At 35.2% G+C, this 72,089-nt stretch overlaps 1 protein-coding gene across 1 annotated transcript; it reads right to left on the reverse strand.

The window, feature by feature from the left end:
• Positions 1-27,137: 27,137 nt before the first annotated feature.
• On the reverse strand, positions 27,138-51,955 carry LOC131041572 (basic helix-loop-helix protein A). The gene is made up of 10 exons (XM_057974694.2): positions 51,403-51,955; positions 51,100-51,257; positions 49,834-50,088; positions 33,588-33,684; positions 33,411-33,425; positions 33,256-33,312; positions 32,729-33,170; positions 30,251-30,687; positions 27,928-28,449; positions 27,138-27,438 (listed from the first exon to the last, which is right to left on the reverse strand). The coding sequence occupies exons 2-10, from the start codon at positions 51,252-51,254 to the stop codon at positions 27,355-27,357; spliced, it is 2,064 nt and encodes a 687-aa protein (XP_057830677.1). The 5' UTR covers positions 51,255-51,257; positions 51,403-51,955; the 3' UTR covers positions 27,138-27,354.
• Positions 51,956-72,089: the final 20,134 nt, after the last annotated feature.

Consider the following 72,089-nt stretch of genomic DNA (forward strand, 5'->3'; position numbering starts at 1 on the left):
TACTAATACCTTGTTCTAAGGATGTTGGTATCCTTATGTGCGAAGGTTTAGATGTTGTATGTTGTATGTTGTATGTTGTAGCATGTAGTATGTGATCTCCTCTTCAATGGTTGAATCCTTGTCTTGAATGCAACACTTAGCCTTGAAGGGAGACTTGAGATGATCAATTGCTTGAAGGAATGCTTGAATGCTTGAATGCTTGAATGCTTGAGTATAATTTCCACGCCTTTTTCATCATATGACCTTCCTCCTCAAATGGGAGAGGCAAATGTAGTTTATATACTTGTCATTTAGGGCTGATAGACTGATTTTCCCGACCTTAGGCCGACTAGGGAAAGTTAATTTCCAAATTGCAAACAAAAAGACTCGAGCCCCTTAGGAGACCGGGCCCAAAATAGGACCCAGGGACCAGGGCGCTGGGCGCCCTAGTCCTGAGGGACCAGGGCGTTGGGTGCTCTGGTCCCACCTCCCGGGACATCAGGGTGCAAGGAAGTTCAGGCCAGGGTACTTGAAAAATGCAGTTTTCAGTGTCGCGAGCAAGTTTCAGGGTCTCCATTCAGGTTGTGTGTTGCGTCGCCATCGTGAAGACCGAAATGCAGTCAAAATTGCAAGTGTCGCAATTTTAGGACGCTACAGAAAGACAGTACCAATCATGTTGTGGCAGAAGGAAAGAGAACGGATGGCAATGTTTATAATCTGAAGGAATGCTATGAGTCCCAATGCATGTTAGGACAGGTTGATGAAAGTTGGTTGTGGCACCGAAGATTAGGCAAAAATAAAATTTGATAACCTAGTTGCAATAAGCAGAAAGGGGTGTGTGAGGAATATTCCACCAATCATCAAACCGGTAAGCACATTTTCTGATGAATCTATGAAGGGTAAGAAAACTAAGGTGAGCTTGAAGACAAAAGAGCACAACACCTCAAGACCACTTTAAATTGGCATACAGATCTATGTGGTCCAACTAGGACAGAGCACTTGTAGGTGAAAGATACTTTATGCTCTTTATTAATGACTACTCAAGAATGACATAGGTCACCTTCCTGCAAGATAAGTCACAAGCATTTGAAAGATTCAAGATCTTTAAGAAGATGGTGGAGAAAGAAAGCGGGTGCAGGTTAAAATGCCTAAGATCTGACCAGAGTGGATAGTTTACATCAAATGAATTTGAAGATTATTGTGAAAAACATGGAATTAGAAGGCAATACTCAGCTCCTAGGACACCACAACAAAATGGTGTGGCAGAAAGGAAGAATAGGACAGTCAAGGAGATGGCCAGAACCATGTTAAATGAGGCCAATCTGTCAGACACAAATTGGAAGGAAGTTGTTCATACTGCTACATATACTTTGAACTGGGTTCAATTAAGAACAAACAGCAGAATCACACCTTATGAGTTGTGGTATGACCGGAAACCATCAGTCAAATACTTCTAGTATTTGGAAGCAAGTGCTTTATCAAGAAAGATATGGATGATCTAGGAAGTTTTAACTCTAGGAGTGATGAAGGAATCTTCCTTGGTTACTCATCTAAAAGAAAGGCCTACAAATGCTACAACAAAAGACTAAGAAGAGTCATTCAGAGTGTGCATGTAAAAGTTGATGAGGATATGCACAAAGCATGTCAATCACAGGTTAATCGGCATGATGATTCCGGTGATGAAGGTGATGAAGCTCAGTCAGACAATGAACCAAAAGAAGGCATCCAAGAAGGCTCCCAATCGGTATGTGCATTTGCATCACCCAGAAGAGAAAATTCTAGGAAATAAGAGTGATGGTGTGCATACTAGAAGAAGACTTTCCCAAAATGATGAAAAAGTCAACTTCTACCTCATGACTGAAGTAGAACCTAAAACATTCAATGAGGCCAGCAAAAGACAAGAATGGATAGATGTCATGGAAGAAGAACTACAACAAATTGCGAAGAACAAGACTTGGGAATTAGTCCCTAGATCGGAAGATAGAATAAGATGAATGAAGAAGGTAAGATAGTTAGGCATAAAGCTAGACTAATGTGCAAAGGATACTCTCAAGTAGAGGGGATTGACTTTGAAAAAATATTTGCACTGGTAGCTAGATTAGAAGCAATTAGAATGTTTCTAGCCTTCTCTGCCTACAAGGTTTATAAAGTATATCAAATGGATGTAAAATCTGCCTTTCTAAATGGAAATTTATAAGAAGTATACATGGAGCAACCAGAAGGGTTTCTATTGCACGATGATGAAACATTTGTGTGTTGGTTGAAGAAGGCCTTGTATGGCCTTAAGCAATCCCCTAGAGCATGGTATTCAATATTAGATCAGTACCTAAATGAGAAGGGATTTAAAAGTGTTGAGTGTTGACAACAATCTATACATAAAGAAAGATGGGAACCATATGATCATTGTGGTTGTGTATGTAGATGATATTATCTTTGGGGGCAACATGGACACCCCTGCAAAGAATTTGCTAATCAAATGCAGTCAGAATTTGAGATGTCAGTGCTTGGTGAATTGACATACTTCCTTGGTTTGTAGATATTACAGCAAGATAAGGGAATCTTTATCTCACAAATCAAGTATGCAAAGGAGATGTTGAAGAAATTCCAACTAGAAGACTGTAAACTGGTAAGTACCCCCATGGTGACTGGCACTAAATTGAGCAAGAATGATGAATCAGAGGTGGTGGATCAGACTCTGTATAGATCCATGATAGGCAGTCTATTGTATCTAACTGCTTGAAGATCGTATATAGTTCAGGTAGTAAGCATGGTGGCCAGATTCCAAGCTGCACCTAAGCAGTCACATTGGAATGTTGTAAGCAGAATCTTTAGGTACCTACAAGGGACACTGAGTTATGGATTATGGTATCCTAAACAAGGAGATTTTATCTTGGAAGCATACACTGATGTCAATTTTGCAGGTTGCATTGATGATCCAAAGAGCACAAGTGGTGGTGCATTCTTTGTAGGTCACTGTTTGGTCTCATGGCATAGATAGAAGCAGGACTCAGTCTATCTATCTACTATAGAAGCTTAATACATTATTGTTACTACATGTTTCTCGCATGTGCTTTGGATGAAGCAAGCCCTCAAAGACATACAAGTGGACATCACTGATCCTATTCTCATCCGGTGTGACAATTTGAGTGCAATCAACATAGCAAAGAATCCAGTGATGCATTTTGTAATAAAGCACATTGCTATCAAGTATCATTTTCTCAAAGAGAAGGTTGAAGGACAAGAGGTGAGGATGGATTATGTCCCTGTCGGAGAACAAGTAGCAAAAATTTTCACTAAACCACTACTGGTAAGCACTTTGGAGTACCTCCAACACAAGTTGGGAGTTGTGTCATCTACCTAGGAAGGATTTATGTGGCTCTGGGGGAGTTGATAACGGTCAAAGGGGGAGCTTGGCATGGATCAAAGGGGGAGTGTACAGTACCCTTTTTCATTGTGTCAAAGTAGGATAAATGTACTGGTATGAAGTGTCTTGTGATAAGTTGACATCAATGCCAAAGGGGGAGATTGTTAGGATTCCCACAGATACTGAGAGGGGGGGTGAATCAGTATCTAACTGGTGAATTGAATTTCTTAACTTAAAACATGTAGAACATATTATAACAGTGTACCAGTATGCAAGAAATAATGTAATAAACAGAATTAAAAGCAACCACATGAAAAACACACCATAACATAATGTTTTAACGAGGAAACCCGGTGTGGGAAAAACCTCGGTAGGATTTGTGACCCACAATATTAACTTACTGGCCGATAAGAGAATATTACTGCTACAAGAGGGGCCTGCACATGCAGGAAGGCCAACTGCCTAGAGCTCATTGCTCAATGGGAAGTCTCACTGACTTACAATGATGGATTATATAAATCCAGTATCTTGTACTGCTTCAAAATAGCATCTATAATGCCAGATCCAGTACTGGTTTCTGCTCTGCTTCTTACATAAACCCTTAACCTATAATTTGCATAATAGGTCTGCCTTATTTCGCCTAAATACAATCTTCTTCCTTACTTCCAAATGTTCTATAATGATCTCTCTTATATAAGAGTCATTTTACAACTTGCCAAGTCGGCTTACAAATATTTTACAATAATAAACAAAATATAATATAAAAAAATCCTGTCGGCCTATGCCGGTATGCTTCCTTTCTCTGTCAGTGCTGATGTAATGCCTTGTCGGTGTCATAGGATTGTAAGGTTGCCATCAATGACAAAACCTTCAATCACCTACAATGTCTCATTGGAGCGTGCATATGCCAACAATCTCCCCCTTTAGCATTGATGGCAACACTCATGAGAAACTTCAAAAGTGTATCCAAAACTTGTAATCCAAAAATATGTTACCAAAAATATAAGAGCTCCCCCTGAGCAGTTAAGTCTTCTGTTGGTTATTTTCTCATACTACTACTCCCCCTTTGGCATCAATGACAAAGGTTGTCAAGATGTCAGTAGAGTTGTAGTCTCAACCTTGTAACTAGGTGGTTACAATTTGAAAAATATCTCCCAAAATCAAGTTTTATACTTTCCATAAACTTCTTACTATCCATTATTGTTGTCTCAGTTCTTTGAACTATACCAGTGAGGTGCTACATATGCTCTGTTGATGTTCTCTATCCCAGTACTAGTGCCTCAGATATTTCCTTCCGTAATGATGCTAGATAGTCCAATCTTGGACTCAGTCTTAGTCTCAAATTCTTTGCCTTATTTACTATTCTCTCCTTTTCTCTGTCTAGCTTCAGTAGTTCTACCTCAAAACTAGTTACCTTTTGCTCAAAAACTGATAATGTATCAGGTGAATTAACAAAATTGTCAGCAAGTTTATTGATTTCTTCTTGTACCTTGCTCATTTTCTTATCTATGTCTACTATCAAAAAGTTTGTCTTGCAAGTATCTTTGTACAGAGTTTTAAATTCCTTCAATAAGTTACATAGTTCCGGTAGAAGTGTGTCAAATTCCCTAGTACACTTCTTTATCTGATCTTCAAAGAATTTTTTCTTTTCAATTTCTAACTTATCCTTCAATGCCTCTTCCTTTATTTGCTCAACAGTCATTGTGTTCTCAGTGATGTATTTACACAAAGTGTCAAGTTGGCTTAAAGAATCCTTATTGTCTATATTACAGTTAGGATCTATCATCTTCAAAATTGGGATTGTGTCATCTATAGCTTTATAAGCCTGTGAACTACAATCTATTATCCTTTTGATGGAGTCCAAAAGTACTTCAGTTACATTTGTTGATTTGTAACCTGTTGAGGAGGAACCAACATTCTGAATTCCGTCGGTGGAGGAAGTAACCAAGCTTGCAGTGACCTCTGGTAGGTCAGTCTGTGTTTCCATTTCTTTAAGCGATGGTTTTTGATCTTCTCCTGTTGCCAGTGGCACTATTTCCATGTGAATTTGTTCCTGTTCGAGAGCCTGTTGCTCTGCTTGTCTCTCTGTTTGTTGCTCTATTTCAGTCTCAGTCTGAGTCTCTACCTGTTGCTCTGTGTTATCAACTTCAACTTTTCTTTCAGTATTGTCAATGATGTCAGTTGTCGGTGGCTCACAAACCATATTTGTCCTGCCGATTGTATCTTTGTCTATCATAATGTTGACCTTTTGTGTATCAACATCAACTTTGTATAGTACCTCAGGATTACGATTTGTATCCTCTATGTCCATACTCTCATCTGTTGGTTTATCTTCAGTAGTTGTTATCAGTGATGTAATTGGAGGAGGTGGGAGTAAGTTGTCTTTTATTTTGATGCTCGGAGGTCCACCAACCTTTCCTTTTCCTTTGTCCCTTTCCTTCTGGTATACCTTTATTGGTTTGGGGTTCATGTACTCTTCCTGTTTTTCTTTCTCAACAAGGAATATGTCCCATGCATTTTCTGTTTCCTCTATTACTTCATTCACTCTTCCAACCATTAATGCAATATGCCAGTGTGCAGTAGAGAATACTGATCGGTTGGCTTCTGTAATTAAGTCATCTATCTCCTTAGGTGAGTTTACTGGATAAACAGCAAGTCACTTTTCAATTTTAATTTTCTTATCAAGCTCTACAATAGCTTGTCTTCTTACTTCCAGTCTTTTGAATAATTCATCTGGTAGTTCATCTATCACTTCCATTAAGAACTTCTTATAGATGTCCATGTTTAAAATAACACTATTTTCAACTTGTTCTTTTTCATCTGCTGATAGTGTATCATAGACCTTTCCTATGTTCTTGAGTTTCCCTTCCTCTGTGATTTCATTTAGCAATCTGTCAAGAGGGGCCATGTTTTTATTTAGTCTTCTTCTTCTTTGGTGTTGTCTTTCTAACCGGAGACCTCACTGCCTGTTGTTTTTGTCTAGTCCTTCTAGGTGAGGGTGTGGATGCCGATGAAGGATCCCTTTTCCTTACAACTCTTTTGAAAGTTGCAGGCATGTCACTCTCCAAAGAAGTAGCTACTGGTGATAGGTGAGTCTCGGGCTGTAGATTTCCTAACTCATCCTCAGTGATATCGGTTTGTTTCAGTACATCTTCTTTAATAGCCTTAGCTTGTCTAGAACCTCTTCTTACAACTACTTCAACCTTTTTCACTCTCTTCTTAGATTGAATTTGACTTTCTATGGTCTCAGCGCTACCAAATATTTCTTCCTTAGGTTCATTTGGTGCTTCCAGAAGTGCTTTAGCATAAGTCTCAATTATATGATCATCAGTCTCATAGCCCATCTCTGTTACCCAAATTGTTCATGGGATGACTGCTTCCATCCAGATCTCATCCTTTTTTATCACAAAACATATATCATCCTTGTATTTGTTGACAATCTTTTGTGATAGTCTGATTCTTTTGTTCATCCTAACCTTTAGTGCTTGAAAATAGTCATGAATATTCTTTTCTTTGTTTTCACCCATGTTGTTGAATAGGTCTGTTAACTGTTTTCCTACTGATATATCAAATCCAAGGTTCTTATTGCCTATTCCAGGAACCTGTTTGGTTATGTGTAGCATCAAGCATACAAGTAGATTACCAAATCTAAAAATTCCTTTCTTATCCTTCTTGATTTTGCCTAAGTTATCAATCAACTCATCTTTTAACCATTCACATACATCAATTTTTACATTGTCTTTAACCATGTCATAAGCACTTTTAATGCATAAACTGGAAACTAAGTTAAGTCTGTTTGCATGAGTTGCTTTGTATCCTAAAATCATGCTAACAAATCTCACATTTATATCAGTTACATCATTAACCCTCAGAGACCTTCTGTCTGATGTTGCACCAGTTAAGTTCATTACTAGGTCATTGGAGACCTTCTTAGTCTTGTTCGGTCTGTTACCGGTGGAAGGTAACCCTGTTACTGCTTTCATAGCTTCCTTTGTAATTTTGTGAACTGAATCAAGCCAAAAGAATGAACCATGTACCATGCTTAAAACTATCCTAATCACTTCCTTGGGAAGTTCGGGAATGCATAGGATTTCAGTGAATCCTAGGGTTTCAACAACTTTATGTTCAGGTTTTACATTTTTGGAGTCATCACATATAACAATCTTATACATGTTTTTAATTTCTTCATCTCCTAATTCCTCTATGTTGCAATGAATGTATATTATGGGATCTTCTGCAAAAACAACTCCTTTTGGAATTTGGGAAAAAGCGCCTACATTGTCAACTTTCTTAGCTATCTTGGGAACTAGCTGAAATACGGGTCTAGGGAATTTTATAACCTCGACTACTATAGGGTTTGCTATGAATTCAGGTGCAGAGGAGGATGCCATGATAAATACCTTTTTCTACCTTTGGATGGATTGATTGCCGAAGTGCTTTTGCCTCTTTGCTCAAAATGCCTTAGCTCTGCAAATTTTGCACTCTTCAAATGTTTGAAATCTCGGTGAAATGAAATGGAACCAAAACCAAAAATTTATAATGTTTATTTGCCATCTACCACATTTAATGTATGTCGGTTAAGTAGCCACTTAACATTGTCTGCCGGTATAGAAGTAATTTCCATCTTCTCACCATTAACCGAGGGAATTATAACATATGTCTCATTGATTGCCAAACCCTCAAGAAAATTTTCTTCAATTTGATGAAGAGCTTCTTGCTAGTGGAGTATTACTCTGTCCTACTAGTGAAGCACTACTCTGTCCTATCGGTGAAGTGTTGATTGGTTCTACCAGTGGAGAAGTATTCCCAACAATATTTAGGTCTAACTTTCTAATCCATTGTTTTGAGAATTCTTGCTTAACCTCTTCAACTTTTTCTTTACCTTTCAAACTAGAAATTTTGTTGTCTGCTGATGATCCTTTACTTCTACAGAATTTTGCAATATGCCCAATCTTTTTACATGCATAACAAGTCACATTATTTTTCTGAATAGCTTTTCCATAACTTATGTCGGTATGTGTTCTACATTGATTAGATAGGTGTCCAAATCTTCCACAAACATAACATCTCACATTCATTCTGCAATTTTTCAGACTTGTGACCAACTTTGTTTCATTTTGAACATTGACCAGTGTGTGTGTTGATATTCTAATAGTTTCTAGATCTACATTCATTTTCTCTATGACCATACTTATTACAGTTAAAGCATTTTCCATTGAATTTATAAGCATTAGGTTGTCTTGCCAGTTTGCTATGATCCTGTGTATTTGTAGTACCAGAGCTTTCACCAACTTCAAAGCCAATTCCAGAAGTGTCACCTTTAGGTTTTTGATTCTTTATCAAATTACCAAGTTCTTCTGAGCTTTTCTTGAATTTCTCTTTATGTTGATTTGCAGTATCTAGTTCTCTTTCTAAAACTTCTTTCTACCTCATCAGTTCATTTTGAGTCATTCTGAGTGTGCATCAGATCTGTCTTCAATAAATCATTTTCATAACTGAGTCTTGTGTTTTCATTTGCAGCATCACTTAGTCTTTTGGTCAAATCTTCTTCATTCTTCTTTCTATCTTCAATTTCTTTACAAAATCTCATAGTCATATCCTGCATCTCATTCTTTGTTGTCATGTTCTCTTGTTTCAGCTTGTTTATCATATCATTAAGAGTTCCTTTTTCATCATTCTCATTTTGCATCTTTTCACAAAGTTATCTTCTCTTGTTTCTTGAAATAGTAAGATTTTCTTGAAGTGCTTGAATAATATCCTGAGCTGCCTTTAGATCATCTTCTAGTTGGATATTTTCCAGTTTTTCTGCATCATAGTCTGAAAGAGTTGCTTCTAGTTGCTTCATCATATTTTCCATCTCTACCGGTGTCAAGATCTTCCCCAAGTTGTTAGGCTTCTGAAAATAGAGGACCAAGCTCTGATACCAATTGTTAGGATTCCCACAGATACTAAGAGGGGGGGGTGAATCAGTATCTAACCGGTGAATTGAATGTCTTAACTTAAAACATGTAGAACATATTATAACAGTGTACCAGTATGCAAGAAATAATGCAATAAACATAATTAAAAGCAACCACATGAAAAACACACCATAACACAATGTTTTAACGAGGAAACTCGGTGTGGGAAAAACCTCGGTGGGATTTGTGACCCACAATATTCACTTACTGGCCAATAAGAGAATATTACTGCTACAAGAGGGGCCTACACATGTAGGAAGGCCAACTACCTAGAGCTCACTGCTCAATGGGAAGTCTCACTGACTTACAATGATGGATTATATAAATCCAGTATCTTGTACTGCTTCAAAATAGCATCTATAATGCCAGATCTAGTATCGGTTTCTACTCTGCTTCTTACATAAACCCTTAACCTATAATTTGCATAATAGGTCTACCTTATTTCACCTAAATACAATCTTCTTCCTTACTTCCAAATTTTCTATAATGATCTCTCTTATATAAGAGTCATTTTACAACTTACCAAGTCGGCTTACAAAGATTTTACAATAATAAACAAAATATAATATAACAAAAATCCTGTCAGCCTCTGTGTCGGTATGCTTCCTTTCTCTGTCGTTGCCGGTGTAATGCCTTGTCGGTGCCATAGGATTGTAAGGTTGCCATCAATGACAAAACCTTCAATCACCTACAATGTCTCATTGGAGTGTGCATATGCCAACAGAGATTGTTTGCATTTTGGCATTAAGTTGTCATTGATGTCAACCGATTTGGCAAGGTCACCAGTATGAAGTGTCTTGTGATAAGTTGACATCAATGCCAAAGGGGGAGATTGTTGGCATTTTGGCATTAAGTTGTCATTGATGTCAACTGGTTTGGCAAGGTCACCGATAAGAAAGAAGAAGTGACTGGTATGATGGCAATTCACATGAGAGTGAGGAGACAAAATGAAGGCTTACCGATAAGGCATAAACTGGGAACTGGTCTGGAGGTTGGCTACTTGTTTTTTATGAAGAGGGAGAATGTTAAAGTTATCACAAACCACTGGAGGTGAAGATGTGTTACCGGTGTAGTGTGCATAGTCGGTTAGAAGAAAAAGAAGGTATCACTAGTAAAGGGATGTACCAGTATAAGTTTGTTGAATATTCAAGTATGAACTGGCTGTGTGTCGGTGAGCTAAGTGATTGACTTCTATGATACCATGTGGAGCTGAGGTGGAAAACATGTTGAGGTCGGTGAAGCCTCCATCAACATGGTTGTTGAAACAACTAGTCGACATTAATGAAACAACCACAAATCATAGGATTGTAACTGACTGATGCAGCTCAAGGAAGAAAGAATGACAGAGGAATATTAGGGAATAGTTGGTGCCTAGATAAATGCAAAGGAAATCCAATTCAAGAAGACCTCAAAAAGGAAACACCTGAGCGTTTTATGAGTCGACAAATTTCAAGGTAGGAGATCTTGTACATGATTGCTATCTCTAGAAAGTATACATTGGATAATAGAAAATGTGTACAGATGCCTCCCTGGAGTACAGGTGATCAATCCAAGACAGAATGGATCGGATTTCACAAAGATTGTGTTGGGTAAAGGAAACCCTAACCGCTCAATGTTTGAATGCATTCTTGGTGGGAAATCATGGGGATAAATAGATGAGCTCGAGATAGAGCAAGATGATGTTGCAGACAAGAAAAAGAGAGAAGAGAGATTAAGTGTAGAGAAGAATTTTGGCCTTATAATTTATTCTAAGAAATTTGCAGAGTAAGTGAGCAAGAAAACTGGTGAGAGGGTTTAACCGACAGTAATTGGGTACCGATATAATTGTAGTTCAACAGTTAAGAAAACCGGTGAGGTGTGGCAAAGAAAGACAGCATCCAAGTGTGACACAGTTTGTTGTGAGACTGTGAGAAAGAGAGATAATAGAAGCCAAGAATCAAAGAGAGTAATCTCACAATCAGTAGTGTGAGATTTAGTGGAGGAGAAAAAATAGTCAACCGATAGTAAGATATTTGATCAAGAGTTGCAGAATTCATTTGCAACAAGAAGTGTTAACTGTATCTAAATTGTATTTCAATATACATCGCCAAGTTGGAGCTTGGTGTAGGGGTTGGTGCTCCTTGGGTTGGTACCCTAAAATGGAAGGGGTTGGTGCTCCTTGGGTTGGTGCCCTAAACCTTTGTAATCCAGTGTTTTACTTGTAAGGCTGGATTGGAGCAGTAGTCTCCAGTAGATTTTCTCACCAAGGTTTTTCCCATATTGGGTTTTCCTCATACATCTGGTGTTGTGGGTTGCATTTGTGTGATTGATCTCTTTGGTTTTCCTTTCTGCTACACTAGTTTGATTGTTTAGTGCTTAAGTTATCAACTGGTATTCTAAAGTTGCTTTGAAAGGTCAAAAAGTTTAGCAACCACTGATTCACCCCCCTCTCAGTGGTACTTTGTGTTCAACAAAGGAACTGTTGAAGACACAAAGATGATGATTCATTGAAAGCTAATCAGACTAGATATAGATCTATGATTGGTGGTTGTATTTGACTCAGACTAGACCTGATATAATGAATGTTGTTTGTCATGTTGCTAGATTTCAAGCTTATCCTAAGGAATCTCATGTTACTACTATAAAAAGGATATTCAAATATTTGAAAGGGGTAGTTGATTTTGGTCTGTGGTATTATAAGAATGGTGACTTTACCTTGAGTGCTATTACAGATGTTGATTGGGCAGGTGATGTTGTTGATCGAAAGAGTACTATAGGTGGTGCATTGTTTTTGGGTAAGAAGTTAGTCTCTTGGGCAAGTAAAAAGCATAATACTATTTCCTTATCTACTACAGAGGTTGAATACAGTGTTGCTTCCAGCAATTGTACTCAGGTAATTTGGATGAAGCAAATGTTGAAGGATATAGGAGTTATTTATGATGAACCTATTGCTATATACTGTGGAAATTCAAGTGCTATCAATATTTCAAAGAATTTGGTGTTGCATTCCAAAAAAAAAGCATATATCAATCAAGTTTCATTTCTTGAGAGAGAAGGTGAATGAGAAAGAAGTCAGATTGAAGTATGTATCTACAAAGGAATAGATTGTAGATATCTTTACAAGGCCTTTGCCTAAAGATACTTTTGAGTATCTCAGAGAGAAGCTAGGGGTGATTGCCCCTCCTAATGAGAAATAACATGCATGGATTTGCATCAGTCCGGTGAACTTCACAGAGATATCTTGTGATATGGATTGATGAGTGAGACTGCTACTCAGAGGGACTAGTCAGTGTTGGTTTTCATTTTTGGTTCAGATGTACAGATTTGTAAAGCAAATTCAAAGGGGAAGAAAATTGTGATTCCTGAGCCTTTGTCATTAATGTCAAAGGGGGAGAGAAGCATGTGAAAAATCTTGAATCATTTTTGAGATTTGAGTTATTTGTTGATCCTTGTAATTTTGAGGGAAATTGTTGTGAGTTGATTTCTTTCCTTACATTGATTGTTTTTCACATTCATATGTTTCCATCAATGCCAAAGGGGGAGATTGTTGGATGTTGTTGAGAAGATTTTATTAGGATTCCCAAAGATACTGAGAGGGGGGGGTGAATCAGTATCTGACCAGTACAATAATTTTCTTAACTTATAACATGAAAAGCATTTCAAAACTGTGTACCGGTAAACCAAAAATAATGTAGTAAATAATAATAGCAACCACAACTTAAGAGACACACCATAACACAATATTTTAACGAGGAAACCCAGTGTGGGAAAAACCTCGGTGGGATTTGTGACCCACAATATTCACTTACTAGCCAATAAGAGAATATTACTGCTTACAATAGGGGCATGCACATGCAGGAAGGCCAAGTGCCTAGAGCTCACTGCTCAATTACAAAGAAGTCACACTGACTTATAAAATGGCTTATACTAATCCAATGTCTTGTACTACTTCAGATCAGCATCTACTATGCTAGATTCAGTACTAGTTTAAGCTCTGCTACATACATAAACCCTTATCCAATATCTGCCTTACAATTCGCATATTAGGTCTGCATTTATCCTTCCATCTCTCTATTTGTATCTTTTTCTCCTAAATGATCTACAATGATCTCATACATATATGAGTCATATTACAATTTGCCAAGTCGGCTTACAAAAGATTTTACAATTAAATACAAAATACATTTAAACAAAATTCTTGTCAGCCATGGTGTCGATGATCAATCTTTTTGGTGTCGGTGATCTGTATGCCGGTGTAGAGTCTGTCGGTGTCGATGCCTGTGTCTGCCTGCTGGCATCACATGATTGTAAGGTTGCCATCAATGATAATACCTTCAATCACCTACAATTTCTCATTGGAGTGTGCATTTGCCAATAATCTCCCCCTTTGGTATTGATGGCAACACTCATGAGAAAAATTAAAAGTGTCCAAAAATGATGTCCAAAAAGAATTTCTTACCAAAACTGTGTTGTCAAAAATCCATGCTCCCCCTGAGCTGATGAGGTCTCATTATGATAATTTTTCTCATCTCACTACTCCCCCTTTGACATCAATGACAAAGGTTGTCATTTGTTGTCAGTGGAGTGTGTTTCCTGCCTGGATCCTTGTATCCTGTGGGTTACAATCTGAAAGAGCTATGCTAATACCAAATTTAGACTCTCAATGAACTTTTCACTGTCTTTCAGTGCAGCCTCTGTCCTTTGAATAGTAATGGTGAGGTGATGCATTTTTTCCTACGGTGTCTTCAGTCCTTGAACAAGTGCCTCAGAGATCTCTTTACTCAAAGAGATGAGGTACTCCAATTTGGGGTTGAGTTTGCATTTAAGGTCTTTTGCCTTCCCTTTTATTTTGTATTTCTCGTTTTCAAATTTCTCAAGTTTTTCTTCAAGACTGTGTATCTTATGCTCTGTAACTGATAATGGTTCAAATGAACCAATGAGGTTATCAGCTATATTGTCAATCTCCTTTTGTACCTTACTTATTTCCTTGTCTATATCTATTGTTAGAATATTTGTCTTGCATGTATCTCTATAGAGTTCCTTAAACTCCATTATTGTTTTGTTTAGTGCCGGTAAAAGTGTGTCAATGTGTCCCATTCACTTCTTTATTGTTTCATCAAAGAATTTATCTTTCTCTTTATTCATTTTCTCCTTGACTGTGTCCTCATTTATTTGATCAATTGTCAAAATGTTGTCGATGATGTATTTAGACAATGTGTCTAGTTGACCTAAAGAATCTTTATTATCCACAATACACTTGGGTGCTATCAATTTAAGAATGGGGATTGTATCATCAATAGCCTTATAGGCTTGTGCACTACACTCTGTGATTTTCTTTATTGAGTCCAATAAGACCTCTGTTACATTTGTAGGCTGGAATTCTACTATAGAAGTACCAGATGTCTGTCCAACTATTTTTACAATTTCCATGTTGTTGGTTGTAGTAATAACCTTGCTTTCCTCTTTCTCAGGAGGATCTATTTGGGTATGCATTTCTATTAGCAAAGGTTTAGGCTTTTCAATTTTTGTCGATGGCATTGTCTCAGTTTGAACTTGTACATCAACCTGTTTCTGTTCTAGTGCCTCAGATGGTTTCTCTGAGCTCTCAACAGCCGGTTTCTCGGATGTAGTCTCTGAATGTACTTCCATTTTATGTGTATTTGCCTTTGCACTATTCATTCCATGTTTCTCTTATTGTTTCTTAGTAGAGTCCTCTGCCGATTTCTCTGTCTCTGTGCTATCATTAATTTCCACATCTGTAGTTGGTGGCTCAGAAGCCATATCTTTCTTCTTATCCTCGGTGGTTTCTTTATCTACCACAATATTCACCTCTTATGTATCAATATTCATGGTATACAAAACTTCAGACTTAGGATTTGTGTCCTCTAGAGGAGTCTCCATACTCTCAGTAGCCGATTGTGTGTCAACTGTTTCTACCAGTGGAGTATCAGAAGGAGGTGGGGGTAAGTTGTCAGTTATCTTAAGGTTTGGAGGTCCACCTTCCTTGCCTTTCCCCTTATACCTATCTTTTTGATATCCTCTGATAGTCTTGGGTCTTTTGAGTTCTTCATGTTTCTCCTTTTCAATAAAGAATATGTCCCATTGATTCGTAGTCTCTTCTAAAATTTCATTCATTCTCCCTACCATTAGTGCTACATGTCGGTGACTGGTTGAGAATACAGTCCAGTTGGCTTCATTGATTAATTGATCAATCTCTTCAGGTGAGTTCATTGGGTGAACTGCAAGTAATTTTTCAATTTATATTTTCTTGTCCAACTCAATAACAGCTACCCTTCTAGCTTCAATCTTCTGTAAAGATCAGTGGGTATTTCATCAACAATTTCCATCAGAAATTTCTTGTAAATATCCAAGTGTAAAATTACACTATTTTCTATGCTCTCTTTGTCATCAGCAGAAAGTGTATTGTATAGTTTGCTAATGTTATTCAACTTTCCATCCTCTGTTATTTCACTAAGGATCTTATCTAGGGGAACAATGTCTTGTTTTACCTTTTCTTCTTCAGAGTCAACTTTCTTGTTGGAGGCCTCACTGCCTGTTGCTTTTGTCTTGTTCTCCTAGGTGTGGGTGAGGGTACTGGTGAGGGTTTTCTTTTCCTTTCCACCCTTTTGAATACTGTTGGTATATCACTCTCAGAAGAAGTTCCAATTGGTGAAAGATGAGCTTCTGGTTGAAGTCCTTCTAGCTCACTTTCCTTGATACCAGTTTGTTTCAAAACATCTTCCTTAATTGCCTTTGCCTGTCGAGGTCCCTTCTTCATAGTTTGTTCAACTTTCTTAACCCTTTTTCTTGACTGAATTCCACTTTCAATTGTTTCTACATTTCCAAAGACTTTCTCAGTAGGTTCCTTCGATGCTTCAAGGAGGGCTTTTGCATAAGTTTCTATGATGTTATCATCTATTTCATAGCCCATTTCAGTGACCCAGATAGCCCTAGGGACAACTGCCTCCATCCAAATTTCATCTTTCTTAATTACAAAGCATATTTCCTTTTGATATTTATCCACAATTGCTTGTGATAGTCTTGTTCTAGTCTTCATTCGAGCTTTCAGTGCCTGAAAATGTTCATTTATGTTTTTCTCCCTATTATCTCCCATGTTGTTTAGTGTATCCAAAAGTTTCTTTCCTAACGGTATGTCAAAACCAAAATCTCTCCTACCAATACTAGGTACTTGCTTAGTAATATATAGCATTAAACATACAAGAAAATTTCCAAATCTAAAGGTTCCTTTCTTATCTCCCTTTATCTTCTTCAGATTGTCTATTAATTCATCTTTGAGTCATTCACACACATCTATTCTAGCATTGTTGTTAACCATATCATATGCACTTTTCATACATAGGCTAGATATTGAGTTTAACCTATTTGCATGTGTAGCCTTGTAGCCTAAAATCATACTGACAAATCTGACATTGATATCCTTTACATCATTTACCCTTAGAGACCTTTTGTCAAATGTTGCGCCAGTTAGGTCTATTACTGTGTCATTAGAGACCTTTTTAGTTCTGTCAGGCCTACTACCAGTGGAAGGTAACCCTGTTATTGCCTTTACTGCTTCTTTGGTGATCTTATGAATTGAATCCAACCAAAAGAATTCACCATGCACTCTACTTAGCACAATCCTTATAATATCCTTGGAAAAATCCAGGACACTAAGGATTTCAATAAAACCTAGGGTTTCCACTATCTTATGTTCTGGTTTGATATTTCCAGATTCATCACAAATCACAGTCCGATACATGTTCTTGATTTCATCATCTCCTAATTCCTTTATATGACAATGTATGTATATCCTAGGGTCTTCAGCATATACTACTCCCTTAGGAATTGAGAAAATGCACCTAGGGTATCATCTTTCTTTTCTATTTCGGGAACAAGCTTGAATACGGGTCTAGGGCGCTTGATTACTTCAATCACAGTAGGGTTTGCAATAAATTTAGAAGTGGATGAGGAAGCCATAGTTATAAATACCTCAATCTACCTTTAGGGTGAGTGCTTGGATGAACTGCTTCACTTCTTCGCTAAGGATGCCTTCGCTTGGGAATTTTTGCACTCTCGAAGATTTGAATGCTCTGTGAATGAAAAAGGAGCCAAAACACTTGCTTTATAATGTCATTTTCTCCAACTACCACATTTAATGCTTGTCGGTTAAGTCACAACTTAACTCATCTTCCAGTAAAGAAGTAATTTCAACTTCTCATCATCAACTGAGGGTATGTTAGCATGTTTTTCAGTCTGTTGCTAAATCCCCAAAGGATTTTCCTTCAGTTAGATGAAGAGTCTCCTGCCGGTGGAGGAGTATTCTCATCAACCTTCTAATCTGACTTTCTGATCCATTGTTTTGAGAATTCTTGCTTTACCTCTTTACCTTTCAAACTAGGTCCTTTGTTATTTGCTGGTGGTGTCTTGCTTCTACAAAATTTAGCAATATGTCCAATCTTGTTACAAGCATAACAAGTCACATTGTTTTTCTGAATAGCTTTCCCATATCCTGTGTCGGTTTGTGTTCTGCATTGATTAGATAAGTGTCCAAATCTTCCACAAACATAACATCTTACATTCATTCTGCAGTTTTTTGAATTATGACCAATTTTGTTGCATTTAGAACATTGACCGGTGGATGTATTAGTGTTCTGATAATTTCTAGATCTACACTGATTTGCTCTATGGCCATACTTGTTATAGTTAAAGCATTTCCCATTGAATTTGTAAGCATTAGGTTGTCTTACCAGTTTACTATGATCATGATTGTTTGCAGTACTGAAGCTTTCACCAATTTCAAAGCCAAGGCCATTTGTATCACCATTAGGTTTCTGATTCTTCAGCATGTCAACAAGTTCTTCTGAACTTTTCTTGAATTTCTCCTTGTGTTGATTTGCAGCAATTAGTTCATTCTCCAAGATTCATTTTTGTCTCATGAGTTCAGTTCTGTTATTTTGTGTATGCATCAAATCTGTCTTCAACATATCATTTTCATGACTGAGTCTTGTGTTTTCATTTCCAGCATCATTTAGTCTTCTAACCAAATCATCTTCATTCTTCTTTCTATCTTCAATTTCTTTACAAAATCTCATAGTCATATCTTGCATCTCATTCTTCATTGTACTGTTCTCTTGTCTCAATTTGTTTACCAGATCATTAAGAGTTTCTTTTTCATCTTCATCATTCTACATCTTTTCACAAAGTTCTCTTCTTTTATTCCTTGCTATAGTGAAATTTTCTTGAAGTCCTCGAATGATATCCTATGCAGCCTTCAGATCATCCTCAAGTTTGATATTCTTTACTTTTTCTGCATCATAGTCTGAAAGAGTTGTTTCCAATTGCTTTCTCAAATTTTCCATCTCTACCGGTGTCAAGATCTTCCTCAAGCTATTAGGCTTTTGAAAATAGAGGACCAAGCTCTGATACCAATTGTTAGGATTCCCAAAGATAGTGAGAGGGGGGGTGAATCCATATCTGACCGGTATAATAATTTTATTAACTTATAACATGAAAAGCATATCAAAACTGTGTACCGGTAAACCAAAAATAATGCAATAAATAAGAATAGCAACCACAACATAAGAGACACACCTTAACACAATATTTTAACGAGGAAACCCGATGTGGGAAAAACCTCGGTGGGATTTGTGACCCACAATATTCACTTACTGGCCAATCAGAGAATATCACTGCTTACAATAGGGGCCTGCACGTGCAGGAAGGCCAAGTGCCTAGAGCTCACTGCTCAATTACAAAGAAGTCACACTGACTTACAAAATGGATTATATTAATCCAATATCTTGTACTGCTTCAGATCAGCATCTACTATGCTAGATCCAGTACCGTTTTAAGCTCTGCTACATACATAAACCCTTATCCAATATTTGTCTTACAATTCGCATATTAGGTCTGCATTTATCCTTCCATCTCTCTATCTATATCTTTTTCTCCTAAATGATCTACAATGATTTCATACATATATGAGTCATATTACAATTCGCCAAGTCGGCTTACAAAAGATTTTACAATTAAATACAAAATACATTAAAACAAAATTCTTGTCGGCCATGGTGTCGGTGATCAATCTTTTTGGTGTCGGTGATCTGTATGCCGATGTAGAGTCTGCCAGTGTCGGTGCCTGTGTCTGCCTACCGGTATCACATGTAAGGTTTCCATCAATGAAAATACCTTCAATCACCTACAATTTCTCATTGGAGTGTGCATTTGCCAATAGATTTTTGGAATGATGTGTTGTCATTGATGTCAACATATTCTTCTGTGTGCTCTAGTGTTGCAGTTTGGTTGGATGATTTGGTTTAGCCTGTATTTTGCAAATGAGTTGATGTGAATTAAAGGGTTTTTGTATGTTGTTTGTAGATGGTTCATTCCCATTTACAAAGGTCCACGTGATGTTTTGATCAAGTTATGAGATCTGGTATTGAGGATGATATTCAATTGTTCGTGTTATTCAGTATTTTGGTTTGTGCTCTGTATTGCTCTAGAATTGCTATATATTTAGTTGTAGATGTGTGGGATGTGTTCTGGATGTTGATGTGTGTCCTTAATTCGATTGGTTCATGATTTGGAAATCCACAAGTGAATCTTTCAGGTTGACATTCAGTTATGATGGTGTTCTTGAGGTCCGATGGATCTATGTTTCAAGTTTCTCATGTCTAAGGAAATAGTTAATTTGTTACAGGTTTCTCATGTCTAATGGATCTATATTTCAGGGAATGATTATGTTATGATAATTTATATTTTTAAGGACCTATTGGTGGTATTAGGGTTTATGGTTACAATTATGATTTCCTAGTAATTTTTATATGATTAGGGTGAAACGATGATATTAGAGTGTAGTGCTAATGTTTTCTTGATTATTAGATATGAGATGATGTATTATGATTATGATGGAGTACAATGTATTAATATATGTTTCAGGTGATTTTATTGGAGGGTTGACTATGATTACTAACGCTATTGTTAGATATGTATATATGGATACATGTGTTGTGCAGGTGTTTTTTGTTTGGGTGATATAGGTACTAGCCATTGACTCCACCTAGCTTCATAGGTTTGAGTATGCATAGCAATCCTCGATGGTGGTAATGGAGATAGAATTAAGGCCCAAGTTGACTTAGCCCTAACCCTTGTCCTTCATCAGGGCAATAACCTTGATCTTGATGTTACCTATTTGAATAAACATGAAGGCAATATATTATTGAGTCAGTTTGCTTTGGTTGTGTGGTGAATGGTGTTTTAGTATTGGCTTTGTACATGTGCATTTATGTCTTATGTCATTAATTATATTTTTGAGTTGGTAATATCATTTATGGTGTAAATATTTATGATGATGATGATAATTATTATTATTATTATTATTAATGGTCTATGTTAATATTACGATATTTGATCTTATTTTGATGTATTTATGAGCATTTATGGTGGGTGTAATTATATTCTTGGTGTGGAGTAATTATTATTTACATTTTTACTTATGTTATTCTTTGGGATGAAGTAAATGACATTTATTTGATTATCATTATTATTTGGTGGGAGTTGGTTGCATATGAGTTTATTGAATTATTTTGGGGATTTGTATAGTCTGTTTTGGATGGTGGTTGTGAATTCCCGTACATGTTTGTGTGGGGAAAAATGCTATTTTTTTATTGTTTTATTGTTTTTTTGGGAGAGGATGGCTAGTAATTTTGGCTAGAACTTTTTGGAGAGATTGAATTTGGAGATGGTTTGAGAGGGTTTGGAAGAGATTTTCTTTAATTCTTGAGCTAATTTTGAGAGATTGCTGGAGATTGTTTGCATTTTTTATTTGAGGATTAGATGGAGAATTTTTGATGCATTTTGTGTTGCTTGTTGGTTGGAAACTCTTTGTTGTTCATGGATGAATTTCATGATTCCTTCTTCCCCTTCTTCATTCTTCTTGTCTTCATAGGACCCAAGGTAGGGATTTTCTAACCTTATTTGTTGGAACTTTGTTTCTTTTCTTTGGAAATGAAAAAATGATGCATTTAATTTCTTTCATTGCAATCTAGAAGTAAGTTTGATTTCTAGTTACATGAACATTTAGTTTTGCTTGAAATGTTATAATTCCCTTAAGTTTTTAAGGGGTTGTTTTTTAGGTTTTTGATTCTTGTATTCTATTTTTGAGTCTTGGGATAAAGAGGAAGGGTTTTTTGACAGTAAAAAAGGCACCCCTCAAATGGGTCTTCGCCTAATTTTTATTACAAGGCATTATTGATGCTCAATTTTTAGCCCCAAGTAGCCCATTCCCAATTGTGCATCTTTTGTCTCAAATGTGCAGTTACAGTGATCAAATGTGTAGGTTATGGTTTCAAATGCATAGCATACAATGACAAATGCATAGAAAATTGTGTCAAATGAACATCTTTAGGTGCCAATTGCGCAGAATCTAGGTTTAGCCCTTGTTTGGCTCGGCTTTGGTTCGTGGGGTTCTCGGATGGGTTCTAGAGGCTTGGGATGAGATTGTGCTATGTTGTTTTTGTGTTTGGGGGTCTATATGGCCTAATTTGAATTGATTCATGTTTACATATGTTTTCCTATGCTTGGATGTAAGGATGTTTAGTTGTTATTAGATTTGGAAGTGAATTCTTTGATGTATCTTGATGAAGGTCTAGAGAGAGGCCTATGTATGTTTCAGATTTCTATTTATGGACATATGTATGGTTCATATGGGATAACTATACTATTGATCCTTATCATACTTTGGAATTGAACCCTAGGTTAAATTTGTCTAGGTTCAAGTTAGGGGGAGTGGCTCTCAATGGGTAACGAGGCCCTAAAGTGGTTGTCAAGGAATCTCATTGAGAGTTTCTTTAACAAGCGATAACCTAATAAATAAACTGAGGTAAAACATTAAACAAGATAATTATGGTGCCTCACCCATGGCCTTGAGTGCTTATAAAAACTAAGGATGAGATTGGGAAGGCATGTTTGTCCTAGGGACATTGATCTAACATGATCAAACCTCTTTGTCTCCATGAAAGGATTGTTTGGTTCCGCATGAGTTGTCACATGGACATCGAGACCTAGAGAGGTTACCAAGGAAACTCATGTTGAGGCCATGTGATGACACTATTTCCTATTTGTACCTTAGAACCCTATCCTAAGTGGTTGTGAATAGAAACCTCTAGTGGAACCTCATTGAGTATCTTACTTATCATTGTGTATCACTTGTATATGTCTTGTTTCCTTTGTTTGTTTGTGTTGTTGGCCTAGTTTTCTTATGTGTGTGGGGCCTAGTATCTATCTCCAAAGAATGGTGGGGTCAACCTAAGGGTTCCACATGGTTGTGTGGTTGTTGCCAACTTCCATTGAGGAACTGGTGGACTTGATTGTGTGTGTTGGATGGATCTTTCTATCTACATTCCAATTCCTCTTTATTCATGATGCAGATTATTCAGTTATTGTATTAGTAGATGATATGTATTGTTGGAAATCATTGTAATTGTATCATTATTATTGTATTTTGGACACTCATTAGGGAGAAATGTGTAATGTAGATGAATGTAATTATAGAATAGTGTTAAGTGGTTCAGTGTTGGTACCGACTACTCTTATGTAGATGGATGATCTATCATTTGTTTTGTTGAAAAGTTTTCATAGGAACACTTAGTTTGGTGCTTAAAATGAACCTAGTGATAGATGTGGATGTTCTTCTATATGCAATGTTATAGTTTAGTAAATTATGGTTTAGGGTTATTAAATCTTGTTTAGGAGCATTACGTAAGTAGAGACATTAGAAAACCCATAGAGGGCGTAGTTTATGTGAATTTTTATCTTCCATTTGTGCATTTGTAATAGTTTATTTAATGATGAGTTTAAGAATGTAATGTGATTTGATAAAAAGAATATTGCTATGTTATTTTTGCTAGTTAGTTGTAGTCCTCTGGGGTTCCTTAGTGGGACGTTACAATGATTTGTTGATGCATATTGAAGTTGTTGATAGAGAATACGAAGAGTTGATTTCAAGTGAGACAAATGTTGCAACAAAGGAGAGGTAAAATTAGATTTTACTAGTTTCTTTGATGACAATGAAAGTGAAGAGATAGAGAAAATTATTGCAGAGGTAGATAACTTTGATAAAACTAAATTTGAGGAACACGATGTTGAGGTAAATGAGGAGTTTTTTATGAATCTTTGTTTGAGAATAGTACTATAAAGTGGAAAATTGGATCCTAGTGACTCCCCACCTAGGAGAGAGAAAGGAAGCCACTAGGATGATTTTCACTTGGGAGGAACTTTACATTCAAAAGAGGGGCTGAATCCACTAGATCCAAATCCAAGAAAGACAAGGATTTGAATACTAAGTGGATTGCAAGTGGTTGAAGTGATTTACCCTCTTTTGTAAATGAGAAAGTTGACTTGTTGACTATGTGGAAAAGAGAGAAGAACTGAATGAAATGAGGAGCTACCAATTCGGGATCGCACTGTAACTTCGGATCTGAGCCAATTAAACTGACGTGGATCTACCTTGCAAATTTGGAGAAAAGTCATCGGGACGTGGCGGGAATGTACACGGTCTGCCATAAAATCCGTGAAACGAAAAGGGTTCTTCTGTCTCTGCAAATGAAGCCCAAACCTGCAATTACAGCTACGCACCTACAACCTACACACAAAAAAGAGAAGAAAGGGGGGGTTGTGGATAGGGGTTTGCCTCAGTCAAACCCCGGTTGAGGAATCAACCTAGAAAGAAAGTAATTGCAAATGCTTGAATGTAAACAATGGAGATGTATACCTTGTAGATCTGCAACTTGTTGATGATGATTGCTTTGCTTCTTGAATGTAATCACAAATGTTTTATGAAATGGCATGTAACATGACAAAACCCTAACACACACACATGCTTGCAAATGAATGTTGTAGTGTTGCTCCCATGGATGAATGAAGAAGACTTGAATGCATGATGATGACCTTGAACTCTTGTATCTTCTCCTTATGCTCTCTGTCTGTCTATGCGCTATCCATTTGTCTATCATGTGTCCTCTTGATTGAGGGTATTGAATTCCCTTTTATACATGCCTCAAGGATAAATTTCAACCATCAAAGGCCGACAAAGAGGAATGACAAACCCCGAAGACAAGAAGTGCATAGGAGACCGAGCAGCCCACAAATAGGACCACCCTAGGAGGTGGGGACAAGGGCGCCACGCCACTGTCCTAGGAGGATAGGGGCGCCACACCCTTGTCCTAGGGGGGACAAGGGCGCCATGCCCCTGTCCTGCCCTATTTTGGGCCCCAGACAAGATATAGAGCATCCACAAGACATAAAGGAGGAAAGGAGAAGGGGTAGAAATGCAGAAGTAGGTCCCTATTAAGGAAGGAGATGTTGTCGCCAACTTGAGGACCCCAAATGTAGTTAAAATTGCAGGGGTCACAATTTATGACACTACAAGTACAACTGAAGGCCCCTTAATTAGTGATCTTGATTCCTTACTAGGAAATGAGGAAATCCAGTCTCTTGATTGTCGTACTAACATTGTTTTAAATGAAGGAAATCATATTGCAACAATGATATGTCTTTCAAAAAGGTATTCTAACAATGATCACCTATGAAGAAAACAAGGTGGAAGGAGAGGGAAAAGGTAAAATAGCAAAAGAGGTAAAGGAAGACATTTGTTTTGTTGAAGAAGAAGGTATGAATTTAGGTGTTTATTTTGATTTTGATAGACTATGTTGGTGGGAAGTTAAATTTGATACTTTGAATGTTATGAATGATAGAAGAGGAGTGGGGATGAAAGGGAATAATGTTATGAGGTTGTAGAAAGTGAAGAATGGGAAAATACCAGTGGACAAAGAAAAGAAGTGGGTCTAATACAAGCATAGGGTCTACAAATGTTTTTGTGGGTGTTTGATGCAGGAGCATCCATGGTTAATGGTAATCAACATCAACCAAAAAGATTTAGATTTTATATGCTTTGTTGAATTTTTGGCTTTAAGTGAATTTTTGGTATTTAATAAACCAAATATTTTTATAAAATATTTTGGCATTGGGTGAAATAGGCCTATGGTTATTTTTTCATGTATTTGTTGGTACTTAACATTCTCAAAGTTAAAAAAATGATAAGGTGGGAGTTAGGAACTTGTGGGCCCCACATACACCTCAAATAGAGCCAATTTTAATTCAAATTCAAATTCTTCGTAAATTAATTGTATGACAAAGAATCTACCTCAAATTTGGGTGTATCATATGACCATTTTTTAGTTACTAAGTTTGGGTGTCAAGTGGGAGTGCAAGTGGTCTTACACGAACAACTAAACTTAGCATGTTGTAAGAGGAAGTGTATGAACTCTTAATAGAGCTTCTAAATTGAAATTCAAATGAAAATTAGAGGGAATCAAATTTGGAGGTACCATTTCTAGGTCCCCAAATTAAGGGAAATGAAATGAAATTGAATTTGGGGTGGAGGAAAAATAAACTGTTGAGTTTCATTTGGTAATTTTCCGTTTTGAAGGTGGAGATGGGGGAGCTTGGAAGAAGGCTTGTAGAGGCCATATGCTGCTACAAATACACCATTTTTACAGGTCTATGATCATACCCAAATCAGATTGGGATATTGTATTGTGAAGCCAACAAGCTCACCTAGTTGTATTGCAAATTTGTTTGAAGTTTCAATAAGAAATTCTTGAATTTTATTGGCTTGGCTCTTTGTTATGTAAACATGTTGCAAATTTCAATAACAATTTCCCTAGTTTTGTTGCATTGATTTGATGTCCATATAATATTTGTTTGCTGATTTGAAATCAGATTTGCAGTAGTATTTGAAGTGGATTTTAGGTGGTTTTAAAGGGGTTTGCAGCCTCCTTACATCATAAACATGAATGTGTGCATGTGTAGGTGTAATAAATGTATGGATAAGGTAAACATGTTAGGATGACTTGTATATATAAATGAGATAATGAATAAGTGTGTAGGAATGTGTATAATAGATAAGTAGGTAGCACAAGAGAAGGGACCCAACTTTACACAAAATTATGCCATTTGTTGATATATAAGTATATTAAGACATCCTCCTCAATAATAAACATAAAAGTAAATGGAAAATGGTGTGAGTATCCAAATGTTAACTAAATAATCCCTTCAACCCCTCTTTTGGAGCTTATTCTTCATTAAAAAATTTCCCCCAAAAGCAAGCAAACACTTATGACTTTATTGGCCAAGGCTTCTTGGTCCACAAATATTGACTGAAGTCTCGATTATTTTCATTCATGCCATTAAAATTTTCATACCATGTATCCTTATTATTTCACATATCTATTAAGAGTATTAATAGTCATAATAATAAATAGATTATTTCAGTAAACTTTTTGAAATGTATTAAATTATGTAATGGCTTACTTATTAACATTTGATTATATATTTGTTAATCCATTTTCATTAACTAATAATTCTCCACAATCAAACTTATATAATTTACTATCTCATTTGCAAAACCTTTAACAAATGTTGTACTTTATAAACCATTCATTATAGAACTCCCTAACTAATTTGTTTTTATATAACCCATGTTCTCACAATATATAAAATTAGATACAATTAATTAAATTTCATGAAAGATTGTCCATCTGATTATACTCTAATTCAAATACATTTCAATAAAATTTCCCAATTGAACGAACTTAGCTTAATATTCTATTTACAAATTCTTTTAAAAAAAACAGTGCATTTGTCTTTCCTGATGTTTTCATCGTTAGCCCCATTGGGATTTTTTGTTTTGTTGTTCTAAACTTTAGAAATTGATGATTCAAGACAACCGTTCCATTTGCTGCTGATGTTCTGAACTTTACAAAATAGGCTAAATTCGCTCTTATTAACCATATATATAGCTATTTTAAGATCATTTTTATTTATGGTTGATTTCCAAGTTAGAAAAAGGAAAAAGTAAAATTAAGCAACCTGCATGACATACAACTTCATGAGCCAACACCCACCTCAGCCAGCGTATTTTATATCTCCTTCTAACACCATGATTCTTAACATACATTCTGTGTTTTACTATAACACAGGACCTGGATTTCAGTATATGTTACAAAGAAGGCTTCAACTTGGAATTGGAATGCATGACTGAATGGCAGTCTTTACTTCAATAATTGTGGGTCTGACTCCAATGGCTACTTCTTTAACCTGCAATAATACAAGTTCGACATCTCTTAATTTGCGATTAAATTTAAATGGAAAAAAAAAAAAAAAAATTATTGATATTAGATTTCCACAATCTATAGTGAATAATGTAATTGTTTTTGGATTAGATTGTGTATAGGTTTTTCATCAACGTTTCCATCAGCAGGATGATAATTGAGAGCCAAGGAGATTTGTCATCAACATACCGGATCACGCTCTGTGATCCATCATCAGGATGATAATTGAGATCACACTCCGTGATCCATCATCAGAATGATAATTGACAACTCAAAGAGATTAAAATCTCCTTGAGCTCTCAATAATCATCCTGATGATGAATCACTGACTGTGATCCCAAAAGTTGATAAAAAAATCTCTACACAATCTAATCAAGAAACAATTACATTATCTTAAAAATTGTACTGAAAAAGACCAACCATTTTTTAGATCACACTTGGGTTATGGGGATCACAGAGGGTTTGAGCTCAGTACCTTAGCTCTAACTTTTGCTACAAATATTCCATCAACCATAGATGACTGTACAGAGTAGGCTTCCAAATACAGAGAGCTGAGTGTCTGCAATAATTCAAGCAATAAACTGTCCCTCCAAGGGCACTGTAACTCAACCAGGGCTTCTCTCTCAATTATAGAAACCTGCACATCAGTTCCACACCCTTCCACAATCTTTAGGGGTTCAGATCCTTCAAGCACTCTGATTTTTCTCTTTTCAAATCTGGATGCTTTGGATCTATCAGTGTCACTGAAATTTCTGCAGCTGCTAACTAGCTCTGGGTCTATAACCTGATTATGATTTCCCACACTACTGGTTTGTCTGGTTAGTTTTTCCTGTGATTTGTTGGTTAACTGTTTACGAGCCAAATCTGGAGCAGGAATGGTGTTTTTTCCTTTGAGCTCTGCATCCATTTGTTTTGAACGAACTTCTAATTCTTGTATCCTCCTTTTCAGCTGCTTTACATATTCTATGGCATCCCCCAAAATAGAGGCCTTGTCCATCTGCATTTTTTAACATTGTATAGAAAAGTAAAAAATTTGAAAGTGCCAGAAACAGGACTTACAAATGTTTTTGATACCAAAACTTATTTAACAACTTAGACCCAGTTGGTGAGTTGTGTTTTCTACCTTAGTCCAAACAAAAATTATCGGTCAAAAGCATTCAAAGGTGTAACTCATCTGGTGTATACTCAGATGAGTTAGTAAGTCATTGACTATGAAAAGTGAAGTTTGGAGTTTGAATCACATTGAATTTTTTCAAATAACCTTGCAAATTCTCTGATTGACTCTTTGTTCATGAAGATTCCACCTTGCAGACTCTCTGATTGATTATGTGCTCTTTAAGATTAAGGAAAACTTCCCAATTCCTTTGGTAACAATTAATATGGAGAATGCTTAGCCCTATGTAAAGAACTGTAGATAAGAGAATCCAAAGAACTTTAGATCAGAGAGTCCAAAGAACTTCAAATGTCTTTCGCTATGCTTTTCGTTAGTGCAGATCCAAAAATTACCAAAAATTACTTTTCAAATCTTTTGATAAGTAATTACTTCAACCAAACAGACAAATTCTTTGATTTTCATGGTTAGCATAACACTTTTTATTAGAGCACATGTTGTGAGCTCAAGGAGTTGAAGGGTGTGAACAAGTAGGGTAAGGTAGAAGTTTGCAAAACTGTTCTGAGCAACACATCCACTATGAATTTGGATTCTATTTGGTCATGTTGTTGTAGGTGGTATTGGTAGAGATAATTCTGATGATGTTCAGTTTTTCTTTTTCATTTATAAAAAGTTTCGAATGAATAACTTCATGGAGGCTCTTGCCATCTTGTATGCTATAGGGAGAGGCTGCGCACTTGGCTGGCAAAGGATTATTTGTGAATCTAATTTACAACTGGTGGTCAATATGTTGAATGAGCAGCGATTGGATGATGCTCATTGGCATTTAGCCATGGTTATTAGACAAATTCTAAGCTTGAGTAGGTCTTTAGAATCAGTTACATTTGGGACTGGGGGCCTAACTCGATTAGCGAGAGATTCTTGTGGTAAAGCACGAGGTCACAAGGTCTAGTCTCCCCCCAGCCCATGTGGTATCGGAGGACCGGTCACGTTAAAAAGTTTACCAAGCGCACTGCAGTTTATAGTGGGGTGATATACCCGATTCCTGCAATCTAAAAAAAAAAAGTCTCTATTACATTTTCTCACATTCCTAGGGAGTGAAATAGAGTAGTGGATTGCTTGATCAAATGGGCATTTGAACGTATGCAGGGTTGGATTGTTGAGAAAAGAGGACATTTTCCTTTGGATTTATCTCATATATTTGGACATTTTCCTTTGGATTTATCTCATATATTTGAACAATTAGTTGACGAGAATAGAGATGTGTAATTGATTGCTCTTTATTAGACTGTTGAACTATCTTGCTTTATAGCTCTCTTTTATATTTAAAAAAAAATATTTCTTTCGAAAAAAAACAAGAAGAAATTACTTCAACCACACAGACAAATTCTCTAATTTTCATGGTTAACAAAACACTTGTGATGAGCCCAAGAAGTTGGAGAAAGGGAAGGATGGCAATAGTAGGATAAGGTAGAAGTTTTCCAAAACTGTTCTGAGCAACTCATTAAATTATATTGTCTAAACACTAGGATAATGTAGAAGTTTTCCAAAAACTGTTCTGAGCAACTCATTAAATTATACTGTCTAAACACTAGGATATATTGAACAGACCAATTAAATCCAAAGAACATTGAAAGTCGTCTTGAAAATATAATATCATCTAGGTTATTGAGTTTGCCAGCCATACCTTAGTGACAAATGGGACCAGAGTCCTGAGAATAATGAACTTTTCATTAAGTTTCTCCCTTCTTCTACGCTCTGCAAGTACATGATTTACAGTGAGTTCATCCTGACCATTCTTGCGAAGCCTGCTGCCACTGTTATCTCCTTCTCTGATTCCTCTTGGGGATCCTTCATTATCCTTGTCTTTGCTATGTAAGCTAGTCACTGTGAATAATATGTATTTGAGCATCCACTGTGGATTTGGATTGGACTTTTGCTGAAGCAGAAACCCAGCATTGGGTGTCCAGGTTGAGAATGCACATTGCTCAGGATTATAGTTATTGTGCAATGTTGATGACTCTGTCCATTGGCTCTGTGGCTGTTGCTTCTGTTGGAGTATAATTGACACTGTTCTAGAATAATGGGTGCTGTCTTCTTCATTTGCTTCCTCTTGCTGAAGCCCTGCATGCTAACAGCATCAGAATATAAAGGTCTGGAAAAATTTCAATGATAAAAGCATTTAACAATGTCAAGTTCACAATTTAATTTATATTTATTGTATAAAATTAAAAAAATCGAATCAAAGACGAAATATTCCTGACGTTACAATATTCTTCCCCTCTGTGCATGTCAAATGTTAATAGAATAAGTATTATGTTGAACTTATTTGTTAAATATACTAACATTCAACTTAAAATATTCTATAAATTTCTAAATAAGCTTCTGCTTGGACACTCAAACTTTTATAACGATTTGCTATCAACTTATTTATGGTATGTCTTACATTATCATAGTTTAATGACACTATTAATTAGAACAAAGATATTTTTAGAAAATGAGTCATATTTGAATCAAAGATGTATGGGTCATCAAGAGGGTCAGCACCTCAATTGTATAGCACCCAGCAAAGAATGGGAGGTCCTAGATTCAACTCCTACCCAGTCAATGAAAAGTCTAACATGGTATTAAAGGTCAAGTTAGAGCCAAGTCAAATTAGCATCCACAAGAGCCAAGTCAAATTAGCATCCACAAGAACCTACAATGTGAATCAAGGGGAAGTATTAGAAAATGGCCAAGCTTGGACCAAAGATGTACTGGTCATCAAGAGAGCCAATAATTTAGTGACAAGACACTATGAATCAAGGAGGAGGTATTTGAAAGTAAATCACATTTGGACCAAAGATAGACTGGTCACCAAGAGAGTTGATAGTTTAGCGATAGGACATTATGAATCAAGGAGGATGTATTAGAAAATGAGCCACACAATCAAGGGGAGTATTGGAAAAGGGCCACACTTGGACTAAAGATGGATTGGTCACCAAGAGAGCCGATAGTTTAGTGATAAGACACTATGAATCAAGCAGGAGGTATTGGAAAATGAGCCAATAAGAGAGACAATAATTTGATGATAAGACACTATGAATCAAGGGGGAGGTATTGAAAAGTGAGTCACACTTGGGCTAAAGATAGACCAGTCACCAAGAGAGCTGATAGTTTAGTGATAAGACACCATGATTCAAGGGGGAGGTATTGGAAAGTGAGCCACACTTGGGTCAAAGATAGACCGGTCACCAAGAGAGTCGATAGTTTAGTGATAAGACACTATGAATCAAGGAGGAAGTATTGAAAAGTGAACCACACTTGGACCAAAGATAGGCAGGTGACCAAGAGAGCTGATAATTTAGTGATTCATAGGACATTGTGAATAAGAGGGAGATATTAGAAAATTAGCCACACTTAGACCAAATATGGACCCATCACCAAGAGAGCCAATAGTTCAGTGATAGAAAACTGAACCACACTTGAACCAAAAATAGACCAATCACCAAAAAAACCATAACAATTCAATAACAAGACATCCCAATAACAATTAAAGATCCTAAAATCTACTCCTAAATAACTCATAAGAAAATTGACAGGGATATAAAATGGTATAATGAATTGTGAAAGTGCTGTGTTAGATTGGGATTGGCCCACAAACTTTGATCAATTAAATAAGCTACGAAACTAAGTCTACATGTAAATCTGTGCAACAACCTTGAAGAAAATCAGCTGCAAGTTCGATCAAGTTCGATGGATTTCGATAAACTGAGGAATACATTAATGGCGAGAAGTGATTTAATGATTAAATAAGCTAAGAAGCTAAGCCTACATGTAAATATGTGCAACAAACTTTGAAAACTGGGTGCAAGTTCCGATAGAATTGAATGGATAGAAAAACTCAGGTGTAAGTTCCAAGGGATTTGTATGGATTTCAGGGAGACATTAATAACAAGTAATTTAGATAGCTGAATCAATGGGCAGCTTTCTCATAATAATGTCCTTTCAATCATTTTGAACTCAACTGGTAGATGGAAGACTTTTTTAACATAAGCATTTAAAAGAGTTTTTAATATTTTATTGTCAACATTTGGGATCAAATTATATGATATTTTGTTGTCATATCTTGATCAAATATCACCAAAACAGGAAAAAATTAGAATTATCAATGCTCACAGTTTACCTGGTGACTGGAGGCCATGGCAGAGGTCTGACCAACCCTGAACTGAACCCTTGGGATGAATGGACTCATTTCCACAAATAAGCTGAGCTTCAGAGCCAATATCATTATCATTTGAACAATCCTCTGGTGACATATCCAACTCCATTATTTCACCCCCATGTTGCCCTAATTCTGTACCTGTTTTCTCACTCTGTATTCCAGATACCTGCATAGAAATATGAGGATTTTCATATGAGCTCTCCGGAAACTCCTTAGCTCTGGCATTCTGTTCTTCAAACACAATCCCTGCAGGAGGCTGAACGCTGAGCTGGTCATCAGAGTTGATTCGAGTTGGGTTCCCTGAAGTTTGAGGATTTGAAGTGGATTGCTCAGAACACACTGGTTTTGAATGATCTACAAGAAGGCTTTTTACATGCTGTACCAGTCCCAAATCTTCCCGGATCTGGATAAAAACATAATCTTTTTAAACTAACAGGAAATATGTATATGCTAAGTACAGGAGGAGAAGATTATACAAAACTTATTACCAGATCTGTTGAACCGATCTCCAGAACGCCATCCATGAGTGGAATGCATACAACAGTCTGGGAAGCCATGAAACAAGTTTCTACATAAGTTTGATCTATTGAAATCATGTAATGCAAAATCACGCTTGTTTTCTTGGAATTTCATCCGCCATTACCTGAATTCGGGCACTCTGAAATGACCCATTTTGAAGTGAAAAGATCCACAGCCAAAATTTACACAGAAACATACATTTCAAAGATCAGTCCTCAAAATGAGCATAATATAGTCTGTATAAGATCATGCCTGTATAATTTTTTTCTGGATTTTATATATAAATGCATGGAATTTATACCTTGGCAAGAATGGCTCGAGAAAAGAATTTACTATCTGCTTCGTGAGCTTCACAGAGCCAGACATGATGACGTTTAGCAAGTGCTCGCCCTGGTAATCTGAGTTACAAAACAGAATAAAATGCTGTGTCAAGCTCAAAGAGAAATGAAGCCACATTTGAAGTCTTTTTTTTTTTTAATGTGTCATATTGTTTTTTAAAGATTTTAAAATTAAAAAATTTAATAAAATTATGGACAATTAACAAATCTCGTGTATAAAATCATAAATACCTTGTTATGGTATGTTATTTTTTATCAATTTTTATAAAAATATTTTTATAACAATTTAAAATATAATAATTTATATATCAATTTTTAAGTCAACTTTTATTTTAGAGCAATTTTAATTATTATTTTAGTTCATAAAGTTTATAGTTTTATGATAGAGTAATCTAATTTAAAGATGTCTAGTTTAAAAATACTTTGTATTTTTTTTTTGACATTGATTATAAAGCAATGTGATATTTTTATTAAATTGTATAAGTTTAAATATTCTAATTTCTATCATTTCTTTTTAAAATAAAGCCAGCCATGGAATAAGTTTAACCGTACTTATAAAAACAGTCAAAAATATAGTATTAAATCAATTTTATAAATTTTAATGTTGAATGATCTCAATAAATATATTATGAAAATAGTTCTTATTTATTATGGTTCTCTAAGTTTAAGCTTATAAAATGTATTGAAATTAAGTAAAATCTTTAAAATATTTTACAACTTGCAACTTTGAAAAATATAATACTCCATACCATATTTTTTGATCCAAAATGTGTTGTACTTGAGTGGAGTCTAAAGCCATGACTAAACACCTAAAAATTAAATACAAGCCTAATCAACAATTATAATAAAATCATATCTTACAACCTTATAAAAAAATTAAAAAGAAAAACGGAAAACACAACAAAAATAAATTTATTAATAAAAAAGATTATTACAAATATTTTACTAATTCTAATTTAACTAAAATATTAATAAAAAACAAATTTATATTTATAAAACATTATTTTTCTAGTTCAATTTATTATTCAATTAATATTTAATAATTTTAAACTCATTTAAAATTTAATAATTTTTATTTTAATAAGACTTCAAGTGATTTGAGTATCAAAATTTATAAGAAAAAATCTTTCTCATGCATATATATATATATATATATGAGTGCTTTTTTTCATCTATGAGGGAGATATTTAGTTTGTCTTGACTGAGGCAAGGCCACAAATTAAGGATCTCGTCCCTAGCATAAACACAAAATCAACATGAACAATCCAAACCCACAAGTCCAATAGCTTAATAGGGGCACAAAGCCCACAAGCACACTAGACCAATGATAGTCTCAAGCACTAAGTCACTTGGCATGAACACCAACAACATCAACACTAAGGTTTAAATCCACAAGATCCAAATGGTTGCTTGTTGCCAAGACTGCTAGGGTTTCTTTTGCCAAAAAATTGTGTTTCATGGATAGGAATAGTGTTGTTGGTAGGGCAATGACTAGCAATGACAAATCATTCTCTCCAATCCATTTACTTCCCACTAAGAAAATTCCATAGATTTTCATCGAAGTGTATGTCCATGACTGAGAGGAGTTCCTCCAAGGCCATGTGCTTATATGTAGATTTGTAAAGGTCTGGTCAAAGCTGCAAGACTTGCATGCTTGGATATCTTCTAAATGGAAAGAGTGGCTAGAAGATGAGGTTAGTATTTTCCCCTGTGCAAGGGGTTTCTTCATTATGGAGTTTGAGTCCGAGAAAGATAAGGACAAGGTGTAAAAATTGGGTCCATGGGTGTTTCAAGGTGACTTCTATTAATTTCTATAACCTAGCAATAGATTAATTGTTCAACAAATATCATAGAAAATAAACTATCTGATTTGTAACAACTAATACACTAGGTTAATTAACAAAATGAATAGCGGAAGCAAATTCAAATGAAACCAAACACATGAACACAGATAACACGGATATGCCCAGGAAACCCCAATACAGGGAAAAACCTGCAAATGTTGAATCTTCTAGTCAACTTCTAGAGAAAACTTTCCTTTTGAATACAATCCTAGTTGCTACAGCAATTTACATATATAGCCTTCTTGATGAAAACATCAATTATGCAAGAGAAGTGAAACTTTCCTCATGCAACACAACCTAAAAGAAACATTCCTTACATGACTCGGGAAAGGAACTTTCCTTACACGACGCAAGAGAAAAGAAACTTGTCTCACACAACTCAGACTAACTCACACATAAAATTGCTCTTGGTGTTAACCTCACAACTCTAAGAAATATTCTATTTACAAAATAGAAAACATTCTCTTGTTGAACATTCAACACGAGATGCACTTAAGCAACTTCCACAACCACACCTTTCGAACTATAGAAACTCAACACTCCCTCTTAGTGAGGAAGGTGTTTTGCACAACACCTAGCTTATCCCCGAAGAATAGAAACTTTCTCTTTATCAAGGCCTTCGTTAGGATGTTTGCTACATGTTCATCTATAGGAATGTACTGTAACTTCACTATCCCCTTCTCCACATAATCTTTGATGAAGTGGTACTTGATCTCAATATGTTTTGACTTGTCATGAAACACTAGATTTACAAAGAGTTTGATACAACTCTGATTATCACAGTAAATGACCGTTGGATCTAGCTCTTGATCAAATAGCCTAGCTAGAAGTTTCTGAAGCCAGATAGCCTCACATGTAGCCATACTAGCTGCCATATACTCAACCTCTGCAGAACTCAGTGCAACCGACTTTTGTTTTCTACTATACCAAGAAACTGCTCCAAAGCCCAAACTGAAACAACACCCTAAAGTTCTCTTTCTATCAAATGTATTGCCTGCCCAATCTGCATCAGTGAACCCCTTGAGCTCCACTCCATCCTGCTGAATATACCTCAACCCAAAATCAACTATGCCTCAGAGATACCTCAAAACATGCTTTGCAGCTACCCAATGCACATGTTTAGGTTCCACCATAAATTGACTAAGTGAATTTACTGCAAAACAAATGTTTGGCCTTGTGTTGACCAAATATATAAGAGAGCCTATCAATTGTATGTACAAAGTTGGGTCCATTGCCTCTGATTTAGAAGCATCAACCTTCTTCCAGTTGGTCACAAGTGGCATGGACATGGGCTTACAGTTTTCCATCCTAAATCGCTTCAAGCTATCAATTGTATACTTCCCCTGTCCAAGGAAGATTTCCCCCTCTTTCTGCCACAACTCCAATCCCAGAAAGTAGTGCATCAAACCCAAGTCCTTTATCTCAAACTCTCCTACAAGATCCCGATTGCAATGTGCTATGAGCTCTTCTGACCTTGTAAGAAACAAGTCATCAACATATAACACCAATGTGAGAAGCTCACCCTTCACTTGAACATAGTACAGGTTTGAATCAACATCACTCTTGGTGAAGCCCACACTCTACAAGTAACCATCAATATGTGCATACCATGCCTTGGGAGCCTATTTGAGCCCATATAGTGCTCTCTTCAACCTACACACATGAGAACCCCTCCGATGCACCTCAAAACCCTCTGGTTGTTCTATGTAAATCTCTTCCTCAATTACTCCATTGAGGAAGGTCGTCTTCACATCCATCTGGTGAATCCTCCAACCCATCTGTGTTGCTACAAAAATGATAGCCCTTATGGAAGAGTACCTAGCTACCGGAGAAAAGGTCTCATCATAATCAATCCCTTCCTTCTGAGAAAACCCCTTAGCCACAAACATTTCTTTGAACATTTCCACACTACCATCTGTAGCATGCTTGATCTTATACAACCATATTGACCCTACCACTGACTTGTTTTCAAGTCATGGCACTACCTCCCACACATTGGTGTTCATGATAGAAGAATACTCCACCACCATGGCATCCCTCCAAACTTGATGCTTGGATGCCTCCTAAAAGCTAGAAGGCTCCATCTCAATTAGATCACTCATGAGTACCATGTAATCAGGAAAATGTTTGGGAGCCTTTCTATGTCTGATTGGATTCTGAGGATCACCAACATACTCTAGGGCCTCTCTTATTGTCTTCCCAACTACCCTGTTTCTCCTCCTCCCTGTGATAGGAGTCTGAGGCTGAGAAATCCTATGTTCTTCCTCTTGATCAACTTGCTCGGCCTTCTTTCTCTACTCTACAACTTGCATGACTGGAGTTTGAGGAGTTTGTGCAACCTCAACCTTGGGTGTCTGCTCCTCCTCCTGAACCTCCATCATGCTTCTAGACTCATGAAGAGCCCTTTCCTCCTCAAACTTCACATCTCTGCGAATAATTGTTTTCCTAGGGGTAGGAATGTAGACTATAAGCCTTAGAAGTTTCACTGTACCCAACTAGGATACCCTTCTTTGTAGTTGGTTCCAACTTGGTTCTTTTCTCCACAAGAATATGCCAATACACAATGCATCCAAAGATGCGAATGTGTGCCAAATCTAGTTTCTTCCCGGTGAATGCCTCTTCTGGAGTCAATTTTCCCAACACTTTGTGTGGGCTCCTATCCTGTAGATACACAATTGTATTGCAAGCTTCTAGCCATAACAACCAAGGTAGATCTTAATCATGAAGCATGGCCTTGGCTGCTCCAACTATAGCCCTATTTTTCCGTTCAGCAACCCCATTCTATTGAGGGTTGTACAGAACTATCAACTCTTTCTTGATACCTTCCTGAGCACAAAATTCTTTGAAGGCATTCGAGGTATACTCGCCTCCATTATCAGACCTCAGTATCTTGATCTTCCTCCTTGTCTAGTTCTCCATGAGATCCTTAAAATCTTTGAACCTACTAAAGACTTCATCTTTATTCTTCATAAAATATATCCACGTCTTCTTGGAGAAATCATCAATGAAGGTAACATAATGCTCACACCCCTTCAAGGATGTTGTTGACATGGGCCCACATACATCTGAGTGTATGAGATCCAAAATCTCTTTAGATCTAGTGTCATTTCTTGGAAAATTGGTCTTGGCATATTTCCCAAGAGCATAGCCCTTGCACACCTCATACTTTTCAACCTTCATCTGAGGAAGCCCCATCACTATTTCCTTGAGCACATTAAGTGCTCCATGGTGAAGATGAGCAATCCTCATGTGCCACAATTCTCCAATCCCTCTACAGCTACTCACCAATGCATGTGCAGGTTCAAACTGTAACCGAAACAAGCTTCCATGCTTGACTCCAATCACTTTTGCTACCTTGGAATTCTTAGGACGGATATAGACTCTGCCCTCTTCAAAGGTCACAATGTAACCCTTGTCCTCCAAAGTAGAAACAAAGGTTAAATTCTTTGCCATGCCAGGGACATACAACACGTCCCCCACCAATAGAGATTTGTCAAAATCCCTCTAAAACTTGAACTATGCCTACACCAGTTGCACTGTACTTGGCATTGTCTCCAAGCTCAATACAGAAATCCATCTTCTTCTCCTCCAATTTGGTGAAATATTCTTTGACTCCCGTCATGTGGAAAGAAGCCCCATTATCAATATACCATAAACTTTTGGCAATTGAACTTGAGAGACATGCAATGAGTGAAAAATCATTCTCAAACCATGTTGCAAACTCGTTCACCTCTACAATTGTCACAACTTGATTCTTCTGCTTGCCCTTGTTTTTCTTATTTGGGCATTGACTAGCATAGTCACCCATCTGATGGCAACAAAAATACTTTATCTTATTGAGATTTTTCTTCTTCCCATCCTTGGAAGAAGACCCTTCAGTTTGCCCTTTATTGAATTTTTGCTTTCCCTTGCTTGCAAGAGCAAGATTTGCTTCATCTTCAACCTTCTTGGTTTGACCTCCCTGATGAGAATTTTCACGGATCTCTTCCTGGACAAAATCGTCCCAAAGCCTTGCCCAATTGGGTGGGCAATCTTTGCCAACAATGCATTTGACAAACACTTCCCACTATTTTGAGAAACCATTCAGGGCTATCCACACCAACTCATCATTTGCAATCAACTCTCCAACAACAACCAACTCATCCTTGTGTCAATCTGGACAAGTAAGAGGTCACACTCTCACCCTTGGACATCTTGGTGTTATGCAATTTGTCCTTGAGCATCATCTTACGACTCTGATAGTCGCTTTAATAAAGTTTTATGACCGTATCCCACATTTCCTTGGTAGTATCTTTCCCAAATAGATGAGGAACTAAATGATCTTTTACCCCATCAAGGATAATCCTTTGAGCCCTGGCCTCCTTGATTTCATGCAAATCTAGGGCAATAGGATCATTTATTGGTAGAGTCACTTCTGTACTAGCATAGGTCCACAACCTATTCTTCTTGAGAACGAATGTAATAATAACCTTTCATTGTAAGAAGTTAGATGCACCTTCAAGCATGTCCTCATATTGAACATTGGTTACCATTGTGAAATAAAACCCTCGAAGGAATTGAAAACTGAAATCTAAAGAAATCTGTGATACAAAAACCTGGCTTCGTATTTAGAGTTTAGTGTTGCGATACCATGTTAATTTATATAACCCAACAACAGATTAATTGTTCGACAAATATCATAGAAAATAAACTATCTAATTTGTAACAACTAATACACTGGGTTAATTAACAAAATGAATAGCGAAAGAAAATTCAAATGAAACCAAACACATGAACACAGATAACACCAATATACCCAGGAATTCCCAATACAGGAAAAAACCTGCAAATGTTGAATCTTCTATTCAACTTCTAGAGAAAATTTTCCTTTCGAATACAATCCTAGTTGCTACAGCAATTTACATATATAGGGCCTTCTTGATGAAAACATCAATTATGCAAGAGAAGTGAAACTTTCCTCATGCAACACAACCTAAGAGAAGCATTCCTTACATGACTTGGGAAAGGAACTTTCCTTACATAATGCAAATTGGGACTTTCCTTACATGATGCAAGAGAAAAGAAACTTGTCTCACACAACTCAAACTAACTCACACATAAAATTGCTCTTGGTGTTAACCTCACAACTCTAGGAAATATTCTATTTACAAAATAGAAAACATTCTCTTGTTGAACATTCAACACAAGCTACACTTAAGCAACTTCCTCAACCACATCTTTCGAACTATAGAAGCTTTACATCTTCTTGTGCATGAAAGCTTGGTATCCCCCATTTGATCCTCGCATAAAGATTTTCTCTTTTGTGTATCTTTGGGTCTGATTATCATACCTTCTGATTCAATTCTAGGAGCTAGAGTGCTTGTGAACCATTAGCAATAGTTTGGGTAAAAAATTATGTGCCTCGGAGGAGACAATCAATTATGCAAATACCACCCATGCTTGGATTTGTGTGGAGATGGATCTCTCCATAGGCCTCCTAGTGAAGATCTCATTGAAAGTTGGCAAGAGACTTTGGAGACAACAAGTAGACTATGACAAGGTTGCCTTTAGGTGTAGAAGGTGTTATTCTACAAAGCGCTTCACTTCTAAATGCCCAAAATTTAACAGCTCTGCTTTTGGAAACTTGTCTTCTCACCCCACACCCACATGGTGGATTGGTGTAGAAGACCATCATCACGTGATCTCTTCCCAAGTGATCAAGTGGACTTTTGTGTCCCCTTTGTTGGATTCCTCCAATACCACTCCTTCAAGATCTCGTCAATGTTCAGACTTTGAGGTTTTGCCTCAAGTTTTCAACAATTTTGCTCCTTCAGACATCATTGTCGCCTCCCTAGGGTATGTGGGCCTCAAGAATCCCAATTCTCCTACTGCCCTCTCCAATGTTCTAGAACAACTAAATCAGGGTGTGTTGGTTGAGGTTAATACAGGCTCTGTGATGGCACAAGAAGATATGCACTAGAATCTTGTGGACTCCTCCAATTTAGCTCGATTTTAAGAGGAAAAAATCTCCAACAAGCAAACATCTTATGGTGCTCTAATCTTCTATGAAAAAAGGGGAAAAAGGGAAGGAGAGATTTCATCTTGGTTTAGTGATAGTCTAGTTCACATTTAATAAAGTTTGTGTTTATCGGAATAGGGAATTTGTCAATGTCTTTGTGTTCTCTATTGCACCTATTATTGCAAGGGCATGCTTTTTATCTTCTTTTTTTTATCCTTTTATATTATGGGAGCTGCCCCCTAGGTAGTACTTACCAAAAAAAATATAATTTGTTTTATTTTTTGATGAAATGTATATTATCATTAATTGTAAAATCATTTAAAAACGCATTATATCATAAATAAGTGTATGAAAATGGAAGTTAACAATGTAATAAAAACAAGATTATTATTTTTTTAAGAAAATTTCTAAATAACTAAATTTTAATAGTGAAAATTAAAAGGGTAAAATTTTGAGAGCCCACATAGTGGTCAAGTAAAAATACAAAGTTGTGTCACATTTTTTTATTAATTTATCAACACAAGTGGCATCCGTTCTAGCCAAGATAGATATACACCACAACTTTTTCAACTAATATGCATATGTAGCACCACTTTAAGACCAATTTACTAAAAATAAAATATTTTTTAAAAAATTATGTAAACAATATTTTTTTAATACAAAAATACCCTTTTTTAGATTTATAAGTAGTTTTTAAAAATAGAAATTGTTAATAGTTTATTTATTATTTATATTTTATTTTTAACTTTTACTAAAAATGGTTAATTAGCATAAAAATATAGGTTGATTACCTTGTAAAAATTAATAAAATTTATTTTAAAAAATATGATGTATTAGATAAAAGATTATATCTCAAGATGATAGATTCTTTTCTATTTATTTTTAAAAAAAAATTAACATAAAATTTACTATAAAAAAGTGACATCCCATTTAATTTAATTTTTTAGTGTTTTATCAATTTTATAAAAAAATAAATATATTAAAATATTTGTTAATTTCCACACTAAAAATGTAAACATTTTATTAATTTACATCATTTCAAAATTCAAACATATATGCCAATTTTTTAGTGATTCAAGTTAATAAGTAGTCCAATATTGGTCTTCCTTTATAAAAGCGTGACACAACTTTGTATTTTTACTCAATCATGTTTTTGTTTCAGAAATATAACATAGTATTGAGTATGCTCCTTCTACTCACCCATTTTGAGTCTCATTAATAATTTTGCAAATTCCTTTAATGAAAATCTAGTTAACATCATTTATTAGTTCAAGTTTTTATATTTTTGAATAAATATATTATTTTCACTATTTCTAATTTATTATACCTTAAAAGGGGAATACTAAGTATACTCATGCCTAACTTTGAGAAAAATATCAAAAACTAAAACATTTTCAATATATATCTAATGAAGTAAAAAATGTGAAATATACCTTATTTTCAAATTTAGATATGCAAAGAAAAAGTTGTCTACAAAAAGCAACAAGTTTATTTTTGTAAAAGCTAAAAACGTGACTAAAATTAATTAGGGTTCAAGACCTTAATATGTTCATATTTAACAAATACATGGTTAGAAAGTAAAGACTGAGCTTCAAGTCATAGTTGTATCTTTTATAATTTTATCCTAAAATATGCAAACCTAATGGAAAGCATGCTTGACATTTGTTTATTTTTATAATTTTTATGTAAATACACCATTGGATACCAAATTAAATGTTTAACCCTTAGATGTTATAAATTTCAACGAGTTTCAATCTTAAGGAAAGCATTTGATTGCCCAAAATTGAAATGTGTAAGCCTTATAAAAAAAAATGAGACATATAGTAAGCATTATAACATGCATGCAATATATTTTCTAGAATGTGGATTCTTGAAAAATTATGAATGTCTTGTCACTTTTTGGCCCCCCATCTTTCTACACACAACATTTTTAAGTTGAACACAAAACTGCTTAAAAATTAAGATTGTAATAATGTAATCTTCACCTTGAGGGAGAATAGTGAGAAAATGTTGAAAGGCCTAACTCATATTGAGAAATGGAACAAAAATGTGAATAGTTGGAAAATGCTCTTTAAAATTATAAGGAAGAATTGGCTCCAAATGGTAGAAGATATGACAACAAGCTTAATGACGATCTTTACTCTATTAAGAACCTTCTTTAGAATGAACATAATGATGAGGCCCTACTTTATACATTTTTTAATATCAAACACAATCTAAGGTGTCTCCAAACTAGAAAAACTCAAAGTTTGAAGATTGAGGCTAAGATGAATTAGCTCAAAGTTGGAGATAGGGAAAAAAAAATCAATTTGAACTCAAAATGAAGTATATCAAAGAATAAATTGGATCAGTTTGGGCCGATAATACTCAAATTAATGATTTGAACAAGTATCAAAGAGATAATTTTAAACTTATATCAAAATCTCTTCATAGCAGATAATAATAATGATGAATGTAAAAATGCCCAATAATTTTGTAGGAAAATTAAAAAATAGATTAGTATGTCACATCATGGGCAATGATATTAATAAAGAATAGATCTTTACATCCATCATCATTCAAGTTTGGAAATAGTCCAAATATTGATGGTCTTCCTACTAAATTTTATAAGAAAAACAATGATTGGATCACCAATAATTTGTTGTTGGTCTATGATGAAGCAATCAAAGAAGGGACCTTGGGTAATAATATTAATAGAAGTATAATCAACTTCTTGTAAAAGGCTCAAAGGATGGAGATAAAACTCAAATCAAAATTTGGAGACCAATTACTTTCCTTAATGTCTCTTACAAAATTGTGCTACACACTTAATGATGTCCTCCCTAATTTCATAAACTCTAGTCAAATTGGTTTTGTTAAAGGAAAATATATTTTAGAAAAATTTATTACTAGTTGGGAGGCTCTGAATTGCAAAAAAATTATTGACTAATTAGAATCTCAATATTCTTCTCCTTGATTTTGAGAAATCTCTATAACAAGGTTGAATGGTATTTTATTAGTATTACTCTAGAAGCTTTTGGTTTTCCTACCAAATTGTTTGAAATGACTAATATTTTGTTTAAATATGTTGTGGCTCAAGTGGATGTAAATGACACTTTAATTGAACCCTTCACTCTTCAAAGATCTATCAAGTAGAGGTGTCTTCCTGCTCCAGCTTCATTTGTGATTACTTCTAATGCATTGTACTTCTAACTCAAAATAAATACAATGATGAAAAGATCAAAGGGTTAATTCTCCCAAGCAATGATGACTTGTTGAATATCCAATTTTTTGATTTCATGGCTATTTTATTTTGAGATGAAAGAAAGAATTTTGATAATATGATGAATATGTGGGATATGTATTGTAAATCTTGTGATGTGAAAGTCTCAAAGAGTAAATCATCATTACTTAGTTGGAAGCATACCCCTTCAAGTTGGTTTGGTAAACATGGGTTCATGTGGGGAGAACTTAATAAGAAAGTAAGGTATCTTGGTATTCCTTTTGTTATCAATCCATCTCTCAAATAAATGTGGGATTGAATTCATGATAAAATTGACAATATCTTTCTAAATGGAATAATCAATATTTATCAATGCCCGACAAGTTCCAAATTTGTCAGAAAATTAGATATCCGCATTTTTTTCTTAGATTTTTGCTTTCTAATTCAAAATAGAATCCTACAAGATATCTCCATTTCTTCCCATCATGTGAATTATTAAGTTGGGTTGGCCTTGGATAGAGTATAATCGATTTTTCTCTTGCATCCCTTTTTTATTCAAGGAGATAGGAACATTTTTTTATATTAGATGAGAAGATTGTGTCTTCAACTACTATGTTTCATATTTTATATAAAGCTTTTGAACTGATCATCTTAACTAAGTATTCCCCTGTTAGATCACATTTGATACTACTTAAAATATAATTGAAAGAAATATAGCAAAATAAATAAATAAATAAAAATTGAAAGAATCCTCAGTATTTTTATGGGATAAAGTCACACTTACGAAAGACATTTCATAGGTTGTCCTGGGTATTATGCTTCATTCCTTAAGATGTTAGAGGCATGTAATTGATTAATTCGTCAAAGATTGAAGTATTTTTTCATAATCTCAAGTAGATCTTAGGTCTCGAAAGGGCAATGATCCATGGAAAATTATTGGTAACTACATCACCCAAATATTACCCTTTGAAGGAAATAGTTGCAAAGGTCTAAGGCTATAAAATTTTCTTTTCTCCTATATTCATATTCATATTAGTGAGACATTTCTCATCAAAATTATTTGTAAATCTTGAAAAACAAGCTTAATTAATTTTATCTTGGTTGGATTAAGTAGTTATTTAGGAATATAATATTTCTTAATAAGCAACATGTTGGTGGTTTCTATTATTTTTAGTTAATGACATAACCTTGAATTAAACCCCATACTAAATCTTTAAAGTTACTTTAAAATGGAATGTCATAACTTGAGATATTTCATATTTGATCCTTCACTAATTCTAAAATAAAAATTAGAAATTCATCCTATTAGTAAGCTATCTATTAACAAGATCTAATTTCAAAGTGAATCATCACAAATTCATCCTTTATTTATACCTATGAAAGACTGTTAAAATATTCTTCAAATATAAATCTTATCTATTCTATTATTGGGTTGTTTAAGTTTTGTATTAGAAAGTTTTAAATTCATATCAAATTGAATAACAAAAGATCAAAATTTAAAAAGAAAAAAGAAAAAAGTCTATTGTCCTATAGATTATCTTGATCTTATGGGCAAATTAAAGATCTTCTATTCCATTATATTCTAAGATACCTCTTGAGAAAATATATTATATTTTTATTTTAATAATTCTTTATGATTTTGCACTAGAGCAAAAAATACTTAGCATGCATTCACTCCCTCTTTGATTTTTTTCATCTAAAGCCATTGAATTGGTTATGATTTTTTTATTGTAGATTTTATGCTTGCTTTGAGAAAAGGTGAAAATAATTTATAAATGATGTCATAGGTTGCTTATTATTAAAATTCTTTGTAATCTTCATAATAATGTAAATCAAGGTTATTTAGTAGACTAAAAATAGTTAATTTTGTGGTACTTTAAAAAAGTTGTGATTTTCAATGTTTTAAAATTTTAATTCTAATTGAAGAAGTTTTATATGGAATTTGATAATTTATCTAAGATTTACTATGTGTTTGTTTGGGTAAATACCACTTACACTACCAATCAAGTATCTCTAAGAAAGGTACTCCTCCTTACTCATCAAGTGTCTCCATAAAAGATACTCCTCTTTACCCGTATGGGAAATAATATAGATCTTATATTTTCTCAAAATAGAGGTATCTAATTGTTGACATAACTGTTGTGCATTAATTGTTTATGACAATTACTTTACGTGTTACTTGTAACATTATTCTATTGTTTGTTGTATATATCCCTCTCTGTGTTGATCAATAAGTAATAAGTTGTGTACCCGCCTTCACCAACTCCATATAAAGTCCACTCCTCTTTAGCATTTTAGGTCTAGTAGGGACAAATTTCTTCACTTTACCATAGTCAAATTAGTGTACACCAAGCATATAGGAGTATGTAGCAATAATACTCTGATGAAGACTCAAAGTGGCTCTTTATAATGCGTTATTTAATTCTTCTTATGTACAAGTCCATCTATGATAAAAACCTCTTTGTTCTCACCCTTAGCTCCAACTCTCACATCTATTACACTAATACTCAACTCCAATCACCTCTATTGAAGGAACTTTTCAATTTTATACCTACACACAGTGGTAATTGATCCTCCCCACAAATATAAGAATTGGAAGATATCTTTCATAGTACTTGTATATACTTGAAGTTCCTAGAAACTTGAGGCTTTAAATTGCATCCCAAAGTTTTACAAATTCTTGTCAGATCTATGTACACCTCAAAATACCAATTGAACAATTTTAACCATTTTCTTAAATATCAAATAGACTTATATTACTTATGAAAAAGTAATTATAGCCTATTTATATAAAACATGGATGTAATAGAGTCATGTCCCAAGGCCATGCAAACCAAGTACATGCCTAAGATTTAAAGTATCAAGTCAACAAACAGCCCGAAAAAAGGAAATACTTGTGATTATATCATTTGACCGCAAAATGAAATAATCAATCAAGATGTTTTACAGCCATAAAAAAATCAAGCAACTAAAGATATATATAAATATGATGTCAAGGGGAGGGTCCTAAACATCAAGGTTTCCCAACCTCTATCTAGCAAACATTTACTATCATCATCCAACTCCCAAAAACCATACTAATACACTTGCTTAGAGGATAGGTATCAAGAACATCTTGTGAAGGTTAACTCATTAGAGAGAAGCAAGGAAATTCATCCTTTCCACTAAGAGAGGCCCACCTAGGTCACTTAGAAGATATAAAAGAATGGTATTGGCCTACCTATGCAAAGGTGACTAACTAATGCGATGCCTTCTTAATAAAGGAGAGGACAATTGACATCGACTATAAGAGTAGCACTAATGGGTATCCTATTAGTCATGTCTTTGACCTTTATAAGGAGACCTAGTGCAAGGTGGAAAAGACAAAGGGACCCAAGGCAACTTGGGCATTACCCAAGTGATCAAGTAGAGTCTTGAGGCGAGCCACCTCCAAAGACAATTTATTGGCCTACATCTAGACCTGCATGAATGCATTTGATATTACTAAAGATTTGATGTAAGTAGAGAAATGTGTATTAAAAAAATTATGAGACAAAAATAGCAATATTTCTATCTTTATATATGGTAAATAGAGTCTCTATTATGAAAGCATACCAAAAGTAAGAAAATTTTGTTGGAAAGCTAGCTCTTTCCCCTAGTAAAACATAGTACCAAGTGCAATGTTCATGTTTGACATAACCAACAAAAAGATTGCATACATTTGTCACTTGTCAACTAAAGAATAACTCTTCAATATGTATAGCCTCCAACAAGTAGATTGGATAGGTTGGTAATTTGCATTGCTCTATACAATTCCACAAGGTTTTACAAATGCAATCTAGCTTGCTTCAACCTATGTCCCCCTACATTACTCAATCTTCCAGACACTCACAATCAAAACTCACAACACACTTCAAACTATAATATAGTAGGTAGTCCATTATATAGACTAATTAAAACTTATCAAAATGAAATAAACTCTTTTTAAGTGATGTAAGATTATTCAACCTCTAGGATGCTCTACATCATGACCTCCAATATTGAATCTTTTGAAATGTTTAATTGATAACCTTATTCTTTAAAGCATACAAAAATGATAGAACATTCATCTTTAAATTAGCCATGATTTACCTCTCTTTTTTAAGCTAAGCTACAAATAAAACTACGTTTCCTTTATTTTATAAAAAACAAATTCTGATTTATTTACTTTATGAAGAGATGAATTCTGTTTTAATAAAAAGAAAATGCAAGTGGAAACAGAATCTGAGAGTTCATACATTCGCTTCCTCCTTTTTTAAAAGTCTACTAGTACATCATCATATTATTTTGAAATATTAAAATATTCAACAATCAAAACATGTATCAAATATGAAATTGCTATTGATTGTTTGACCATTAAATCAATGAAATAGCCTTCCTACCTCCCATTAAAAACCCTACAATTGAATTTTAAGAGTGGGAGAACACTAAAGTTGACATTTTATGAGGTCTGAATCATGTGCAAGACAAAATTTAACCAGGTGGTCTCATTCTCTGTGTGAATCCATCCCATCAAGCTTTACTGATAACGTCTGATAGAAATTTGCTTAAAAAAATCAAATGTACGTGCAAGACTCTCTCTCCATTTGAGCATTTGAGAGCATGAAGGTGATCTAGACCTTAGACTAATTGTATAGCATGGTGGGCCCAAGCCTGTCAATAGATCTGTGATTGACATTAAAGAATGTACAGACGAAAATAACAGGAATGCAATCAGCTGCTTTTCCTGTCAATACATTTAAAACACCCAGAAGTACTGTGACTCAGAAAGAGTATAAAAAGGGCAACAGACCTCGGGCTACTCACACAACTATTTTTAGTGTTTCAGTTTGTTTTAGATCTTTGACCATATCAATTCTACATTTTACATACCCAGCTTATATATCACCTACTATTGGACTGGACATTATTCTGATAGCTAGCAATTCACCCACTAAAGTTTATACCAGATGAGTAAACAATATGTTGGTTCTTCTGTTCAACTGCTAATGGATTTTGCAAAGAAAAAGAGTTTGTGGGTGTGGTAGTTGAATAGTTTGCACAACCATAGTATTTAGAAATGATTTCATGCAAAAATTTACGCTGAAAATTGCAGAGAATGTAAAAAGTTGAAGATAGGACAAAAGTGTAAAGATTTAGAGCAGTACCCGACTCCCGGTGTAAAGGTGAATGACATGCACATTAAATAAAACCATTCGGACTCTGTAAGATCTTCAGGAGATAATGCAGCACATGGCCTACGGGCTGGTGGGTTGCTTTCTCCTGCAGAGAGAGATTCGAAGAGCTCTCTTAATTGTAAGCTCCTTTGGGCACACAGTTCTTCATTGCTCAGTTCCATGGGTTGTACTGTCTTTCTTGTCTTTATGGCTCCATTGTAAAATCCATCCGCCCATTCAAGCAATCTGAGAAAACAAAAAACAAGTTTCTTATGATCTTGAGTAGAACAGATACTGGTAGTGATGCAGTGAATACATGTGATGTGATTGTTTCCTCATGAAACATGTTTATGCAATGTGTGAAGAAAAACAGTGTGAAAATTCTTTAGTGTTTTGTGAGCAAGTAAAAAGATATGAATTCTTTCTCTGGTTATCTGATGGGTCATAAGTGTGAGCAACTAAAAAGATTTGAGTTCTTTCTCTGGTTATGTGATGGGTCATATAGTGTGAGCAAGTAATAAGATTTGAATTCTTTCTCTGGTTATGTGATGGGTCATAGAGTGGGAGCAAGTAATAAGATATGAATTCTTTTTCTGGTTATCGGATGCATCATAGAGTGTGATTGGTAAAGAAAATGAAGAAAATAAGTTTGTGTAATCTAATCCAGAAGTGAACAAGATTACATATTATAATGGACTTCAGAGAAATCTAATTTTTCAAATAAGAAGTGGGCATTGCAACAATCAGTAAACATGACATTCTTGAAGACATTAAATATTCAGAGTCTATGTTATTGAATTTCAAAGTTTCAGGATTCAATTGTATGGACATTTTTCTATCAACATTTTAGATCACATTATTCTGATGATAAATCATAGAATATGATAGAAATCATCAATGAAACAGTACTCACGCAGTCAAATCTAAGAACTTTGAAATTCAAAGTAACAGCTTTACAAGAATCCCAAACAGAAGAAATCCATTTCTTCTGAACTTTAGGAGCCAATTTAGACCTCAAAATTGCTAAAGGAACCACCGAAAGGTGGTCCTGACAAATAACATTATAGCCTAAATGAAATACATTTCCTCTAAAATGCCAACCATGTTGTGATATTAAGCACAATTATGTATGTAATTGACATATTCTTCATCAAAAAAAAAAGTTAACAAAAAGCTTCATAATTTCTAAGAAAAGAAACATATGCTTTCTTTCAGAACAATTTGGCCTTTGATAAAGTATCCCATTAATAGCATTACCCTGGTTGGGAAGAGAATTGCCAGAAAACAGAATATGTCCACTGAATGCTTTGTACAGCAGCTTGTATCTGCTGTCTCAGCCTGGCCCTTAAACCTGCTTCTGTAGAATCTACTGCAACAACAGCCAGGGCATTCTGTTTTCCAGGTGGAGCCATAGCCTGCAGCCAAAATTGCAACCTCAATTATCACAAAAAATCCATCTTGATCACAACCAAGGAGATCCACAGAATACCCTAATCAGTCGACCAAATAAATCAAACAAAACTTACAAAATCAAGTCTTAAAGCTCATAAAAAAACTCACCTTGAATGGCCTAAGGCATCTGCTGCTCTAAACAGAGCACTCTACCATAAATATTACAAAACCTTCGCAAGCTGTTATATCAGATATGATTACAGATCAATTCTACAAGAATGAATGAAAGATTTTAATGACTTCTACGAGACTAAACAGCCTATATGACCGAAACCCTTCTGTAGAATCACACTCCAATACTTAGACAAAACTATCCTCATTCTTCTCCCAATCCAAATCCCATGAATGGCCTCCATGAAACTCTTCAATATCAGCAGGCATGTTGAGTTCTTCACACGTGCTAACCAGTACAAAAAGTAATGATAAAAGTAAAACCCATCAGACCAATTAATTCCACAGTTTCTACTCTTCAGAATTCCAGCCAAATTTGATAAAAGTAATCCAGCTTCTCTTCCCAGTCCAAATTAAATGATTACAGCTAATATCAAGCCTTTATACGAACCAGTTGCAGAAACCCAAAAAAGTAATTGAAGACCCTAATGAAATCTAAGTCTAATAAGCTGAAAACTCACGTAAATCTCGAGGGATCCTATTGCAGGGGTGATGTTAGAGGAATGTTATTATCTTGGACTAGAAAATGCTTGCGTGGCAGCCACGTGGAAGCAAATGATGCAGTTATATTTACGTTAGTTAGCGGCGGAGGGTTTCATATGACTGGCAGGTTCACCTGCCAGCTCTTCTTCAGCATCCTCACGTGGCCTTCTTACTGTTAGGTAAGAAGACGGCTTGTTGGAACCAAAAAAAAAAAACAGCTTTCATTTTAATAAATGCCAATCCAGAAAGTAAACCAGAATTATTTACCTACCATATGCTTAGCCCACTTTAACCTAAACTTCACCCAAGCCTTTGACCATTTTTAAACGACTGTCAGATGGCACAGTTCGCTACGCCTGTAATTTTCAACGTGCAGAGTTATGGGCAAAGCCATGATCAGAATTTTCTTTTCCATTGGATTTGACAAACATCTGTCAAATTAAAAAAGGTTTAAAGAATATTCATTTTAACTTTTCGAGATTAGAATATATAGAAGAGTTTTTCATTAACATTTTGGATCGCATTCTATGATTTATTATCATATCAGTTGAGTTTTTTTTTTGTTAATCTAGTCTTGATGATAGATTATTTTTGTACTTTCTTTTATTGGAATATTTCAAGATTAGAATATGTTAACGTTTTGGATCACGTTTCATAATCCATTGTCATATCAATTGAGTTCTCTTTTCTTGTTATCTCATCTTGATTATAGATCTTTTTTTAGTTTTTTTAATTGGAGTATTTTGAAATTAGATTATGTAGAAGAGTTTTTCATTAACGCTTTGGATCACGTTTCATAATCTATCGTTATGTTAGTTGAGTTCTCTTTTCTTGTCATCTCATCTTGATTATAGATCATGGAATTAAAGGCCATCCACAATCTGTAAAATTTGGAAGAGTTGTTTCTTGATTAGATTGTGTGCTAGTTTTCGCATCAACATTTCAGATTGATCATATTCTGTGATTTACCATGAAGATTATTGAGCTAATATATTGATAACTTTGTTTCTTATAAATTTTATAAAAACAAAGTTATCAATATTAGTTGAATTAGTTTTTCTTGTTATCTCATCTTGATGATAGATCATGGAATTAAAGACATCAAGTTTCCACAATCCATGAAATTTGGAAGAGTTATTTGAGGATTAGATTGTGTGCTAGTTTTTGCATCAACATTTCGGATCACACTATGTGATAGTTTTTGCATCAACATTTTGGATCACACTCTGTGATCTATCGTGAGGATTATTAAACGTTTTGGATCCAATTTTAGTATACATCATCATATTAGTTGAGTTCTCTTTTCTTGTTACCTCGTCTTGATTATTGATCATGGAATTAAAGACAGCTTCCACAATCCATGAAATTTGGATGAGCTATTTTTGGATTAGATTGTGTGCTAGTTTTTGCATCAACGTTTTGGATCACACTCAATGATCCATCATAAGAATCATTGAACGTTTTGATTACATTCCATGATCCATCATGATATTAGTTAAGTTCTCTTGTTTTCTCATCTTGATGATAGATCATGGAATTAAAGAGATCAAGTTTTCATGATCCATGAAATTTGGAAGAGCCATTTCTGGATTAGATTGTGTGCTAGTTTTTGCATCAACATTTCGGAACACATTGAGTGATCCGTCAAAAGAATCATAGAACGTTTTGGATCACATTCCATGATCCATTATCATATTAGTTGAGTTATGGTCAAAGCCATGATCAGAAGTTTCTTTTCAATTGGATTTGACAAACATATGTCAAATTAAAAAAGGTTTGAAGAATATTCATTTTTAATTTTCTAGATTAGAATATATAAAAGCGTTCTTCATTAATGTTTTGGATCACCTTCTATAATCCATTATCATATCAGTCAAGTTTTTTTTTTTAATCTCGTCTTGATGATAGATCAATTTTCTACTTTTTTATATTGGAATATTTCAAGATTAGAATATTTTAACATTTTGGATCACATTTCATAATCCATTATCATATCAGTTGAGTTCTCTTTTCTTGTTATCTCATCTTGATGATAGATCATGGAATTAGAGACATCAAGTTTCCACAATGAATGAAATTTGGAAGAGTTATTTCAAGATTAGAATGTGTGCTAGCTTTTGCATCAACTTTTTGGATCACACTCCGTGATTGTTTTTGCATCAGTGTTTCAGATAACACTCGATGATCTATCATGAGGATTATTGAACGTTTTGGATCCAATTTCAAGATACGTCATCACATTAGTAGTTGAGTTCTCTTTTCTTGTTACCTCATCTTGATTATTGATCATGGAATTAAAAACAATTTCCACAATCCATGAAATTTGGATGAGCTATTTTTGGATTAGATTGTGTGCTAGTTTTTGCATCAACATTTTGGATCACACTCAGTGATCCATCATAAGAATCATTGAACGTTTTGGATTACATTCCATGATCCATCATCATATTAGTTAAGTTCTCTTGTTTTTTCATCTTGATGATAGATCTGGAATTAAAGAGATCAAGTTTCCACGATCCATGAAATTTGGAAGAGCTATTTCTGGATTAGATTGCGTGCTAGTTTTTGCATCAACATTTCGGAACACACTGAGTGATCCATCATAAGAATCATCAAACGTTTTGGATCACATTCCATGATCCATTGTCATATTAGTTGAGTTCTCTTTTCTTCTTATCTGGTCTTGATGATAGATCATGGAATTAAAGACATCAAGTTTCCACAATCTATGAAATTTGGAAGAGTTATTTCTGGATTAGATTTTGTGCTAGTTTTTACATCAATGTTTCGGATCACACTCTGTGATCCTCTGTGATCCATAATAGGATTAGATTGTGTTAGTTTTTGCATCAATGTTTCGGATCACTAGACTATGTGTTAGTTTTTCAATCAACGTTTCAGATCGCACTCTATGATCCAAAACAGTGATTAGAAAACTAACACATAATCTAGAATCCAAAAATAAGTCTTTCAAATCATAAAATAAAATCCAAACAGTAAAAATAAAAACTTATCATCAAATTAACAAATCGAATAAAAAATTTATATATAATCTAAGATTTAATCCCTATAAACTCTCCTAGCCCAGCTGTTGACTTTGATAAGTTGAATTAATGATAATTGTTTACTGTTTACTAAGCAACTGAAATGCGAGATTAGACTTTATGTAGCTTTCCACAGAAAGCAGGTGAAGATAACAGTTGAACTAAATAAAAAACTATTGGTTTCTTCACAGAAAATGGGATAGTGAATACTTGTTAAATCAAAGCTTCTAGTTGGATTTGAAAGATGCTCCCTGGGATTTGAACTGTTGACGTAATTAAATTATGGGACACATTACTACTAAAATGTGCCCTGCACGCAAAGGGCTCAGGGAACCAATCAGGTAAGCAGAGCCTTTTTCAGATTACCAATAACAAAATTTATTCCAAATTACGTGTCTTGTGCTTTGTGCTGTTAAAATCTTTTTCTATTTTTAAAATAAATGACAATTATACAAGTTAATGATTGTACAAGTTGCAAAACATGAACGGTGCAGATTCAATCCATAGAGCTCGGAGTGTATGAACAATGTTTTGACATTTTTATTTTTGCAACTTTTGGCAATTCCTTTTTCCCTATGTTTTGGGACCCACATACCCAATATTATTTTTTTTACCTTACATTAAGAATTTTTGTCTTTGAAAAAAAAATTATAATTTATATATGTATTTGTTGGTCAAAGGGTTTTGGGTTTGTTGGGAAAGTTGAATGGTTTGTTTGTTAGTATGAGATTTATGACATCATGAAATGTGAGGTTGAGGTAGTATGGGCGATTTTAGCTATTTTCATGAAATGTGAGGTTGAGGTAGTACAGGCCATTTTGACTATTTTCATGAAATGGATAACCTTAGTCTTTTATATACCCTTTAGACCTCTAATCATAGTCAAAAACAAATTTGAACTTATGCTTTGTCCCCAATATCAATCAATTGTAAAAGCGATATGAGATTTAAATAAAACTCTTCATCAAAAATTATTATTGTTTTGCTTTGCATTATGATATTATTGATTCTATCACACAAGTTATTTTAAGACATATTTGGAAGGCCAGGTGTACTGTCATGTTCTCAAGCAATTGTTTTTAACAAGTTGGTATTCTAATGCTTTACTCTAACATAGTCTTTTACGTTTTTTTTTGTTTTCACATCTTCAAGATTTGAAAATCAACTCCAACAAAGTCAAAATCAAGCCAATCAGCTTTACAACTGCCGCATTATGGATTTATGTAAAGTGTTGTAACACAACTATATTTGTCATGTTTCATCTGTGCATTGTCATTTGTTGGCCCTTTGTAATCTTTATTAGTATGTGATGTAATTCTCTTTTCAGTGGTTGGTTGTTTCTATTGCTATTTGATGTCCATTGTAAAAAAAAAAGGTTGTTTCTATTGCTATTTGATGTCCATTGTAAAAAAAAAATTAACTTATAATGTATTCTCTTTCAACTATTTGTCGTCGTTATTCTTTGACTCTTTCTTTAACTCTATATAAAAAATTGTGTACTTATATTAAATATTTAATATCTTGTCAATGTTTTAGTTAATATTTAATATTTTAAATTCACCATGTTTTAAATGAAAATTAATATATAATGATATTGTTATTTAGAGTTAATGAGACTTCTTTAATATTGTAATGGTGAAAATTATATATCCTTGTCATTTTTTCCTTTATGTTTTGGGTTCACAATAACTACTTTGTCTTTTTTGCATTTATTAATGTGTAACATAGTATATTTTGTGTGGAAGTTGGCATATAACTATGTCTTAATCCCGTCTTTGCCATCATTCATCTAAAGAATCTAGATTTGGTATATACATCTAGTTGTTCATTATCTTGTTCAAATGTGTGGATGTAAGAGTGGTCTAGATCAAATCTACAACCATGGAACTAGGCCATGAATATTTAAATATAAAATTCTTAATTTTGACTCGTGATTCCCTCTTTTATTAGCAAATGAAACCACGATAGTATGACCCACTATTCAATATTTTTGGGTCAGCAAAACTGACATTTTCTATCTAACATATTGTGTATTGCATCTAACTAATGGTTAAGAATTCAAGGATGAAGTAAAGTAATGTCTCTTCTGTGTAGATTCAATTTATAATTTAATTAAATAAAAATAAAAGATTTTATTTTACATTTTTTAATATTTTTTCTATTGTTTTTTATTACGGTAAAAGTAGGTTTTGAAGGGACCCAAAACCCTTTACAAAAAGATTACAAAAGATGTATCATAGAACACCCAACAAAAGACTGGCCAACCAAAAAACACCATAGAGCTGAGAGACAACAGATACAACAAAGAAACACCCCAACCCGACCAGACAGCAAAAAGCCAGCAGACCGCCAGCAAAGAAACAGAGAAACAAACAAAAAACTTAACCCAGATTCTTCAAAGTTTCAGCAATTTTGACCTCGAGCTAATTCATAGTTTTAGTAGCATCCTTCAGGTCCATGATGTCCTGAGGCACACCTAAAAATTTCTTCTTCATACTTGCTCTTGTGTGTTTGCTAGGGGCACCAGAGTCTTCAAGCCCAACAACGATATCCTTATCCAAATCTACAACATTCTTCTCCATGTGAATCTTTTCCAGTTTAGCAACCATAGTGGACATATTATTCACAGTAACTTTGACAATACTATGGCTACTCTTCATGATGTTACAGAGGGTGGATTCACACCTGCTAAGCCTCTCCTCAGTGTAAGAGAATTTCTTGTCATAGTTTTCCTTAATTTTTTGGGTAGGTTCCATATTTTTGCCCAAACAATCAGCCATAACCTTTTTTTCACTCTCGGCCCAGAGAGCACCAGTCACAAACCCTTCAAGAACCTCCTTCCTAGCATCCATAGTTTGAACATCATCAACCTTCTGCATCTTATCCCCTACATCCATATTGACTTGAACAACATTCAACTTGGAGGAGAAAGACCGTTGTTTAAGATTGATATTCTTGATTTCAAAAAAGACCCACCTGAAAAGTCGAAAGACCTCCAACGAACTGTTCTTGGCAATATTCAACACATCAAATGGGATTTCCTGTTTAGGGTGAAAATCTTAAGAAACAAAATCAACAGAGTCCTAAGAATTGCGCCATGTCCCAAGGGACAAAGAAGAAGCCTCAGTATGCGGAGGCTGAACAAGAGAATCCTGCTCATGGGAGCTATCTGAAACAACAAAAGTAGCCTTTTTACCCCTCCTCTTCAGACATTTACTAGATCCCTCGCCACCAATATCAGGGGATTTAACATCTTTACTAGCACCAAAGGCAACCAGCTTAATATCTTTCTTAGCCTTTTTGTTAGGAGGGGGGAGAAATCCCCATCATCATTATCAGTCCCCCAACCCTCAGAATCCGACTCTCCACTATCAACCTCATCTTCCACAGAAATGGAATGGGGTTTACTAGGATTCTCAGATGCCCTTGCTTTGAAGTGCTCATAGATGAGCACAATTAACCCTTGTTGCAGCACCAGGTTAATATAAGGGTTCTCCTTATAATCATAAATACTGGAACTCAAAGAAGGCAACAAAAAGAATGGGAAAGAAATTTTATCATTGTGGCAAAAATGGTTCAACAACACAAAATGATACCCATAAATTTTAGTGAACCTCTCGTCCAAGGTAAAGAACTCCATAATTGCCCTCAAAAGCTCCCTCCATATCAACTTAATTTGATGAGGCTCAAAGTGGGTTTTATTTACCTTGACCAGCGTGGCTTTCTCCTTGTCCTTCTTCAAGAATTTCTTGACAACAACATCTGAAACCTTCCTGTCTCTGTGGAATTTAATCCCCTCTAGGGATAGACCTGACACTTCCGCAATAAGCCCCTCATCAATAACTGTAACCCTACCAAACAAGTTGACTTTGTCATTCTTCCATCCCTTAACAAACTGCTTGGTGATATTTTGATCATGCCCATGCAATTTCTCCAAGAAGGGCATAACTCCCCCTTGTTGCAGACAATGCTAGATAGTAGCATTCTTCCTCCAATTATCACAGCTAGGCTGCTCCACTCAACGTCTCTAACCCCCCATAGTACAAGGCTTAAAAAAATTCACAGGGAGCCCGATAGAAATAGAGCAGCTAACAAAAAAACCCAGTGCTAGCTTCCCAAGCAAGAAACACCCATAAAACGTGAGGACATCCGGCAATAATGAGAAAGGAAGGCGCTCTGATAGAGAGCCATCCAAGTAATAATAGCAACTTTAATTACCCTCATCATCGAAATTAGTAGAAATCCCATCAAATATGCCATGTGTTTGATCATACATCAGAAGGGATCTGACCTCAGCATCCAACATGTCCTCGTTATACCATATCTTTCTCACCTCAACCTTAACCCCCATGTTAGCAAAATAATCTGCCACAAAATTCACTTTCCTATAAGCATGGGAAATAAATAATTTATCAAAGGTTTTAATAATGCTAATAGAAGCTTGAATTAAATTCTCAATAGTCCATGAGGCTCTACTTCTCCCTTTTGTTGGACATTGTTGTTGCTAGGATGTGTTGTTGTCATTGATGTCAACATATTCCTGCTCTAGTTATTGTAGATTTTCTTATTGGGATCATGGTTTGGTGGATGGAGTATTTCTAGTATCATTATATTCTTCTGTATTGGATTTGGTGATCCAGAAATCTTAATTGACCATATCAGATGATCCAGTTATGCAGTTTGTTTATCTGATCAGTGCTTTGCAGAGTTCAGTATTTCCTTTGGTATATTTTGATGTGATCAGATCTAGAGTTGATATTTTGGGAAATTGTTTGGGATGGTCTTGTGTATCTTCATTTCATATGGTTCATGATTTGGTGCTCCGCAAGTTATCTTTTCTTTGTAGCAGTTGATGTTGTTTGTGTGTTCTTGAGTTTTAGATGTTGATCGATGAAGATTTGATAAGTGGTGTTGGTACAGTTGCTATTGGTGATTCTAACGTGCTTGTTGGTGTTTCCTAATTGTGTCCTATTTGTTTTGATGATATGCATTGATCGGTGTGCATGTTCTTGGTGAATTTGTTGAACTGGTGATGTTCTTCATGTTATGTGGTATTACTAGTGGTGTATCATGTTGCAGTTGATCTTGGCGCAATTTCCAGTGGTGATGAGCATTTGGGAATTTGGTTTAGGACCATATTATGTCATGTATATCATTATATTGGTTTGTTGGTTGATCTTTGTATCGTGTGATGTAATTTTGTAATTGTGAGTTGAGGGTTTAGCCAACCTTGTTGTCAAGGTTAATGATTTGTATAAATAGGTGATATTGTCATGTAATTTAGATATAAGGGTTGTGTTTGTATTATCAAAGAGTGGTGTATGGGCAAATGAGGATTCATCTTTCAGTGTGATGTATTGAGCAGAGATTGGTGTTGTAGAGAAGACAATGTGCTTAACCAAAACTGTAATCGGGCATTTAGAGATGCTATTATATCAGTTCATTTCTTCTGGATTGTAGTTTGAATCTTGTTGTAAGCCAGTGAGACTTCCCTGAGGGTTGTAGCCTTCTGGTTCATTATCTTTTGAGCAAAGGAGAGAACAAAGAGACAACAGAGACCACTGAAAAGCGACCACAGGAAGTCCCTTTCCAAATCAAGGAATCCTGACCATCCAAAAGAGGAAGGAAAGAGATGAGAGATACTTGAATAGGAAGAAGAGAAGGGCTAACATCAGATAACTTAACCCAACTAGAATCCTTCCAATAATCAGCAACAAAAATACCAAATCTATCTTTACAAGTTTGCATGAAAGGAGAGAAATCGGGGTTATCACATAACAGGTCGAAAGAGAGCCAAGAATCCTCCCAGAATCTAACTATCTTACCATTCCCAATCTTCTAAATTCCCCCAAGCCCTACCACATCTTTAGCCTTGTGAACGTTATTCCAAAGATGAGACCCAGCTGGGAGAGACGCTGAGTTAAGGAAATCCTTCAGAGAAGAAAAATAAAACAAATATTTGTTGAGCCAAATCAAATTCCATTCCCTTTTATCTTCATAGATCCTCCAAATCTGCTTAGCCAGAAGGGCTTGATTGAAAGAGTGGATACTTTTGATTCCCAAGCCCCCCATAGCCTTAGGTTTACAAACATTCTCCCAGGCAATTAAAGGCATGTGCTTTATTTCCTCCACCCTAGACCAAAGGAACCATTTTTGAATCCTCTCAATAACATCCACAAATTTAGAAGGGATTTTGGATAAACTTAAAGCATAGACAGGGAGATTTTGAAGAGAAGATTTAAGAAGTTGGAGTTTGCCAGCCTGGCTCATCAACGCACCTTTCCACCCTACCAATTTTTTATTGAATTTATCAATTAGGGACAACTAGAAAGAGTCTAGTGGCTTCAAACAAAGCGGCAGGACAAGATAAGTAGAAGGGAAATAACCAATTTCACAACCAAGAATATCAACAATCCTTCTCTACCTCACTTCAAGGGTGTTAAATAAAAAGAAGGAGCTCTTCCTCGAGTTAATCAACTGACCAAATGCCCTACCATAAATATTGAGAGAATTCTTCAACATCCTTGCTTCCCTAATAGTAGAGCTCCCCAAAAGGATAGTATCATCAACGAACTGTTGATGGGAGCACACAAGATTAGATGAAGAAGGATGCAAACTTAAAAATTACCCTCTGACACAAGCTTCGACAAGTATCTACCCAGACCTTTAGCAATAATGGTACAAAGAATCGGAGAGATGTGATCCCCCTGTCTTAAGCCTCTGCAAGGCTTAAAAAATCGAGGAAAGCCATTGATGATGACAGCAAGCGAAGAAGTAGAGATCAACTGCCAAATGAGATGCAAAACTCTACTACTGAACCCAAAAGCATTGAGAATCTTGGAGAGAAAAAAACTAGTCCACGTGATCATAAGCCTTGGATAAATCCAACTTCATAAGAAATCCTTCTTTACTAGACACCTCCAGAGAATGAATATTTTCATGCACCATAATGATAGAGTCAAGAATCTATGTTCCCAAAACAAAGTCATTTTGTTGTGGGGAAATAATAGAAGATGAGATAGACATAAGTCTTAGAGTTAACACCTTCAAAATAATCTTATAGAAGGAGTTACAGAGGCTAATAGGGCGAAAACAGTAGATAGAGTCAGCACCAGCAGTCTTGGGAACCAAGAAAATAAAAGTAGAATTCATCTCCTTCAGCAAATTCCTAGCCCCCAAAACTTCTTTCACCCCATAAGAAACATCCTCTTCCACAATATGCCAGAAAATCTGAAAAAAGAACATCGGGAAACCGTCCGGTCCCGAGGCTTTATTACCCTCAAAGGAAAACACACCCGCTTTGATTTCTTCCTTAGAGGGAATGGTAGTCAAGAACTTATTCTTCTCGTCACCCAAAATAGAAGGGACAACATCTAACATAGTGTTATGAGCATCAGCATCCAGATTCACATCAGCGGAAAGGAGGGAGGCAAAGAACCTAGTAGCTTCGCCACAAATCTCATCTTCTTTATTGAGAACTCGATCTTCCACCACAATCCTAGAAATATTGTTAGCAACTTTGTGTTTAAGGGCAGTGATGTGGAAGAATCTAGTGTTTATGTCCCCAGCAGATAGCCATAAAGCTCTAGATCTTTGCTTCCAAAAGACTTCTTCTCTTGCAATAATATCATGGTATTTCCTAAGAATCTTATTTTCCATCTCAAGAGAGATCGAGGAATATCCTTCAGCCTGAATCTTGTCATGAATCTCCTTAAGCTCACACTGGATAGCAGTCTTTGAGGCAAATAGATCTCCAAACAACTCTCTATTCCAACGTTTGACATTATCTTTAACAAATCTTAGCTTTTTTCCACTTTAAACATAGCATAACCATCCACAAAAATATTCCACCATTGCCTAATATAATCTTCCAGTGAGGGATGAGATAGACACATCTTTTCAAACCTGAAAGGAAAGTTTCTTTTTCTAGCAATGGCGTCAGCGACAAAGGAAATAGGGAAGTGATCAGACTCGACTCTAGGAAGAGTTGTAAGAGAGAACATAAATTAAACTAGCCAATTATTGGATATAAGGGCCCAGTCCAACCGCACTTGGATCAAATCATCACCTGCTCTTCTATTGGTCCAGGTAAAGGATGCCCCTAAAAGATCAACATTATGCAGAGCATGAAGATCAATGAAATCCATAAGGTCCATTCTACTATCCATGTGTACTTGAGATACGCCGACTTTTTCAAAATCACAAAGGGGAGTATTGAAATCTCCCATAATAATCCAGTTATCATTACAAATTCTAACACAATGAGCCTCCAACTTCTTCCAAAATTTACTTCTAGAAGTTTTCATATTTGGGGCATAGATATTAGACAGAACCCAAGTAAAATCATCTCTAATATCGTGAAACCTTCTAGAGACAAAATTGGTATCAACTTCCAAAATTTTCCCCTTAATATAGTTAAGATTCCAAAAAGTAGCAGTCCCCCAAGAGGCACCTTCAGAACTACTACCAACAGCCCCAGAGTTCTTAAAAAACTTCAGCTTCTCCACTTTCTCCCTAATCATTTTAGTTTCCTGGATTAGCACAATATCCGGCCTGTGATCTCTAACCAGATTACAAATAATATCTTGTTTATGGAACCCATTTAGTCCCCTAATATTCCAGGATATGAATTTCATTTCTTACTTGGATAACATACCTCAAAGATGGTCCTTTGACTACCATCTGCTATGTTACGACGACATTCTTTCTCTCGATGCCACTTAGTCGATTTTCTACCAGGAGGAGAATTTGGAGTACCAATATCAGCTTTAAGTCTCTGTCTTGTAGAGACCCCAGCCTGCGAAACCCCAACCTATTGCCCATCTTTTTTTGATTTATTCCTTTCCACTTGAGTAAAGGGAGTCTCGCCCTCTGATACCACCTGAGAAGGGGCCACATTTTCCTTCCCCGCATATAAAGAACTAGCTTCAATATTCCCTTTTTGATTATTATTCGACAATGACTGAGAAAGGGGGGACAACTTCGCCTCAGGGAAAGTGGACTTAACAACCTCCACAGATTGAGAGCCCGAATTAGTCAAGGATAGATGAACATCCTACATAACCATCTCAAGCATTTTCTTAGGCTCAATTCTAGGTGAAGAGACATCCCCACCATCATTATTTCCTTGTGCTATCTCTTCGTCCTCCAATTGTTGATCAGGAGCATTGGACTTCAAATTGGTTTCAGCATTACAATGCTCCATCTGACTAGGGGCCTACAAATTGGGCTCATTTAGACTCATTTTTTCAAGTATTCACTACCGTTATAGGGATCTCAATCCCGTTCTGAACCCCAGAAATAGGCTTAGGGCAAGTCTCAGCAACACCAATATTACCCTGAACTTCCTTCATTTTCTTCTCTCTCCAAATCTGGTTCTTAGGACCATTCTTCAAGATATTTTTTTTACTAATTTGCAAGGGGCATTTCTTAGCCCAATGCCCATACTTTTTGCAGAGGAAACAAATAAACGGCAAAGTTTCAAATTCAACTTGTTGAGTCCATTTCCATAGCTTAGACATGATATCCACCGAGGAGGGGAGATTAGTGTCACATGATCAATACAAACACAGATCCTATCATAAACCATTCTCTTCCTAGTCGTCGTCATAGGATCAACAGATAATAGATCCCCATGCCAATACTCCAGCGACAAACCAGGTAATCTTACCTAGACAGGAGCAGAGGCAAAAATACCATCATTCAAGTCCAAATTAGGAGCCCATCTTTTCAAAGACAAAGAGGCCTTCCCTATAACCCAAGGTCCTCCACATAAAACATCAGATAGATCCTCTTCACAAGAAAAGGCAAAAGAGAAAAAACCTTTCGGCATAGCAATAATTTCAATCTAACCTTTCAACCGCCATTTCTTCTTAGCAAAGGCTCTGACCAAATCAATATTAGGCCTAGGACCCATAAACTTGCCAACCAAAGACAAAGTCATTAAGGAAATATTACCTGATCAAGGACATCAATAGCAAAACTACCAGCAGCCAACTTTGAAATATTACTAACTAGAGGAAACACAAACTTACCATTTGGTTTAACACCGAAGAGGGAAGACTAGGGTTTAGAAACAACCCGATCTCCAATCTCACGTGATCCATCGGCCCACTTGGAACATTTAGAATTCCCCCATCTTGAGAAACCATGCCTTCATCCTGACGCTCTCTTGTCCTTTGGCCTTCATGTCCCGCATGTTGTCCTTCATGTCTGACGACCACATCATTCCCCTGCAAACAGGCCGTGATCGGTGGCGCAGAATTCATACTCGAACTCCCCATTCAAAAAAGTTGATCTGGGAGAAAGAATTAATATTTTTTCTATTGTTATTATTAAATACCTATTTATAATAATATACAAATTTTACTACAAATAAAAATTTCAATGATTTTTTGGAATTAAATTATTGACTCTAATATCTATTACAAGATGGGGATGACCCTACAATGCAGTGGTTAGATGTGAGCCTCCTACATGGGAGGTATTGGGTTCGAGTCTACTCAACTGGTTCTTAGCTCTAGGGGAAAGCTAAAAATACTGCTTCGGTTATGACTTAATATAAAAAAAAAAAATTATTACAAGATTTTTTTTTTTAAGAATATTATAAATTTTCTATTGGTACCAACAAAAAAATTAGATCTATATTTTACTATAATGCATCTCTTTTTACTATATGTATCAAAAAAGAACATTTATATGAAATGCAATGTATTTTTTATTATTTTTTTAATATAATTTATTAGTTTTCCAAGTATTTTTATTAGAGGTCATTACTTTTTTCAATAGATCTATGGTGCTTACATGTGTAATACACACAAAGAGCAATGAGAGCTAGATACACGCAAAATTTTATTTTCAAATGACTTCAATTGACCTACCACAAGGTGAGGTGTGAAACAAAATCCATGCATACACTACCAGTATTGAAAGGTTCACAAACAAAACTCCTATACACGCTTAAAGAAAACTATGCCCATAAAGTCGAAGCAAGATACAAACTTTTTCTATATTAATCCTATAAGGAGAAACATGTGACATTAGATCTAAAACAATTTCAGCAACATTACAATATATTAAACAATACTTAGAGAGCCAATGGGAGAAGAAAAATATAGAAGAAAAGTGATGTAGATATATCGTAGGATGATCCCACTTTTTGTTCAAAGTGGGACATTTAAATTAGCTCTTTTAACTAGATTTTTATCTTATGTAGATTACAGCAACTAAACTATTAAGAGTTTGAAGATGATATAAACTAGTGTTTTTTATATTTTGTGTGTACATTCTAATTTTTTAAAATGATTTGTGTATTTTTATATAAATTTTAATAACTTATTTTTTATAGTTAACTTTATTTTTTAAAAGTGGCATTTACTCTATATTGTATCTTATTTTTACAAAAAATAAAATAAAATGGTAATATGTTTGTAATATCAAAATGTAGTTTTTGATGTTTTTGAGAAGGGAGAAGTGAAAGAGTTTATTAATTGTGGTGGTTTTGTATAGTGGTGGTGGAGGAGGTGAATGCCCTCCTCCACGTAGGTTTGATCCTTTCTCTAGGTAAGTGGGCCTCTTTCGCCTTGGGTTTTCCTTGGTTATTTTAATTATTTTGTTCATTGAATTCAAGTGGATGCTTGTCTTATCATTATTATGAAAATGATGTCTCAACCTTGCAATGATTTTTTAGTATTATTGATACGTGACAATGAGAGTTTGGGGGCAATGCCCTCAACCACGAGGGTTTAGGGGCAAAGCCCTTGACTTGGGGGGGGGGGGGGGGGGGGGGGGGTGGCAGCCTTAAACCACACACACTAATAAACATATTAAGACTAGAGAATGTTAGTCAACTCTAAGTGTTTAACACTTTTAAGCCTAGAAGTGTATTCTTAGTGTGACCACACACATTAAGAAACATATTAAACCTAGAAAATGTCAGACAACTTTGAGTGTTTAACACTTCTAAACCTAGAAGTGTAAGCTTAGTGTGTGTGGTTTAAGTCATTCCACTTGGGGGTTGCAAGGGGTTCCCCCCTTGATCGACCAAGGGTGCATGGGGCAGTACACCCCAGTATAGGTTTTTGAGGGCAATGCCCCCAAAATAAAATTTTACATATTATCTATCATTGTAAATCTTGATCATTTATCATTAGGTCATAGATCTAACGATGGATATTTTGAGCGTTATGTTTGCCCTAGAAGGCAACCCTATTTTAAGAGGGGATTGTATCACGACTATTGTATTGTGATTTGTTATTAGAGTTTGATAGCTATTGAGTTTCCTTTGGATCCCATTGGTGGTGCTCTTTTAAGAAGCTTGCTTTGCAAGTATATTGTAATATGTTGTTGAGATCTGAATAATATATTGGGGAGCTTTTGGATTGTGGGATATTTTTCTTGAAAGGGTTTTCCCAATGTAAATCACTGTTTTGTGGTATGCATGTTGTTTATATTTATTTTTGTTAAGTTTCTATAATAATTGTAATGATCTGTAAAAAAAATTGCATTACCCTCCTCTCGAGGTTAGTGTAGGAAGTTGTTATGCTACTTTACTTCCTTATAGTCATTTATCGTGCTTTGTTTGACAACCTTGGCTAGAGGCATACAACTACATTAATGCTTTGGTCTTTGGCGACATATTATGTATTTAGTGGATGGTAAGATCCATCTGTCGAGGTCAATGAAATTAATATACATAAAGATGATTCTAAAATATTTAAAGATGTCCTTGTGAAAAAACCAGTGCTTGTCCCTAAATCTACATGTTTTGTGGCTAACATATATTTGTTATAGAGGAGAATGGTAGTATGAGAGGAGGAAAAGGAAAGCCCCCTCCTTGCAACCCTAATAAACTAGTTGTCTCACCTAATCCTAATATGCTTAAGGTTTTTAATGAGGAAAAATTTAGATTAAAAACATAGTTATTTTTCTTGGCAAAGTAGATAGCAACAAGGTCTATGCAAGGAAATTTTTAAATGAATAAATAAAAAATGCTTGGTTAAAAAAATTGCAATTTAAATTTCATTTTGTAGAACGGTTCAAAAAGGTTTGTTTATAAAAAAATTTCAAAGATTACAAAATGCAAGAAATGATTACAAAAAAATAATATTGGAGTATTGGTAATTGCACATTTAGGGCATTAAAATGGATAACAAATGTAAATGATGAAATCATGGCACTTTCATGCCCTAGATGGATCATTGTTAAAAATGTTCCACCCATCAGGTGGGCTCTTATACCCCAATTACTCTCCTCCCTAGGTAAATTAATAAGGGTGAATGAAGTTAGGGTTGTGCTACCACACCTTGACACCAAGGTTTAGTGTCTCTTAATCTTGGTATCGAACTACCCAGTTCCATAGAAATCAATATTGAAGATGAATTCTTCTCTTGTGGTGGGGGGGAGGGGGTTAAACGCCCGGTATCTTTGTCATAAAGAAGGACATATTCGAAGGGATTGTCCTATTATTTTAACTGATTGATGGGACACCATCGGATGGCGTGGGATCAAACAAAAGTGTCAAATAAAGCTCTAGGAATAAATCAGGAGAAGATACCCTATCCCAAGATATGGGGCCTGGGAATTCATTTCCCCTCAACCCCAGTAAGTGAGTCACCTCATAATGCTTTAATCTCTTATCGTGATTCCCTAAAGATGTAGTTTTTAAGGCTAATACAATCACATTGGCTAAACCCAAACCTAATAGTAAATTGCAAATTGTCAATCCCTTCTTAGCCACCCCTAATGAAGTCTCCTCCCTGAGTCTAATTCCTTTAGATGTCTCCATAAATATTGATGGTCTTAAAACTGCTCCCCCCACTTTGTTATGTTGTCTTAGTGTTAGTAAGCCCAATTCTTACCCCATCACTTTGAAGGATTTAAATTATGGATTGAACCTTGCTTCAAAGCGGTGAAAACCTAGAAGAGTGAATTATCAACAACTTGTGGTTGACAAAATCATAGAAAACATTGCTCTAAGGAAAGAATCTTGTAAACAGATTTTAGAAAATATTTAATCTAAAGTATATAATTTAAACACAAGTGTCATTAAATCTAATAAAATCAATACCTTGAGAAGTGGCAGAGTTGATACTAACCCCGACTCTAGATCCATTCTTAAAAATAGTATTCAATAAATTGAAAGAAAGAGTCAAAATTCCAAGAGAATGAAAAAACCTAGTAGTTTGACAATTACAACTCTATTTGAGGATGACTTAAAAAAATTGTCCAATAATTTTAAACTTTTGTTAGTTCCATAAATAAATGAACATTTTGAGGGACTGGATATCAATAACAAGGATAAAAGAAATAGCAAGAGCGATACAGTTAACATTACCTTGGATATTTTCCAAAGCCCCTAATGTTTCCCCCCTATTGATTTAGAAGCTAACTCTACTTTGAATTGTACAATTGTACCTAAACGAGGGATTGAGAGTGAAGATGTATCAAACAGAAGTGGAGAAATTAAAAACTTAGTGTTCAAAAGCAATCTTGATAAAAATTGATAATGGGGTGAAATCCCCTCTATTGAGGATAAAGTGATCCCTGCCTTGAACAATAATGGAAAACATAGTGAGAATATCGTAGTAACCACTAGAAGAGGGCTTAGCTTATAAATTATTGAGAGGAAGCAAGTTCCTAGAGTTGGTATCTCCCCAACCTCCAAGAAAAAGAACAAAGATAGACTCATCCCTACTAGATATGGTAAACTCAATGTTGCAAAACATAAGAGAAACAACAGGACCATAGAGTCCTCATCTCCTATCTGTAAATGGAAAGAAACTCATAAATGTCTTCCTACATGCTTCAAAAGATTTAGAAAATCAATGGACACCTCTAATTGATCATGATCATGTAATTTAATTGCACTTCATCGAATGTTAGGGGCCTAGAATCTCCATATAGAAAGTATGTTGCCAAAAGATTCCTAAATATGACAAAAATAAAGGATGTTATTTTTTACAAGAAGTAAAAGCTATCCACTTCATCCTAGATGTTAATCTTAAATTCATTTAGAAATATGTATTTTGATTCTCAACCAAGCATGAAAAATTTAAGGGAGGTGTTGTTAACCTGGTTTCAAATAAATGGATCCATAATGTTATTGAGAATGGATATTCGCCTCATAACAAAGTTGTGTGGCTCATACAAGAAAAAGATGACCTCAATTTTGGATTATGTTTTTTCTATGCTCTAAATGATTATAGGGACAAAATTGAGTTGTGGAAATGGTTCTATAACCTTCAAGATATTCCATGGATAAAATAAGGGGATTTTAATCTAGTTGAGCACCAAGAAGATAAAGTTGGGGGAACAAAATTGGAGTGGAAAAGCAATGAAAATACTATTGAGCAAGGATGAAAGTTAAATTGAACCTATTTGACCCCCTTGAGGGCACGAAGGACAAATATAAAGCTATTTGGTTTACATGGTGTAATTCTCAATGTTGTAAGAGGAGATTATATTATAGACTTGATAGACTTTATGCAAACAAAAATTATTTAAGTTTTATAAAAAAATGAAGATGGTAGCTATGTAAAAATGTTTCCTTACACCCTTTTTTATCACCACCCCATCCAAGTTGATATTATCATGAACAATATAATGGTTAAGATCTATAATAATACTTGCAACTTCATGCTCAGTGTCAATCTATTGAATGATAAAGATTCCAACAATGCTATTTTCATGCTTCAATATATTAATAAATGGTGGATGCAAGATAAGTTTTCCATTGAAAGATAGGAGCAAAATGTCATTGGTTGGAAGATACTTTTTAAAACTATAGGTAAAAAGAAAGACATGGACAAGAGGAAGTTAGAGGATATCTTAAATGATAATCTCTTGATTATTGAGGCACACCTACAAGAGGACCCCTCTAATATTGTGCTAAATGATTTTTGGTAAAAAAATGTTTTAAGTAGGCTCCAAACTAAGAAAATACAAGGCCTCTGAATGAGGGAAAATGTGAACTAGATAAAAAATGGTGACAAATGGACAAAAAAATTCTTTAGATTTCTAAAACACAAAGAATTAAAATAAAAGATAGATAAAGTATGGGATGAGGATAAAGCTATTCAAGATCAGGAAGAATTCAAAATCCTATTACTTGGCTTCTACAAGAACCTATTTACCACATAAGGTATTGATCCTAATTGCCAAGAAGGAAGAAGCTTTTGTAAGAATCTCATACCTAAAAAACTTGTTGTCAACGACATTCAAAAAGTCGAGATAAAGATATCACCTTGGATGAATTAAAAAAAGCCATTAACATACTTAATAATGACAAATAATTGGGTGTAGATGGTTTTCCAATAGATTTTTATAAGAAGAACATAGATTGGATAAGAGAAGATCTACTACTTATTTATAAGGAATTTGTGGATAAAGGGTCCCTCGAAGATAATATTAACAAAGGTGTTATTGAACTACTGCAAAGGATGGGGACAAGACCTTCATTGATATTTGGAGGGTGATTACATTGCTAAATGTATAATATAAAATCCTTGCAAAATTTATTTCTCTAAGGCTAGTTGATATACTACCAAAGTTTGTTAGAAATACTCAAACTAGGTTCATCAAAGGAAGGTATATCCTTAAGAATATTTTGACAAGTTGGTAGGCCATGAACCAGGCCAAGTTTTCTAATCATAATGTTGTTATATTTGTATTGAATTTTGAGAAATCTTATGATAGGGTAGAGTGGTCCTTTTTTATCATGACCCTAGAAGCCTTTGGCTTTCCTAAAAGTTTTTAACACTTTAAGACACTTATGAAAGATGCAATAGCCCAAATTGACATTAATGGTTCTCTATCTAAATCTTTTAATCTCAAAAGATCTATCAAGAAAGGATACCCCTTGGCCAATACATTATTTCTCATTACATTATATGTTATATTCTATCTACTCAGGAAACCTTCTCTCTAGCCCAAGGTGAAGGGAATCTCCCTTCGTAACTATTAGACAGATCAAATAAATGAAAGACAACGAATAGAAGTTAAACCAATTACACATAAACAATAATCAGACAATAAATACCATGCACATGACACCAAGATTTATACGTGGAAAACTCGGTAAAGGGAAAAACCGTGATG

This window comes from Cryptomeria japonica, chromosome 8 (assembly GCF_030272615.1).
Source record: "Cryptomeria japonica chromosome 8, Sugi_1.0, whole genome shotgun sequence".
Classification (NCBI taxonomy): domain Eukaryota; kingdom Viridiplantae; phylum Streptophyta; class Pinopsida; order Cupressales; family Cupressaceae; genus Cryptomeria; species Cryptomeria japonica.

Coding starts and splice junctions, on each gene's coding strand:
- LOC131041572 (XM_057974694.2), bottom strand. CDS start 51,254: ATGGCTCCACCTGGAAAACAGAATGCCCTGGCTGTTGTTGCAGTAGAT. Junction 33,685..49,833: donor ACCTTTACACCGGGAGTCGG/GTACTGCTCTAA, acceptor TTTGTAACTCAG/ATTACCAGGGCGAGCACTTG. Junction 27,439..27,927: donor TAGCAAAAGTTAGAGCTAAG/GTACTGAGCTCA, acceptor GTATTATTGCAG/GTTAAAGAAGTAGCCATTGG.